The sequence below is a fragment of the Ochotona princeps genome, chromosome 2, assembly GCF_030435755.1.
Source record: "Ochotona princeps isolate mOchPri1 chromosome 2, mOchPri1.hap1, whole genome shotgun sequence".
Lineage (NCBI taxonomy): Eukaryota > Metazoa > Chordata > Mammalia > Lagomorpha > Ochotonidae > Ochotona > Ochotona princeps.
In genome coordinates this window covers 1,618,058-1,684,797 of record NC_080833.1, presented here as the reverse complement: position 1 = coordinate 1,684,797, position 66,740 = coordinate 1,618,058, and the positions used below count along the sequence as shown (strand labels likewise).

General features: G+C 64.4%; 4 protein-coding genes across 6 annotated transcripts; 1 reads left to right on the top strand and 3 right to left on the bottom strand.

Annotated features, from left to right (window-relative positions):
- The first annotated feature begins 2,370 nt into the window (after positions 1-2,370).
- Positions 2,371-8,534, top strand: LRRC47 (leucine rich repeat containing 47). Its single transcript, XM_058660771.1, has 7 exons — positions 2,371-3,012; positions 5,681-6,124; positions 6,737-6,853; positions 7,259-7,374; positions 7,811-7,913; positions 8,060-8,149; positions 8,229-8,534. The coding sequence occupies exons 1-7, from the start codon at positions 2,401-2,403 to the stop codon at positions 8,457-8,459; spliced, it is 1,713 nt and encodes a 570-aa protein (XP_058516754.1). The 5' UTR covers positions 2,371-2,400; the 3' UTR covers positions 8,460-8,534.
- Positions 8,535-10,671: 2,137 nt separating this feature from the next.
- SMIM1 (small integral membrane protein 1 (Vel blood group)) lies at positions 10,672-12,597 on the bottom strand. The gene is made up of 3 exons (XM_004596092.2): positions 12,483-12,597; positions 10,906-11,121; positions 10,672-10,818 (listed from the first exon to the last, which is right to left on the bottom strand). Exons 2-3 carry the CDS (start codon positions 11,013-11,015, stop codon positions 10,692-10,694), a joined length of 237 nt encoding a protein of 78 aa, XP_004596149.1. The 5' UTR covers positions 11,016-11,121; positions 12,483-12,597; the 3' UTR covers positions 10,672-10,691.
- Positions 12,598-13,301: 704 nt separating this feature from the next.
- On the bottom strand, positions 13,302-22,841 carry CCDC27 (coiled-coil domain containing 27). Of its 2 annotated transcripts, none has more exons than XM_058660769.1 (12): positions 22,576-22,841; positions 22,233-22,338; positions 21,644-21,751; positions 21,061-21,218; positions 18,676-18,823; positions 18,081-18,169; positions 17,460-17,808; positions 17,241-17,371; positions 16,886-16,963; positions 16,352-16,564; positions 15,129-15,230; positions 13,302-13,490 (listed from the first exon to the last, which is right to left on the bottom strand). In XM_058660769.1, the coding sequence occupies exons 1-12, from the start codon at positions 22,744-22,746 to the stop codon at positions 13,368-13,370; spliced, it is 1,776 nt and encodes a 591-aa protein (XP_058516752.1). In that variant the 5' UTR covers positions 22,747-22,841; the 3' UTR covers positions 13,302-13,367. The 2 variants fall into 2 exon arrangements, with proteins under 2 accessions (XP_058516752.1, XP_058516753.1); XM_058660770.1 differs by having other exon boundaries at positions 21,644-21,745.
- A 6,290-nt stretch (positions 22,842-29,131) lies between these two features.
- TP73 (tumor protein p73) lies at positions 29,132-61,772 on the bottom strand. Of its 2 annotated transcripts, XM_058660767.1 has the most exons (13): positions 61,683-61,772; positions 60,874-60,994; positions 45,568-45,810; positions 35,067-35,253; positions 34,537-34,652; positions 33,230-33,339; positions 32,751-32,893; positions 32,226-32,314; positions 31,763-31,884; positions 31,302-31,450; positions 30,748-30,886; positions 30,384-30,477; positions 29,132-29,579 (listed from the first exon to the last, which is right to left on the bottom strand). In XM_058660767.1, exons 1-13 carry the CDS (start codon positions 61,748-61,750, stop codon positions 29,262-29,264), a joined length of 1,899 nt encoding a protein of 632 aa, XP_058516750.1. In that variant the 5' UTR covers positions 61,751-61,772; the 3' UTR covers positions 29,132-29,261. The 2 variants fall into 2 exon arrangements, with proteins under 2 accessions (XP_058516750.1, XP_058516751.1); XM_058660768.1 differs by lacking the exons at positions 30,384-30,477; positions 31,302-31,450.
- Between the last annotated feature and the right edge of the window lie 4,968 nt (positions 61,773-66,740).

Sequence of the window (66,740 nt, the reverse complement as noted above, 5' to 3'; positions counted from 1 at the left end):
AGATGTGTCTCCTGTGGGCAACAGATAAATGGATTTTTGGATTTTTTTAAATCCAGTATACTAGTCTATGACATTTGATTGATGGGTTTAACCATTTACATTCAGAGTTAATATAAATAGGTGGTAATTTGGTCCTGTCATTTTAGCAATGGGCTGTTCATTGTTTATTGATTTAGTCTTCTGTTTTTGTTTTGTTTGTTTGTTTTTCTGGGATCATCTTCACATTTTCCTTTGGTTTTGGTGGGCTAGTCCTCTTCTCTGTCAAGAGAACATCTTTTAAGTATCCTTTGTAGGGCAGGTTTGGAAGAGGTATATTCTTCGAGCTTTTCTTTACTGTGGAACAATTTTATTTCATTTTCAAAGACAAAGGAAAGCTTTGTTGGGTGCATTATCCTGGGCCAACAATTTTACCTTTTAGCATCTGGAATATGTCACTCCATTCTCTTCTGGCCTGTAGAGTTTCCTGTGAGAGGTCAGCTGTGAGTCCTCTATATGTCAGTTGACTGTTTTCACGTGCACATTTAAGGATCTTTTCCTTATGTCCGATTGAAGAGAGCTTGATTATCATGTGTCGTGGTGAAGATCGCTTTTGGTCAGCCTACTGGGAAGTCTATGCCCCTCCTGGATTCTGTTTCCCAATTCTTTCTCCACTTAGGGAAGTCTTATTATTTCATTAAACACATTTTTAAACCCAGCTTCTCTTTCTGCACCTTCTGGAACTCCCACAACTCTTAAATGTGGCCTTTTAATAGTGTCTCTTAATTCTTTGGTACTTTTTTAGCTTGGCCCAGCTCCACTTCCAGCTTTCTGATTGTTTCACCATGAGGCAGTTCTGAGGTTCCACCTCCTGCTCATTCTATTCCACGGAACGTTCACCTTGCTCCATTGCATGCTGCATTTGCAATAATTTGGCTTGATTTTGTTTCAGTGTTGCCATTTCGTGTGTGACAATTCCTTAAATTCCTTGGCCTCCTGCATGTACTTCTCATTGTTGAAAAGATGCTTTATTAGAGTTTTCTGAATTCTGTGTCCCCCATTTCCGCAATGTCTTCCTCGGTTAACTCTGAGGTTGGCAAAGGCTGTTGCTCCTTTGCAGGGCAGTCTTCAGTAGTATTCACTGTGCCTCCGTCTCTTCTTTTGCTCTTGGTCATTGTACTTCTGGTTATCAGGGTCTTCTCCTTGGGGCAGGTTTCTAAGCTCTATCACCCATAGACCTACAGTTCGATTTTACTTATTGCAGTTGGTATCCAGTTCTTTGTTTGCAGTCGCTTGTGCCACTCCCTCCAGCGAGTTTCAGGTCTGGGCTTTTTCAGAATTCTCAAACAGCAAAGTAACTAAGTAGGATCAAGGCTCTGGGTCTCTGCTCCTTCCCCGTGTTGGTGCAGTCACGTGCCCAGAACAGTTCAGTGCGGCTGACAGGTGCCTTCCGGGGGTGCTGGCCGTGAGTACTCGTGCAGCGGGGTGCAGCCTGGAGACCTGGGGCCAGCGGTGTGGGAATGGCTCCCCATCAGGGACTCTGCCCTGTACCATCTGCCCCCTCTTGTCAATTTATACTTGCCAGTGAGCCACAGCCCTGGGGTGGGACCATCAGGGGCAGATTCCGCGGGGAGCTCCCCCAACATCAGCGTGGCCACGGCTGGCCACACAGGGTCAGGGTGGGTCTGGAGGGGCTGGGTTACAGGCCTGCCATGAGAGCTTCTCTGCTGAGCTGCGCTCATCTTACTTATTTTAGCGTGCTGTTCCTGCATGCTGGCTCACATGGGTGTAACCAACAGCGGGGAAAGGTGCCACCTGCGAACCTCTGCTCCACTTCCGGTTCAGCTCCCTGCTTGTGGCCTGGGAAAGCAGTGGAGGACGGCCCAAAGCCTTGGGACCCTGCACCCATGTGGGCGTCCCAGAGGGGGCTCCTGGCTTCAGAACTGGCCCAGCCCAGCCTATGAAGCGTTTTTAGAGTGAACCACAAGATGTAAGATCTCAGATAAATAAATAAATATTTTAAAAGGGGGGGGGGGGCTTGCTAGCCTGGCCTGCGAACCTAGTCCCAAGTGTGCAGGGGCTGCTTTGAGGGTCCACGCGGACGTCGGGCGTTGGCACAGCCCTTGCCAGGCAGCAGGGAGCTGCAACCCGGTGCAGGCAACTTCCGGGCCTGCAGGTGCGTCGCTGACCGCTGGCCGGGGCCAGCGAGGGGTGCCACTGCGCTCCCACAGCGCCTGCTGGGGCAGCCGCACAGGACGGGGGCCACCCCGGCCATCCACGCGCCCCGCGTGTGCGCGACACAGGCGGCCCGCAGAAGCCTCTGCGCGGGGCCCGCGGGCAGCGACGCCCTCCGACTCCGCCCCCAGCCGGCCCTTCCTGCGCAGGCCCCGGAAGCGCGCGGTGGACGGCGGCGGCGGCGGCGCGATGGCGGCGGCCGTGCCCGAGGCCTGGCCCGAGCTGGAGCTGGCCGAGCGGGAGCGGCGGCGGGAGCTGCTGCTGAGCGGGCCGGCGCTGGAGGAGCGCGTGCGGGCGGCGGGCGGCCGGCTGCCCCCGCGGCTCTTCACGCTGCCGCTGCTGCACTACCTGGAGGTGAGCGGCTGCGCGAGCCTGCGCGCGCCGGGCCCGGGCTTGGCGCAGGGGCTGCCGCGCCTGCACAGCCTCGTGCTGCGGGGCAACGCGCTGGGCCCCGGCCTGAGCCCCGAGCTGGGCCCGCTGCCCGCGCTGCGCGTGCTCGACCTGTCCGGCAACGCGCTCGAGGCGCTGCCGCCGGGCCAGGGCCTGGGCCCCGCCGAGCCGCCGGGCCTCCCGCAGCTGCAGAGCCTCAACCTCAGCGGCAACCGGCTCCGCGAGCTGCCCGCCGACCTGGCGCGCTGCGCGCCGCGCCTGCAGAGCCTCAACCTCACCGGCAACCGCCTGGACCGCCTGCCCGCCGCGCTCTTCCTGCCCGGCGCGCTGCCCCTGCTCAGCGAGCTGGCGGCCGCCGACAACCGCCTGCAGGAGCTCAGCCCCGACGTGGCGCACCTGGCCTCGCTCAAGGTCAGCGACCCACCCTGCAGGCGTGCCCCGCGGGCGGCCGGGCCTCGGGAGGGTGGGACGCCCCGGGAACCGTGTCCCACGCGTTCATGTTGCCAGTTTCCTGTTTGTGAGAGGGGAGCCCCTAGCGCTGCCCTCCCCAGGCACGAGAAGGGGTGTTGCCTGAGGCTGGGGCCTGGCGCCTTACGGTGGCTAGCTCAGGCTCTCCAGGAGGGGCTGCCTGGCCCGCAGCCGGCCAGGGTCGGCCAGGGTCGGGTCGGTGTCTTCCCTCCTTCCTCCGGTTGTCATGTGCAGGTCAGCACCTGGCCACCCTGCCTGTCCAGGATCCCAGTGCGTGTCAGGGAGGGAGGGAGTGTGTGTGTGTGTGTACCGTGACGCAGGCCAGCCCACCCAAGAGCCCTCCTGCTTGTGGGCACTGACGCCCAAGACCTTGGTCCTGGGGGCTTGGGGTTTTCCGGAAGCTTCCTACACCAGGCGTGTGTCTTGTGTGGAGTGGTTAGATGGTGGCCTGCCGCACCCACCCAGGGACATCATCTCTGGTGGGCGTTCTTTCCCCACGGGGCCGCTGTTTCTTGGGCCGAGGGTCCTCTGTGCTGGGCCAGGCCAGCCCAGCTGCATGGCTAGGCCTGTGCCTGTGTGCTGGCCGGGGGGGGTCAGGTCAGCACCCCGACGGCTGCAGAACCCAGTGGCGGTGTCCCAGTGGCTGCACAGGGAGTGCTGGCGCGAGGATCCGTCCCCAGCTTTCTCAGTGGCTGCCAGAGGCTGCTGCGGCCATGTTGCCTTGGCCACCGGGAACCCTGCCGGTCGGCAGAGCGAAAGTGGGCCTTGCACATACATCTCCCGCTAGGGTCAGCCGCTCACACCCACCCTTGAGCGAAGCCCTTCCTGCTGCGTGTGCAGTGCAGCAGTGGCCCAGCGGGTAAGGCTCATGGACACCCCTCACAGGAGGCACCTGTTTGAGGGGTGGGGGCTAGCCTGCCAGGTGCCCGGTGTTGGACGCGTGTACTCAGCGAGGCCCGTTTGTGCTGACGACTCCCCAGCCTGTGGCACTGCGCCCCAGGCCACAGTGCTGCCAGCCATCTGCCCTTTCCTGGGTTATGGTGGTCCCTGAGGGAAGTTCCCCCCCAGCCAGAGCCCCCTGCATCCCCGGGGGAACCTGAGGCTGTTCTGGGAACCCCCCAACAGTGTTTGTGGGGAACGTTGGGGTTTGACCCTATGGATCTCGACACCCAAAGACCCTTTAGGCAGCAAAGCCTGCGTGTGTATGTGTGTTCTCATGGCGGTAGGCTGGCCTGCACATGTGTGTCTGTGTGTTCTTGTGGTAGGCTGGCCTGCACGTGTGTGTGTGTTCTCATGGCGGTAGGCTGGCCTGCACATGTGTGTCTGTGTGTTCTTGTGGTAGGCTGGCCTGCACACGAGTGTGTGTTCTCATGGCGGTAGGCTGGCCTGCACATGTGTGTCTGTGTGTTCTTGTGGTAGGCTGGCCTGCACATGTGTGTCTGTGTGTTCTTGTGGTAGGCTGGCCTGCACATGTGTGTCTGTGTGTTCTCATGGCGGTAGGCTGGCCTGCACACGTGAGCAGACGTGTCATAGCCTGATCCCTGTGGGTGTGAGGACAGGCTGCAGCCCGACCCTGGCACACCAGCCTTGCTCTGCCAGGAGGCTCACAGGCTGGTACAGGCTGCAGGCTGGCCCAGGCTAGTCCTGGCACTGACGCCCAGCTCTCTGCAGGAGGAGCCTGTGAGCTCTAGAACCTGGGCTCTGAACCCACAATGCTGCCACCTGGAGGCTGCCCAGGGGTGGGTACAGGGGAGGGCAGCAGGGCTCCGCCCCCTGTGGGAGGCACTGCCAGCTAGTCCCGCCCAGCCCCTGGGGCCAGCTGGGTGGGAGAAGGCCTCGGGGTGCCCAGGCTCCCTGCCAGGCCGTGCCTCCAAGACATGCACCTGTTGGTCCTAACATGGTGTTCTTGGCAGCCTCCCAGATGGCTTCTTCCTGCTCCACCGTCAGCAATCTCCTCATCCCTTGGGCCCCACCTGAGAGCCGCAGAGCTGGAGCCAGGGGATTCCAGATTCCCCACAGCTTGAGGCTTGAGCAACTCCCTTGTCCCTGCCCACGAAGAATCTTCTGAGTGAGGGGCAGGTCCTGCCGGCTGAGCGGGGAGCAGGTCCCTGGAGGAAAGCAAGAAGTGTTTGTCCCGGTGCCCAGCGCTGGCCTGGCCATACTCCCAGTCCCAGCTTCCTTCTGCTGCCCGCCCTGGGAGGCAGCGTGATGTGAGTTGGATGGCAGACACGATCACTTGGCCACCTCCTGCTTCCCAGGCTTCTGCAGGTGTCTGGGGGTGAGGCAGTGGGCACCCTCTGCCTTCCTCTGCCTCGTGGCAGAGGGCAGGTGATGCCTGCGCAGGGCCGCGCTCCCCCAGCTGCCTCCACTGAGCTAACCCTGAGCGCACCTTTGGCTGTGGTCAGCCAGGAATGAGGTGTCTGAGTCAGGACAGGTTAGAGAGATGACCGCTGTCCCCGCCTCCCTAGAGGCACTGCTGGGCCCACAGTGTCCTTGCACGGCCAAGATGAGGGAGTGTGTTCCCCGAAGGGGGTCACAGGCGACACGGTGGTGGCAGTGGTGCGGCAGGACCCCGGGGTGCCCACTCACTGACGCCCCGGCCTCTCCACAGACGCTGGACCTCGCCAACAACCAGCTCAGCGAGATCCCGGCCGAACTGGCCCACTGCCCCAAGCTCAAGGAGGTGAACCTGCGTGGGAACAGGCTGCGTGACAAGCGCCTGGAGAAGATGGTGGGCAGCTGCCAGACCAGGTCCGTCCTGGAATACCTGCGCGCCGGCGGCCGCGGCAAGGGCCGGGCCAAGGCGGACAGCGAGAAGGACGAGGGCCGCAGGAAGCGGCGGGCGCCCAAGCCGAGGCCCGAGAGCGGCGAGGGGGAGGCGGAGGAGGCGGGCCGGCTGCTGCTGCGGGTGCTGCGCCTGTCGGAGAGCCCCGCGCCCCTGCTGGTCAGAGTGAGCCCCGAGGTCCGGGACGTGCGGCCCTACTTCGTGGGGGCCATCGTGCGAGGCATGGAGTTGCGGCCCGGAAACGCCCTCAAGCGCTTCCTCACCTCCCAGGTGGGAACTCAGACACGCCGTGCGGCAGCCCCGCACTTGGCCCTCTGCTCATCTGGAGGCCACAGGTTCTGGGACTTGGCAGGCTGGGTGGTTCTGTGGTCAGCTGCAGGCTACCGAGGGCGCTCGGCCGTGCCAACATGCTCTCCTGTGAGCTGTTTAGGTTTCAGTTAAACTGGGCCGTCTGCCAGCCTGCTGCCTGCGGGCGAGGCCCTGGGCACATCCTGCAGGGCAGACCAGCCTGTGTGCGGCCTCGCCTGGCCTGTGGGCTCAGCCTCTTGGTTCCCCCGGGGTCTGAGTGCCATGTTCTAGAATCAGGAGGAAGCCGCACCCACACACAGTGTCGCCTGGCGTCACCTACCTGGTGGGGTCAAGTACAAACAGTACAGTGGGTGACGGCCAGTCATGCTGAGCACTGCAGGACGCTTGGGGGCGCTGACCGCCAGCCGTCAGCCACTTCAGGCCGCAAGGTGCAAGGCACTCCCGTGGGTGGGTCCCCAGAGGACACGTGTGGTGGGAGGAAGGGAGTTGGGGCCAGCACTGCCCCGGGGCTGGGCAGTGAGGCTGTTGGAGCTGGACGGGGTCGACCGAGCCGGCTCCTCTCTGCTTCCTTAGACCAAACTGCACGAGGACATCTGTGACAAGAGGACAGTGGCCACCATAGCGACCCATGACCTGCACGCCGTGCGGGGGCCCTTGCTGTACGGGGCACGGCCGCCACAGGACCTCAAGGTGCCACCCGCTTTGCCCACATCCCAGGACTCCACAGCGTCTCCCAGTGTTGCCAGCTGCCTTGGGCCCACTGGCTGAGGGAAGGGGGCACAGCCAGCTGGGTGCTCAGCCGAGGCCGCATGCTGTGCCCTGAGCGTGGGGTCCTTCCTGCTGCCTGACTTGGTGCCCTGCCTGGCAGAGGCTACCTGTAGCATAGGGGCACAGTGGGGCCATCCCCACACCTGCTGTGCAGGCCCCAGAGCCCAAGCCCACCAGCCTGGCTGCCCTACCCCCAGGAAGACTGCCACACAGCAGAGGCGTTGGAGGGGTGGGGGGAGCACCTCTCACGGGGACTACAGCCTGCAGGCCAGGGTCACCCCACGGAGCCTGGGACCACGGCGTGAGCCCACGCACTTCTCTCCGCAGATCGTCCCCTTGGGGCGCAAAGAGGCCATAGCTAAGGAGCTGGTGCGGCAGCTGCAGCTGGAGGCAGAGGAGCAGCGTAAACAGCGCAAGCGGCACAACGTGTCCGGCCTGCACAGGTGCACAGGTGCCCCACAGGCCCGGGGGGAGGGAGGGCCCTGCACAGGTGCCCCACAGACCCGGGGGGAGGGAGGGAGGGAGGGCCCTCACAGGTGCCGCGGCAGACCTGGCAGGGGGAGGGGCGCTTCCCTGTTCCCTCCAGAGGAGATGCTGTGGAGGTCCCCACTCCGAGGGAGCCGCACGTCCTCTTCAGGGGGAGCTGGCCGCCCTGGCTTGTTGCAGAGGTCATTGCATGCGAGGGGCTGTCAGCCATTGGCAGCCAAGCGTGGCGCCTGATCGAGACCCCACGTTGCTGGGCTCCATCAGCCAGCCTGGAACCTGCCGTCCCTGGTGCAGACCCCTTCCCAGAGGCGCGCTGAGCCTGTGCCCACAGCCCCAAATGTGTCTAATGGGGTCCAGCCGCCAGGCTGCTCTGACGCGCAGTTCCCCACACAGGTACCTTCACTTGCTGGACGGCAAGGAGAACTACCCCTGCCTGGTGGACGCCGATGGAGACGTCATCTCCTTCCCCCCCATAACCAACAGCGACAAGACCAAGGTAGGTGGTGCTGCCGGCTGCGAGTCCATCCTGCACACCCCCGGGCCCCTGGGCAGCGCGCCATGGCCAGCAGTCCAGCTGTAGCAGCCTGCGCCCACTTGGGGTAACTCGGCTGCTTTCTGAACCCTCCACACCTCTGCTCCAAGATTAAGAAGACGACGTCCAGCCTGTTTCTGGAGGTCACCAGCGCCGTCAGCCTGCAGGTTTGCAAGGACGTCATGGACGCCCTGGTCCTGGTGAGTGAGGCCATCACCCGTGTCGCGCAGGGCTCCCCACCGCCGCCTCGCCAGCTGAAAACTTGCTTTGCCTTTGCAGAAGATGGCAGAACTGCACAGGCACACCTTGGACAACAAGGAGGAAGCGTCCTTGTCAGACACGGAGGCCGACGGGGGCCCCGGGCAGCTTGGCAGTGCGGGGCAGGGTGGCCAGGCCCAGCTGGTGGTAGAACAGGTGCGGGTGGTAGACCTGGAGGGCAGCCTGAAGGTGGTGTACCCATCAGCCACCGACCTGGCCGCCGCCCCGACCCACGTCACCGTTGTCCGCTGAGGCGCCAGGCGCAGCTGGCTGTCCCCATGTCATTCGTCTCCACATGCTGACATTAAATTATTTGTGGTTTTTTAATTTGCATTCCCCAGCTGTCTGTTCCCTGTCACCATGCTGGCTCCTCCGTTCCCAGTGCCAGGTGTTGTGGGTCGTGCCGCCCAGCGGGCAGTGACAGCCTCCAGGGGAACAAGGCTCTGCCAGCAGCATGTCCGGCTCCCCGGGGCAGCTGGCTTTCACTTTGTTTGAAAGGCCGAGATCCTCCGCGCGCTGGTTCACTTCCCCACACAGCCAGCTGCAAGCCAGCTGCGGGCCAGCAGCTTCTCCCAGGCCTCCTGTGTGCGCGGGGCCAAGGATGCAGCGTCCTCACTGCTTCTCAGCCACAAGCAGGGAGCCTGACCGAAAATGGAGCATGTGGGGGATCAGCCCGCCATGCCACCGTGCCAGCCCCTACATTCTGTTAACAGCACTTTCTAAATGTGGTCTTAGGGTTGGTTAGGGGTGCAGAGCCACGCGAGACTTCCCAGGCAGGCAACCCCCAGGCAGCGGTGGCGTCCGGCGGCTATGCTGTCTGCCACGAGCTGCGGGCCACGAGCCCTCTGCCCATCCTCGCTGAGGCCCTGGGCACCTGACCTGCAGCTCCATGAGTGGACCAGGTGGCCCCCCGTCATGGACATCAGCCGCTCAGCCAGCCACACAGACCAATATGGCCTGGTCCCTGCCCAGTTCTGGATGTCCCAGGTCACGGCCCGTCTGTATGTGCTTGTGCACCAAGAAACACACACACACACACACACACACCCAGACCCACTGTGCTCAGCCCAGAAGACCTGGCCAGCTGAGGGGGTGGCCCTCACCGCCCCACTCCTGTTTAAGAAAGCAACACAAAGCCTTCATGACTCGGGGCCCAGGCTGCAGGTGGTTTGGGGGTACCCAAGGGCCCCATGAACCCGTGTGTTCCGTCTTCAGAGAGAGGCCCAGGGCCCGCTGCTATCATCAAGAACCAAGTGGGATACCTCCTGAGCTCTGAGACACGCAGCTGCAGGACTCCACGTGCTTGTGGGGCCAGGCCGGCTCGTAGCCGACCCCAGTGCCAGCCTCTACACGCTGCTGAGGGGAGGACGCAGGGCCTGGGCCAGAAGGGCCGGCCCCGCCAAGCTCCCTTCCCCGCTTAGGCCACCAGACAGACGCCCCTTCTCCCTCTGCCCTGCCGAGCCAGCCCCAGGGCCCAGGGGCAAGCCCAGCTCCCTGCAGGTCCAGGCCTCACAGCCTCCTGCAAGGGCAGGGCTCAAGCAAGGGGCTCCGGTCGGCTGCCCACTCTCCCCAAGCGCAGAGCCGGACCGGGCCAAGGTCCGGATGGTAACTGGTGACCACAGCAACCCGAGGCCGCCTGGGCCCGCCCCTCTACTTGGAGCCCAGCCCAGGGCTGGGGGGTGAGCAGAGCTCTGCGGGGCTGACAGCCTGGGGACGAACACTGCCCCTTCTGAGACACCGGCAGGAATACTGACTGAAGAAGGGGCAGCAGCCGCCCCAGGTCGGAACAGGTCCAGCCCGTGTGGCCCTCGGGGCTGCCCTGGAGGACCAGGCCCCACGTCACACCTGGCTGGGCAGCCACTGCTCCCTCAGCAAGTGGTTAATAATTCCTCCATGAGCCGGAACAGCCCAGCTGCCTCATTCCTGGGGTCTCCCTGGCGGGGCCCAGTCCTGCTGCCCATCCCAACCTGCGCCAGGCCCACTCCGGGCAGCCCAGGAAGCCCAGCCCACCCGAGGAAGGGTGGGGGTTGGGGGTACTGGAAGGAGGCAGGAGGCCCAGGCCGGGCCCCTCGCCATCCCTGCCCAGGAAGCATCTCCGGGGGCTTCGGTCCCTGGGGTGCAGGGAGATGTGGACAGGGCTCTGCGTGACACCCCCATGGGGAGGTGCCCTTCTGGGGAAGGGACAGACGTCCATCAGCCTGGCTGGGACCTGAGCCCAGGGGACTGAGGACAGGGCAGACCTGGGCTGGGGTTGGGTGTGGCTCCCCAGCAGGTGCAGCTCAGGTGGCCGTGTGCATGATGGCAGGCTTGTCGTAAGAGTCCTGCTTTGGCTCTGTGTGTGTGCGTGCGTGCACACCTGCAGCCTTGCCAGCCACGTACATGGCGCTGTGTGTGGGAGGTCGTGTGCATGAGTGGGGGGCAGGGTGTCGTGCCCAAGGGTGTGTGCAGAGCCTGTGCCCACCTGGACTGTGCCACGGGCAGCCTTTATTTGCACTTGTGCACGTAGTAACCCGTGACATATCCCAGGATGAAGATGACCCAGAAGAGAGCCAGTCCGCCCAGCACCTTCATGGCCAGCCCCAGCTTGCCCGTGCACAGCTTCCGGGAGGTCCTAGGGTGAGAACCACCGGGAGGTGAGCCCTAGGCCTCAGCAGGGCACGGGAAAGGGCACCCCCAGACTCATCCCAGGGCCTCTCACCTCTCACAACATGAGGCCTCCTCTAGGCCGGACACGGACGCCACGCTGACTTCCTCCCGGCTGCTGTCGTCCCACCTGCTGTAATGGACGCTGCTCTCCGGGGGCTGCATGCTGGGGGCCCGCCGCAGCGCGGGCTGAGGCCTTCACGGGCAGACGAGCGGACGCTGGCTTCTCCGTGCAGCACAGCCCCATCAAAGGCAGTGGCCAAGGCACAGCCTGGGTGAGAGGCAGGGGACAGAGCGCTCAATGGGCTGTGTTCCTGGCGCATCACCTCGCCTGACCGACAGGTGACCAGCAGGCCGAGTGCTTAAGGAACTTGCCCAGGGTCACCTGGGAGGTAGTTCTAAGGCAGCAGGTGTACAGGCAGCGAGCCCCGCCTCAGGAACGGAAGACGCTCTGTTTCCATCAGGGCAGGCTGGGGGCCGCATCTCCCCCGGAGGCCAGCACGCTAATCAGGGGAGGCCAGCAGGGCCACACTGCCCCTGGTAACTGTCTTCTTCCCCAGCCAGCTCAGATAAGGCTGGCCAGGGAGGGGCAGCCGGCCGTGGGTGGCGGCTGGTACATCCCGGCCCAGCCAGGGAGGGGGCCTGGCTCCCCAGCCCTGGGCAGCGGCTGCAGCTGTACCCACGGCCTACCCAGGGTGCAGCCCCACCCCCACACCAGCTGCAAAGGAGGTCGGGGTTTGGGGACACGCCCCAGTGGTGCAGAGATGAGAGGCAGCTGGGTGCTAGGAGCAGGGGGCTGCAGCCCAGTCCCTGCTGCTGTCTCTCCCAGCACTCGGCCACGCGCCTGGACCCTGAGTACAGACGGGGCATGGCCTCGCGCTGCTGCTGGACCCTGGCCTGGCACCTCCCGCACCTCCCTCACTGACCTGAGAGGGGTCAGGGCACCTGACACCAGGGCTTGTCCAGCCCCGCCATGGGGTTCCACAGGCAGGTAGTCTCCACCGCCAGGAAGGCTGGCCTGCCCCGTGACCCAGCACACAGCCCAGGCAGGGGGAGTTCGGCTGCTACAGAGCTGGGGTCAGCGTTCAGGGGCAGCGTGCCCGTTAAGACATAGCCCTTCTCCCTCCTGTTCTAGGCCAGCAGCACCAGGGCTGACCACCCGCCTGCCTCCCCACAGTCAGGTGGACACCGCACGGCGCTGACCACTGCCTGCCTCGCAGGGCCTCGCTGGGAAGCTGCCTGCAGCTACTCCCAGACTGTCGCCCCAAGGCTGGAGCTGTGTGTTCCGGAACCTCCTGCTCCCCTGTGGGGCTCCCTGCAGGGTTCCATTCGGCCCTGACTGGATGGCTGGAGCGGGGATCCCAAGCCCGTGAGGCCCTGACCTGCTCCGGGGCCACAGCCAGGAGGCCGCCCCGGACCCCAGTGGCCTGTCCCCTGCCCCAGCACCTGGCGGGCCCGCACCCCGCTGGGCGCAGAAGGCCAGCACGCCAAGGGCCCAGGGCGTCCTCGGAGGCCAGCGGGAGCGGCCGGGCACATCCGGTCCCCGGAGGGCCGGGGCCACCGGCAGCTCTGCCCACCTCTCCCTGCAGCCGCGTCGAAGCTCGGGGCTGCGGCCCCGGCCCGGCGCCTCACCTGAGCCCAGGAGCGCGGCCGCCGCGCGATGGACGCGTCTCCAGGTCGGGGGCGTGGCCTGGACGGAGCCGGGGCGGGGCCTGGAGCAGGGCGGAAGAGGGCCGGCGTGGGCGGGGCTTGGATGGGAGCGGGAGCCTGAGTGGACGGGGCCCGGAGAAGGGGCGGGGATAGGGGCGTGGCCTAGAGCCGGGCGGGAGCGGAGATGGCGTGGGCGGGGCGGAGCCGGAGGAGGGGCGGGGTCTGGGTGTGGGGCGGGGCAGAGGAGGGAGGAGACAGGGGCGTGGTCTAGATCCGGGCGGAAGCGAAGCTGGCGTGAGCGGGGCGGAGCCGGAGGAGGGGCGGGGTCTGGGTAGGTGGGGCGGGGGCAGAGGAGGGCGGAGACGGGGGCGTGGTCTAGAGCCTGGAGGGGCGTGGTCTGGGGGCGGGGCCGGGCGCGCCTAAGGGACGTGCAGCTGTCCAGTTCTGCAAAGGGCCTCCTGCAGGGCAGAGGTTCACGTCCCGGTCCCGAGGCGCAGGAGCTGCGGCTGTGGCCCCCGTCCTGACCCCCGGGCCGGAGGTCCCGCAGCCTCGGGCAGCAGGGCGGGCACCGCTGGGACGAGGCCCGCGGACGCGCGTGGGAGCGAGCCGCGGCGGGGACGCCCGGGAGAAGCGGGGTTCTCTGTCCTGGCCCGGCTCCCCACTGCCGTCCTGGAGGACATCCCAGCCTCTGCGGGTCACCGGGGTCCTGGGCGCAGAGGCTGGGCCAGGCCTCCTAGGGACCTGGGCTGGGGGCCCTGCTCCCTGTCGGCGCCCTCCCCCCATGCCAGAAAGAGGCCAGACTGCAGTCAACACCGAGTTTATTGGGACTCAGCCCCGCCCGGCTGCGGGGGGCCAGCCCCGGCCGGCCTACTTGGATGGGGTCTTCTTGGACTTGATGGGCAGGGTGGTCTCTGACTGCTGCAGGGGTGGCACCTTGACCCCCTTCTGCTTCAACTGGGTGTGGAAGTCACTTCGCTCGGTGATGATCCTCTGGGAGGAGACAGCCTTCAGGGGCTGCCCTCACCCCTACCTACACCCCTAATCCCCACTGCCCTCACCCCTACCAACACCCCTGTCCCCCACTGCCCTCACCCCTGTCCCTGGCTGCCCTCACCCCTACCTACACCCCTGCCCCTGGCTCCCCACACTCCTGTCCCCCCACTGCCCTCACCCCTGCCCCTAGCTGCCCTCACCCCTGCCCCTGGCTTCCCTCACCCCTGCCCCTGGCTGCCCTCACCCTACCCCGGCCGCCCACTCTCTTGCCCTTGGCTTCCACACCCCCCGCCTGCACTCCTGCCTGTGGCTGCCTTCACCCCTGCCTGTGCCTCTAGCACACACGACTTCAGCTCACTGACCCTGACCAATCTCAAATGCAAAATCAAGGACAATGGCTGACCCTGCCACAGGGTTGAGGTGCTGGGGGGGACGGGGACAGGGTGAGGTGCTGCTGACAATGACTGATCCTGCCGCAAGGGTGAGGCGCTGGGGGGGACGGGGACAGGGTGAGGTGCTGCTGACAATGACTGATCCTGCCGCAAGGGTGAGGTGCTGGGGGGAGGACAGGGTGAGGTGCCGGTGGCAATGGCTGGATCCTGCTGCAGGGGTGAGGCACTGGGGGGAGGACAGGGTGAGGTGCTGGGGGGCAGGGTGAGGTGCTGGGGGGAGGACAGGGTGAGGTACTGGGGGGAGGACAGGGTGAGGTGCTGGGGGAGGACAGGGTGAGGTGCTGGGGGGCAGGGTGAGGTGCTGGGGGGAGGACAGGGTGAGGTGCCGGTGGCAATGGCTGGATCCTGCTGCAGGGGTGAGGCACTGGGGGGAGGACAGGGTGAGGTGCTGGGGGGAGGACAGGGTGAGGTACTGGGGGGAGGACAGGGTGAGGTGCTGGGGGAGGACAGGGTGAGGTGCTGGGGGAGGACAGGGTGAGGCACTGGGGGGAGGACAGGGTGAGGTGCTGGGGGAGGACAGGGTGAGATGCTGGGGAGATAGGGTGAGGTGCCGGTGACAATGGCTGACCCTGTCGCAGGGTGAGGTGCTGGGGGTGGCGGGGACAGAGTGAGGTGCCGGTGACATGGTTGACCCTGCCACAGGGGTGAAGCACTGGGGGGAGGACAGGGTGAGGCACTGCGGGGGTTGTGTGGAGGGGATGTGCCCCACACACCTCAGGCCCCTTGTCCTGGAGCCTACCCCCCGGCCTGCCCTTGCAGCCTCCGGGAGAACTCCCTGCTCCTCTCCCTTCTTCCTCCTTCCGCCCCCTCCCTTCTCCTCCAGTCCCTCTTCAGATCGGGAACAAGACTGGAGGCCCCCCCGGCATCCCCCCCCCCGGCCCCAGGCAGACACAGGTGTCTGAGAGGCAGGGCACCTGCTGGGGTCAAAGAGCTGAGACTAGAACAGAAGTGGTCCCGCCCAGAGCCCTGGGCCCCCTTGGGGACGCACCCCTCTCCCCTGAGAAGCACCTGGGGGTGACTGCTGCTGCCCACCACCCCAAACCTGGGGACCCTGCTCCTCCTCCAGGGCCTCCTGGGAGCCCCTGCAGCTGGGAGGCAGCCAGGCTGGAGGGGGTCCCTGTGTGAGGTTGGCACGGGTGGGCTGCGAGCAGGCTGCCCTCTGCCCCGGGCTCACGGGACCAACCTGCAGGGCTTCCAGGATGTCGCTGTCCGTGATCTCGGTGGAAGACTTGAACCCTGTGACGCTGAAGGCGGCCTGCAGAATCTTATTCCTCAGTCTCTCGAGCTGTGAGCAAAGGGAAAACACACACGGTGCCGGCCTTGGCCTTGGCGGGGACAGGGCATGGCCTGCTGGCCATCGGCGGCTGTGAGCTTGGACAAAGGCTCGGCTGTCACCACTCGGCTCTGGGAACAGGAACCTGGGTGGGCAGAACCCAGTGGGCCAAAACCCACTCTCTCCCTAGTAGCACTTCTCCTTGACCCGCACTGGTTTTACAAAATGCAAAGAGGGGGCCGGTCAACCCGCTGCCTGGGACCCCAGCAGCCCAGGGGGCACTGCTTCATATCCTGGCTGCTCCATTCCTGGTCCAGCTCCATTCCTGGCCTGGGAAAGCCGTGGAGAATGACCCAAGTGCTTGGGCCCCTGGTGCCTACATGGGGGCTGTGAGGAAGCTGCCAGCGGCCGGCTTTGGCCTGCCCGTCCTTGGCTGTGGTGGCCATTTGTGGAATGAACCAGTTCTCGAAAGATCTGTCTCTCTCCCTCTCTCTGTCTCCCCTCATCTCTGGCTCTCTCTAACTCTGCTTTTAGAATACACACATTAAAAAAAAAACATGAAAACAAAAGCTCCCCTGCCTCCCCGACTTGGGGTGCTCAGCTCAGGGGAGGGGGCCAGTTGGCAGCTCTGCGCCTCCCGTGGGCTCTCCCTCCTTGGGCTCTCGTCCACGCGGGGCCTGCAGCTAAGATCTCGGGGCTGGTCCCAGCACCACCGAGGGTCTGGGGCTGCTGGGCCCGCCTGCAAACGGCCTCGTGTGCGCAGGGCGACAAGGATGGCCAGCCTGGGAGAAGGCCAGCTTTGCCGCAGCCAAGTTTCAAGTGTGCACATGGCTGCTGTGTTCGCTCAGAGTGCCACCTGCGAGCCGGTCTCCTTCCTGAGAGTGGCACGGCGCATTTTGCCTCCTGCAGCCCAACCAAGATCTTCCTCCCTAGACGAACCCGGCACCTGCCCATGGCTCCTTCCTGCCTCGGCTGCGGACAGCACGTTCCAGGGGCACCATGCAGCCCTACCCTTCCTCCACCAACTCCGAACAGGTGCGGGCATCCCAGGCCAAGTGGGCCAAGGTGAACCGTAGCCCTGGCTGCTCTGGCCTGTCTCCCTGTGTGGGCATGTGGGTGTGAGCTGGGCCTACCCTGGCCTGGGTGCTCTCCAGGGCCACACGGGCCTGCTGCTCTGCCTGCCGGATCACCTCGTTCCGGCCCTGCAGGTCTTCCCACAGCCGCTTCTGCCTCTGTAGGTGATTGTGATCCAGGTCCACCTGTTCCTGCAGCTCACTGACCTTGGCCTCCAGTTTGGTGATGACAAGACCCCGCCTGGTGAGCTCGCTGTCCAGCTCTGACATTTGCTGCGGAGAACCAAGGGGGACCAGGTACCTGCCTTGTTCGCACCCCTTCCCCCCATGATGGCCGCCAGCTCTCGGGGATGTCCCCCAGGCCCAGCTGACCGCATGGCCACATGTGTTGCCCTCGGGTGGCTCCGTGGCCCTGGGCTGCGGGTGAGGGGGCTGCTGGTCAGTGGAGCAGGGAAGATTCCGGCCTCAGCTCCCCTCATGGGGGCATCAGGACTGATTGACAGAGAGGGTGGGGACTTCCAGACTGCCCACACTGCCCAGCAGTGCCCACAGTGCCCAGCAGTGCCCACAGTGCCCACAGTGCCCAGCCCACACCTGTCGGAGCAGGAGGTTATCTCTCTCAGTGAGATCTGTCAGCTCCTGGTGCTTCTTGTCTTCCCGGAGGCTGGAGAACTGCGGGACCCACAGAGCCGTCAGCTCCTGGGCAGTGGCATCCAGCTCTCCTCCCCCACCCACCCCACCGGGAGCCCAGGGCACTGCGGAGGAAGGCACTGCGGGGGAAGAAATGGGCTGAGGAGGTCTGAGAGGCATGAGCAGCCAGCCGAGCCCACAGAGCCAGGCCTTGAGCCGGCCCCGGGAGCATCCCGGCTGAGTTCTGAGCCCCGGGAGCGTCCCGGCGGAGTTCCCCGCGCCTGGGAGGCGGGCGAGGGCTCTGTGCTGGGGTGGCCACCTTGTCGGACATGGCTCGCAGCTGCTGCTTGCGCTCCCGCAGCTCCTTCTGCAGGGCCTCGTTCTCTGTGTTCATCCTGCGCATCTCCAAGTCCTGGAAGTTCAGCTGCCGCTCCAGGCTGGTGATGGCTCCTGGGGGAGCGGGCAGAGGCGGCACCGAGGCTGAGGGGTCGCCCGGCCAACCGCCTGGCCAAGGGCACGCTGGCTGGGCCCAGCCTACCTGTGGTCAGCGAGTATCTGTTCCTGGAGAGCTCCAGCTCGTGCTGGAACTCCAGGATGGCCTGCTCGTACTCCTCCAGCTGCGCCAGGAGCTCCTCCTCGAAGGCCTCCATCAGGGGGTAGCCCGGGGGCCTGAAGACCTCCTCCTCCTCCTCCATCAGCTCCTGCTCCTCCTCCTCCTGCCCCTCCTCCTCTTCCTCCTTGCGGTCTTCCTCCTGCATAGCACCTCTCTCCTGGGCTAGCTCCCTCTCTCTCCCGCCCTCAGGCTCCCCGTCCAAGCCCTCTTCTTTCTGGATGCTGTCCAGCGCTGGCTCCTTGGCCGCCTGCAAGGCCTGGGACTCCTCCTGTGTCTGGGACGAGGAGAAGCGGCAGGTGGGCCCCTCTGGTGGCGGGGGCTCCTCCACTCGGGCACCCCATTCCAGGCTGGACCTGCAGCTTCAGAGGCCCCCAGAGCCATACTCTGGGCAACCAGGTGGACCTCAAACCCACCGGCTCTCTGGTTCCTCTGAGAGCCCATCCCAGGGACCACTTCCCAGGCGCCGGGGCTGTCCAGCCCCTGGAACCCCCCCGGCCTGCCCAGCGGAGGCCAGGCCACTGGCCTTGGCTCCTGGCCATTCCAGACCTCAGTGCGCAGCTGTGGCTCCTGGTCCCGCTCTGGCGCCTTCATGAGGCTCAGCTGCCCCAGCTTCAGCGTCGCTTCTGAGGGCCGCCCTGTAAGGCCCTGGGGTGCTGCCTCTGCTTGCCCACTGTTCCCGCACCCAGGCAGGGCCCCAAGTGGGTGCTGCGTTGGTGGGCAGGGCAGCCACCTGCAGAACAGCATGGGTGGGGGCAGGGCTTTGCCACCCCACAAGGGGCCTTGAAGTGGGGCTGGGGGACACTTTATGCCAGCTCTGGGTCCACAAGGACACCAAGGCAAGGCCAAGGCACCTGAGGGTGGAGAGCAGAAGCTGGCTGGCCGGGCAGGCTGGAGTGGCACTGCCCGTGAGGCCCAAGCTGGGACTCCCTCCTGCACGCCCCAGAGGCGATCTGGGCCCCTCTGCCCTTCCCCTCTGTCAGCTGCGCTGGGTACGGGGGCCCGGGACAAGGGGCAGGCCAGAGCCATGACCGGGAGGCCGGCTCTCACCCTGCCCCTGTCAGCTGCGCTGGGTGCCTGCAGTGCAGGGTGAGGCGCAGGCTGGGGCCACCCTGGGTTGGGGGAGGCACAGCTCCCTGCTGACCTTTGGTCCGGAGAAGGCCCTTCAGCTGCTTGCTCAGGGATTCCCTCTCCTGCTTCAGCGCCAGCAGCTCCTCGTCCTTCTTCCGGACCTGGGTCTCCAGTGCGGACAGGCGCCGGAGCTCCTCCTCCAGCTGGAGCAGGCGGTGGTCCTGGGTGGGAAGGTGGGCACCGCTGGGCTGATGGCCACAGCCCCAGCACAGCGTGCCCGCTCCCGGCAAGTGCAGCAGGAGGTGGGCTTTTAAGGGGTGGGGCCAGTGACGGGTGGGGCGCTGCCTGGGAAGGGGTTAAACTCTCACCAGAATGGGCTGACCTCCTTGCCATTTGACCCCTGCCTCTCACACCTGCTTGCCCACGCGCTCCAGTGGGGGACACAGATGGGCGTGGCCCACCAAAGGCCAAATCAGTGGGGCTGCCGGCTGGCGGAACCAGCTCCTTGAAGGGGGGGACTGAATGAACCCTTTTTCTTCACTCAGACCCAGCCTGGGCGTGTGGATACAGCCACGGGAGGCAGATTGGACGGAGCCCCCAGCCTTGAGAGGCAGGTACAGGCTTAACTGCCCCCAATTGGCCAGTGGGGTGGGGGGGGTGGGCAACCGACCTCGGTCATCTGAGAGATTCGGAGAAAACTGCAGGTGGGCCCTGGGGCAAGTGCTGAGGGGATGGCTCAGAGAGGGGAGGAGGGGAGAGGAGGGACTAGCAAGGAGGGGTGTGGGGAGGGGCATGGGGGAGGGGAGAGGAACGACTAGGAGGGAGGGGTGTGGGGATGGGAGGGACATGGGAAAGGGGTGTGGGGAGGGGAGGGGCATGGGGAGGGAAGGGGAGAGGAGGGGAGAGGAGGGACTAAGAGGGAGAGGAGGGGTGGGACATGGGAAAGGGGTGTGGGGAGGGGAAGGATGTGGGGGAGGGGAGGGGAGGGGAGAGGAGGGACTAAGAGGGAGGGGAGGGGTGGCACATGGGAAAGGGGTGTGGGGAGGGGAGGGACTAGGAGGTAGGGGAGGGACATGGGTAGGAGAGGGGAGGGGAGGGACATGGGGGAGGGGTGTGGGGAAAGGAGGGACGTGGGGGAGGGGTGTGGGGAGGGGTGTGGGGAGGGGTGTGGGGAGGGGAGGCCGCAGAGCAAGCCTGGCTCTGTATTAGCGCCAGGGACTCCAGGAATAGGCAGCCTGCAGACTTGTCTTTTCTGCTTTAAGATGCATTGGCCTAGTGAACACAGGGTGACACACAGAGAGGACACACAGGGAGCTTTGCCTGCTGCATCACTCCCCGGCATCCAGGAGCCCCTCCAGCACGTGGCCCAGCCTGCACTGCCTCCCGGGCATGTTAGCCTGGACTGGTGCTGGGCACTCCCAAATGGGCTGCTGGCGGCACAAGCAGTGGTTTACCCATAGTGCCACAACGCCAGCCCTACTGTGTGCTGTTCTTGCAACTTGTCTTGCTGTCTGAGACTCCACACAATAATGTGGAGATGCATTTCTCCATCTGCTCCGAGAGGGAAAGAGGGTGCCTGTGTGGGGGTCCCGAGCCACGCGGAGCCCGCTGGTCGGTGCCGGTGACCTAGGAGCTGGCCACCTGGAGACCTGGGAGCTGGCCTAGGAGCTGGAGACCCTAGCAGGGTGTGTGGCGTTCCTGGGGCAACCAGAAGGGCCAGGAAAACCTGCTGAGCCTGCAGCTGCTTTTAAGGGAAAGTTAGTAGCCGGACAAGCCTCTGGCAAGACTGAAGGTGACGAGGAAGAGCCTCCCAGGTTCCCGGCTCAGCAGCCGAGAAAGGATCTACTCCCAGAATGCAGCACCCCAAGGCTGATGCAGGCGGGGAGAAAGAACCCACATGGCTTTGGAAGGACTTGAGTTTGTGGTTAGAGTTTTCTCCTGGAGGTGTCATGGTGGAGTTATGGGTTAAGCTGCCGCCTGCAGCAACTGGCATCCCGTCCGTATTGAGGCGCCGGTTCAAATCCCACTGCTGTCCTGGCCCAGCCCTGGCTGTGCAGCCATTTAGGGAGAGAAAATCACTAATGGAAAAGTTTCTCTCTGTTTCAGTTTGGAATTCCCCTGGGAGACTCCAGGTGCCCCTTTAGGCCAGCTCTTCTGGGGTGTCAGACTGCAGGTGGAACAACCCCAGGCCCACGCAGGGGGGACAGCAATGGAGACCACAGGCCAGTGCGTCTCACAAGAGCGTCACCAGGAACCATGTGACTGTGTGTGAATCACTGGACGTCCAGCTGACAGCGAATCCTGTCCCCTAGGTGGAACTTCCGGGTCAGCTGGGGGTCACACGTGCTGGCGCCCTGACCCTCACATGTGTGGGCTGGGACGGAAGGACCACCGACTAGACCAGACACAGACCAGAACCCCTCCCGGGCAGGGTGCTGGGCCAGGGTGGCGCCGTTACCTTCTCGTGAATGACCGAGATGTACCAGGGCACCCTCTTTGTTGGGGGGCTCTCGGCAACCACTGAGCCACTGGGGATGGGACTGCAGGTCTGTGACTCCTGAGTCCTGTGCAAGCCCCTTAGCTCGCACAGGCTCTTACTGGCTGGGAGGAGGCGGCCTGCAGAGGAGCAGGGCTGGGTGTCCTTGAGGCTCCGCCCCCGGGGCTGTCCCGCTGCACCTGTGACCTCCCCTGTGGAGGCTGGCATCGAGGGAGCCAGGTGGGACAGCAGGGCACCCAGAGCTTCCCCATGCAACCCGGAGCCACCCCGTAGCGCCTCAGCGCCCCACCTTATTCTGAGATGGGAGGAGGACAGGTTCTCCACCAAGGAAGGGGGGCTGTCGGGGGCGGCCCCGCAGCATCCATCCCCTAAAAGGGATTTGGGGTGGCAGCTGGCCACTGCAAGGCCTCAGGAGGCACGTGGTCCCAGGAAGTTGGTCTCCTGGGCAGGAGCAGGTGCGCCCAGGTGGCGGGGAGCTGGCCCTGCACTCAGCCCACCCTCCCCTGCCAAGGAGCAGCAGCAGAGACCCCGGGGGCTCCCTCACCGTCCTGGCTGCTGTCTGAGACGCGTCTGCCCAGGAGCAGGTCCTCGGCCCTGCGGATCTCCGAGCTGATGCACAGGTCCCGGGGAAGGTGCTCCGGGGTAGCTGGATCTACAGGTCCAACACGCTAAGGCGGCTCTCTCCGTGGGTGTTGAGACTGAACACCCGGTGCAGGGGCCATGGGCCCTGAAGGCTCCCAGGGGGTCACATCGTGTGAGCCTTTGCAGGAGGGTGGGGGACACAGGGCAAGCCCAGGCCCCGGGGCTGGGGGATTTCATCTGGACTCTGACCGAAACCCCTGGAGACCCCGAGTTGGCCAGCTGCGTCTAGGCCCCCTGTTTTCACGACAATGCACTCCTTTCAAGTACTTGCTCCTGATAAGCTGTCTGGCCATAGGTGCCCTTTTCCAGAAGCTTCTAGAACCTCCAACCATTCCCATCTCCCCTCTGGTTCTCCAGGACACACGGGAACAGGTGTCCCTGCCGCCTCCCAACTGGGGCCCTGACCCAAGCAGAGGATTTGTCCAAGCAGCAGCCCAGGCCCCACACAGGCTCGTGTGAGCCAGGAGGCAGGCCCGGGCCCTGTCTCTCACCGAAGTGGGACGTGGATGTGGCCCTGGTGCTGAACTGCGGGCAGCCGGGGCGCAGGAGTACCCCCTTCCCCGGCTCCTCTGCAGGCGGCTCCACAGCAGGCTTAGGCTGCAGGGTGGGCAAAAAGAGGCTGGCGCTCCAAGGTGGGCTCAGCCCCTGGAGCCTGCAACCCCCTACTCCGGCCCTGTGCCCGCCTCAGGGGTGAGCCTTCCCCTCCACAGCAGCTGCCCGGCCTGTCCCTTCCCCCAGGTGGCCACTGGCCAGGTTCATCCAACCGCCCTGGGAACAGGCCAAGCAGGTGGCTGTGGCCGCCCCCAAGCCCCTGCCATTCCCTCTGTGTGCCACCTTCCCAGGGCTGCTGGGGACAGGCTCGAGCAGCCTGACGCAGTGCTGGGCTTGGCGCAGTCTCCAGTCTGGCTCCTGGGCATCCCGGCCGGCCACCATCTGCAGCGCCATCAGGCCCTTGGCCATGGAGTTGGGGCCCCAGCTGAGCTTCTTCGTTTTCTGAGATAACATCAGGGAAGCCCGGCTGCTTGCACAGAAGTGGCGACAACTCCGCAGATCTGCTCTTGGTGTGGCTCAGAGTGTCCAGGGACACGCGTGGACAGACACCGGACCCTGAGGCCGCACGTCCCAGGTGATGCGGTATGTGACATCACAGGCGTCTCCATAGAAACCAGCAGGTCACACTCGTCTCTGCAAGGTGGTTCTCATGCAATCTCGGGGTGTCACAGGTCTGGGTGTAGCCTGGGGCCACCGGCGTGACTCTCCGTTTTCTGACCTTTTCCCACAGTGCCCTGCCACTCCCGGCCGCCTTTATCCCGTTTTTTAGTTTTTTATTGCCTAACATCCAACACAGCCTTAACGGCTTTGTTACAATTCTGGTATCCTTGGTTAAAATGGGCGATTTAGAAGCATTCCTTTTTGTTTTTAGAGATTGTTAGAGCGTGGGTAAAATGCTGTTGTTGGGCAGTGTGAGATTCCTTTGAACTGAACAACTGCTACTTTGCTAGGCCACGAGGTGCCCGGACTTTGGGAGGATTCCGCTTTAGCGATAAATCTGTTCTTTGCTGCCTTGCAACTTTGTGAAGGCAAGGGCACAGTTCTTCTCCGGTCCCAAAAACAGGAGGAAGATAAGAGTGTGAGAATGGGATGAGCCATAAAGATAGTGGGTATGGGAACAGAACAGGCTCCTTGTGCCTGAAGGCCCTAAAATAATGAACATGTCTAACGTTGTTACTTTTGGTGTATTTCCCAGCCCCAAAGGTCCTATATAATCTTCTGTCTTGGGCAAATTCGGGGTCTGACCGCCCGGCTTGGCTGGCCTGCGTGCCCCAAGTGCGGTCTGACCCCAGCATGCTGGAACAATAAACTCTGTTTGCTGTTTGCTTTACCAGCGAGACTCTTTGTCATTCTCTGGGGTTGACTAGCTCGCACCATGATGGCCGGGGGCTTTGGCCTGGACTCTAACAAGATCTGGGGTGGGGGAAGCAGGGCTGGCGTTAGGTGTTATGGCGTAATGGGTTAAGATGCTGGCATCCCATTTGGCTGCTGGTTCGAGTCCCAGCTGGTCCACTTCTGATCCAGCCCTGTGTTAACAGCCTGGGAGAGCAGTGGAGGATGGTCCAGGGGCTTGGGCCCCTGCACCCACGCGGGAGATCTGGAAGGGCATGGGCCCCCGCACGCACGCGGGAGATCCGGAGGAGGTTCCTGGCTCCTGCATCCCAGCAAGCCCCGTTTTAACCATTGCAACCAATTGGGAAAAGAGCCAGCAGATAGACAATTTCATTCTCTCTCTGCCTCCTCCCACCCACGCCCCTCCCCACCCTGGCCTCTGCCTTTCAGATCTCATTCCCCAAATGGCTGTGATGGCTGAGGCTGGGACAGGACAAAGCCAGCACTTGGAATCTCACGTGGGGCAGGGACCTAAGCGCGTGGACCTGTTGCCTTCCCCGGAGCACTAGCAGGGAGCTGGATCACAAGTGGAGCAGCCGGGACTTGAACTGCTGTCCACATGGGACACCATCACCGTAGATGGCCGCTTAACCTCTGTGCCCTAGAAACGGTTCTCAACAACTGAAAATGTTTTTGTTTGTTTTTTAAGAGTTGAGGCAGGGGGACCAGTGAAGTGGCCTAGTGGCTAGAGTCCTCGCCTTGTATGTATTTGAATCCCATATGGGCTCCGGTTCTAATCCCAGCAGCTCCACTTCCCATCCAGCTCCCTGCTTGTGGCCTGGGAAAGCAGTCGAGGACCCAAAGCCTTGGGACCCTGCACCCGCATGGGAGACCCGGAAGAGGATCCTGGCTGCTGGCTTCGGATCAGTTCAGCTCTGGCTGTTGCAGACACTTGGGGAGTGAACCAGAGGATGGAAGATCTTTGTTTGTCTCTCCTTCTCTCTGTAAATCTGCCTTTCCAATAAAAATAAGTAAATGTTAAAAAAAATGGAGGGAATTGGGGCAGAAGGAGGGATTGTTGCCTCCCACCAAACCCCAGAGTGAGAAGACACAGCTCCAAACTACGGCATCGCAACCACTAAAACGGAATTGTTCCAGAGAGTAAGAAAGCGGGCAAGTGCCAGTTGGTTTACCCCCGCACCCTACCCAAATGCCTGTGGTACCTGGAGGCGGGCCAGGTCCACAGAGGGTTCCCCAGTGGGTGAGGGGCTGGGACTCGGGTGCCTGGGCAGTCACAGCTGCCTCCCAGGCTGCGGGAACAGGACGCTGGTGGAGCCAGAGTCCAGTACTGAACCCAGGCATGCTGTCATGGGGTCCGCGCACTCTCATGGGCCCTGCACACTGCTGTGGGACACTGTACTCTGCCATGGGGCCCTGCACGCTGCCATGGGGCCCTGCACGCTGCCGTGGGGCCTGTCCACTACCGTGGGGCCTGTCCACTGCCGTGGGCCCTGTCCACTACCGTGGGGCCTGTCCACTGCCGTGGGGCCTGTCCACTACCGTGGGGCCTGTCCACTGCCGTGGGGCCTGTCCACTGCCGTGGGGCCCTGTCCACTGCTGCGGGCCCTGTCCACTGCCGTGTGGCCTGTCAGCTGACTTTGCAGGCCTGATCCCGCCGTGCCATAGCCACCTCTAGTCACATGGCTCAGAGGCTCAAGGACATGGCCGTTCTATGTGGCCGTCTGCACGCACCATTGGCCTCCTGGGCGGGCTGCACTTCCCCACTGACCGTGGCTGCAGCGGGGTGAGCTCATGCACGCCCGTGGCTCTCCCTTGCCTTTGCCGGCCACGGGCAGTGTTCCAGGGCTTTCCATGTCCTAGCATCTCCTGGCTCGCTTCCAAATTTGAGTGTGTGCTTGTGAGCTAAATGTGAAAAGCTTTCTTTTTAAGACGTATTTTTATTCATTTAAAAAGCAGAGTGTGAGAGAGATCCTTCATGTGCTGGTTTACTACCTAAAGGACCGCAGCGGCCAGAGCCGAGCCCCGAGGACCGCAGCGGCCAGAGCCGAGCCCCGAGGACCGCAGCGGCCGAGAGCTTCTTCTGAGTCTCCCATATGGGGGTATGAACCCGGGCACCTGGCCATCCTCCACTGCTTCCCCAGGCCTTAAGTGGGGCAGCCAGGGCGTGAACTTGTGCCCAGTCGAACCTCCAGCTCCACAGGTGAGGTTGAGCATGCTATGCCAGGGAACTGGCTCCCTGCAGACTTATTTCGGTTTGTTTTAAAGGCAGAGTTACAGAGAGGGGACTTGGGGAGAGTGAGAGATCTTCCATCTGCTGGTTCACTCCCCAAACGGCTCTAACAGCCAGGTTTGGGCCAGGCTGAAGCAGGAGCTGTACCTGGGTCTCCCACGAGCAGGGGCCCAGGCACTTGGGCCACCCTCTGCTGCTTCCCCAGGCCAAGCAGGGAGCTGGCTGTGAGTGGGGCAGCCGACGCAGGAACCAGCACCCATGCGGGGTGTTGGCAGCGTGTGATGCCTTAACCCGCTGCACCACAGCGCCAGCCCTGCGAGAGGCTGTGAGCCATCCTGGCTGGCAGTGCCTTCTCAGTTACGGGATTTCAGGTGTGTTCGCCTGTCCCGTGGGCCGAAGTTCCACTCTGACAGGGGTGTTCTTGAAAACACGCATGCTGCACACTTCGAGGTCTCACACCTCCTGCCCGGTGTTGTGTATAAGAAACCATTGCTGGGCCTGTTTTCTGGAAGATGCATTCCATTTGTTCCTGAAAGGCGCTAGGTTCCAGCCCTCCTGTCAGGTTCTGGGGTCCTTCCTGAGTTCCACTTGGCGTGTGAACATCCTGTCTTCTGGATTGCACGTTAAGACCCCTCCACCCCGCCGGTGGTCTCGGCTGCTTCCCAGCACTGGCAGTGTGACTCCGCAGCAGCAAGCAAACGCAGAGAAAACCTTCATGGATCACCTCCACGGCGGCTGATAGTGTGGGGGGATTGCCTAGAGTCCCCCCCACATCCTTCCTGTGCCACGCCCCTCATGCCCGGGAGTGACCCACACCGAGGGGAGAGGTGCCACAGGCCCAGGAGCACCGGGCTGCAGAGGCACTGTCACACTCCCCGACAGCGACGGCCGCTCCGCCCTCTCTCACTACGGGGTTGCTATTTCATTCTCTCTATCCGCTTGTTTGTTTACTTCCTTGGGTCACTCCACAAATGCCCAGCATAGCTGAGGCCAAGCTGGACCAAAACCAGGGGCCAGGAATGCCATCTGAGTCGTCCCTGTGGGTGGCCAGGACCCAAGTGCTTGTCACCATCTGCTGCCCATGCATGCATCCGCAGGCAGCAGCAGAGCCAGGACTCGAACCACGATGGGTGTGGGCATCCGGGCCGGCTCTCGACAACGTGCCGAATGCCCTCTCGCTGTCCTTTGTCTGTCGTTGAGGTGGGGATAGGATGGGGAAGAGACAGATTTCACAGCTGCGACCTGGGAGTCACCTCCTTCCCGTCCGACTCCGAGCAGCTGCCTGTCGGTGTTCTGGGGTGCGCGTGTAAGACGCTCCGTCTCTGCTGTGCAGCGCCACTCCTGAGAGCAGGCCGAGTATCCATCTTCTTAGGGTACCATTTCATACTGTATTTTCCCCATCCATTCGTTTCTAACCCGTGTCTTTTTAAAGTGTTAATATTTATCTACAGAGAGAGGGCCTCTTGAGGATTTACCCCAAAATGCCTGCCAGGGTTAGACTAGAAGGAGCCCCGCAGCCTGTGGGTGGCAGGAGCCTGGGGACCCGGGCCGTGATCTGCTGCCGCCCAGGATATGTTAGCAGAAACCTGGGTGGGAAGCGGAGTAGCTGGGACTTGAACTGGCTCTGCTACGGGATGGTGCTGGCAGCCCGAGGCAGCTCAAGCTTGGGTCCTGCAGGGCCTGCCTGAGCCTGGTGCCCGTGGCTGGTGAGCCGTGAATCAGTTACCATGTGTTACTCATGTCCTATTAACCCACACATCGCCCCTGGCTGCCGGCGCTCCCGGGGGAGCCTCTTGCCCCGTGGCCCCATGGGAAGAGACAGCTTGCTGACAAAGCCCTCTGGGACACGGTCACGCCTGGCCTGCAACATGGAGTTTGTTTTTTATACAGCATTTCCATCTGGCAGCACCCAGAACGCCCCACGGTGGGTCTCCCCCGTGGGTAGACGGGCACCAGCCCCCATGGCTGTTGCTCCTACATGTACATGGGTAGACGCTACATGAGGGAATGAAGCCAGAACCAGGGTCAAGTCCACGGTACTGCGGTACAGGACGCACCTGTCCAGCCCTGAGCAGTCAGCTAGCAGAAATACTCCCGCCCAGTGCACACAGGGCAGAGAAAAGGCAGGGCCAGCTCGTCTGTAAACTACACATCAGGGGACAGAACACAGCGGGTTAAGCCACTGTCTGCGACCCAGCTGAGCTTGTCCTGGCTGCTCCACTTCTGATCCAGCTTCCTGCTAATGTGCCTGGGAAAGCAGCGGAGGGGAGACCAGCTCCTGGCCCGTGGGCCCACAGGGGACACCCAGCTGGAGTTGTTCTGCCTTCTGCCTGGCCCTGGCCCTGGGCACTGTGTGACCCTTTAGGGGATAAACCAGTGGATGGAAAATCCGCCTCTGCTGGGGCACCAGGGCCCAGAGTGGCCCCAGGACGAAAGGGGGCAGGCCCAGGACCTGGGCCCCCACGGTCTGGGGGTCAGCTGCTGCCGTCCCTTCCCACAAACGTGGCTGCGGGAGCACAGTGGAGCCCCCATGCCCCAGCACGACCGGTTCTGGCATGCATGAGGCCCTGCCTGGGTTTCCTCCCACCCAGCGGTCCCAGGGCAAGAGCCGGCCCTGCCCGTCGCTCAGCTGTCTGCCCACCGCCCATCCGGACGCAGACACACCCACAGAGCCAGGAACGTGATGGGGTGGAGAACACTGACAGAGAATCACAAACGAGGCCGACCCACCACGTAGAAAAGGGTATGTTTTATCAAAGATTGGCGTGCTGGGGCGGGGGCGGGGGGCCCGGCCAGCACCTCGGGGGGGCAGGGCTGGGGGACACGTTCTCACGCTGCTGGGGGGCGCTGCAGGCTCGGATTGATGGAGCCGTTTCCTCCTCCCCAGAGTTCTACAACTCCAGCAAAACTTGGCTTCTTGCTTTGGATGGACAACAGATGGTCACCGCAGTCTGGGAGCAGCTGGGAACACAGAGGGGTCCTCAGGTCCAGCAGACGCGACCCCAGCTCCTGCCCACAGAAGAGGGGGCGGGGCCAGAACCAGGCAGCGGACACCTTGCACCTGCAGTCCAGGCCGCTCTGTCCGCCTGAACGGGGCAGGTCCGTCAGCACAGGGCGACCCCGAGGCGGAAGGCTCTCGCTGGGTCCCTCAGGAAGGCCACGCAGAGGGCGAGCGCCGGCCCTGGCCCGGCTCCTCGCACACGCGGACAGCCACCCCGTCGCGCTGGCCCTGCCCCGAGTGTCCCTAGGCACGCTCCTGAGGCCCAGGCGGCTGCCGTTCGCTGTCCACAGGGCCCAGTGTCCTCTTGGAAACGGCGCCCGGAGGTCCTGCCTGCCGGGGCGGCTCCTGCGGGGCGCGCGGCGCCAGGGGGCGGCCAGGCCCTGCTCAGTGGCTCTCGGCGTCCGCGAACTCCTCCTTGATGGGCTGCCTGCGGGCCTTGCAGTCGGGCAGGTCGAAGCCGAAGTCGGCCCAGTCGTCGGGGCCCGCCGGGGCGCCGGGGCCGCGGTTGGGAATGGTGATGGTGTGGCGCACGCGGAAGTGCACGGCCTCCATGACGCGCTGGCCCGAGCTGCCCATGGCCACGGCCGTGCTGCTGCTGGAGCGCAGGAGCTGCTGCCCGCAGTCGTGGCCCTGCTTCAGGTCCTGCAGGCCCCGCCAGATGGTCATGCGATACTGGTCGGGGATCTTCAAGGCTCCCAGGTCCTGCAAGAGCCCAGGGCCACCGTGGGCGGAGCAGGGGGTGCGCCCGTCCACCCGCCCGCCTGCCCTCCACAGCCCGCCCGCCCGCCTGCCTGCCCTCCACAGCGGCCACTCTGGGTCGGGTGGGAGGACCGTCCATGCCAGCTCCTCTCTGGCTTCACCGCCTGTCCCCCGCCCCACCCCGCCCCGGCATCACGCCCCGCACACGCCACACCACCAGACCGGAAGAGCAAGCCAAGCACCCCCTGGGCGCCAGCCCCTGGTGTGGGGAGGGAAGTTAGTGGACACACAGACACAGCCACACTCGGAGCGAGCTGCAGCTGGCCCTGCTCCCTCTGGTAAACGCCCATCTTGAGCCTGTACCCCTGGGCTGGGGGCAGGGGCCTCTAACCCGCCCCAACTGGCCAGCTGGGGAGCATGGCTGCAGAGGGCTACGAAGCACGAATTAGAGCCCTGCTCCCAAGATCTGGGCTCCTTGTGTGTCCCCTGGCTAAGACTGTCATGAGCTGCAGTGGCCCAGGATACCAGCAAATCTCTTAGGACCAGCATGTAGGCTCTCAGGTGTCCCCTAGGCCACTGGAACGCCCACCAGCCCTGTGCCTCTGTGTGTGCTCGTCTGGCCGCCTGCCTCTGCGGGCCAGGCCGACACCTGCTGACGCCTGCCTCCTCTGGCTCGCTGTGCCTGGCTGCCGGCACCAGCAGACCGATCGCGGGCCTGGGGGAGTGCCCGCTCAGCCCACCTCATACTGACGGTTCCCAGGAGCAATGCCAGGTGCCCCTGCTGGCCCTGTGGGGTGGGACAGTTACCTCTATTGTTAGGTTCTGCAGGTGGTACATGTTCTGTAAGCCCTGCGAGGTGAAATACTCGATGCAGTTGGGGCACCCCAGTCCTGTTAAAAAACTGCAGAGAAGGCTTGAGAGATGCAGCCCAGTGCCTGCCCAGTGCCTGCCCACTGCCTGCCCAGTGCCCAGCTGCACATCCTCTTAGCAGGCTGGGCAGTGGCCTGGCTGGGCCTCCTGGCCGCCCTCTCCCTCTGGTGGCAAAGCTGCAGCTCCCTCGGGACACAGTTGTGCTCCACCCAGCTGTATCGACACAGGGGATGGGGCAGGAGCCCCCAGGGTTAGTGCACAGGGGGACAGCACGAGCCGGGACCAGCGGTACCCCACATACCTGACAAGGCTGGGGTCGGCGTGATAGGGTGGTGGTGGGGTGCAGTGGGACCCCGAAACCGTGGACTGGGAGCTGTGGCCACCGTTCATCTCGCTGTGGGCCGGTACGGCGTGGCCGTGGGTGCCAAGCATCCCTGGGGCTGGACAGGAAGGCAGCAAAGCTGTCAGAGACCAAGCTCCAGGTGCCAGGAGAGCTGGGCACTGCCACGGCCAGGCAAGGGCCGTGAAGTCCACCTGCACCCTCAGGAGGATCTTCCAGGACTAAAAGTCCGAAATGCCACCTCTGTGGGGCCCCTGGAGGGACCTTGTGTCATGAACCCATTGCAAGAAAGTCTGCTGATGATAACACGCAGACCGTGTGAGGCTAAGGACCTTGCCCCCGCCCCCGCAAGCCCCTCCAGCAGCCAAGAGCAGGTGCAGGCCTGTGAGTGCGCACCCCCCGACTCCCAGGAGTCCCACTGCTGCACTCAGGCAGCCAACAGGAGTATGGCTCATGGACCCTGGGCCTGGCAGAAACATCTAGAATCAGGCCCTCCCCCCAGCCCGGGGACTTACCCATGGGCCCCAGGTTGGGCCCGGCCGCTGAGCTGTGGGGGGGAGGCTGGCCCACCAGCTGGTTAACCGAGGGCAGCTTGCCGAGGGCCCCGTGTGACTTGCTCATGGACGAGAGCACAGGCCCATAGGACGCAGGCTGCACGTGGCTCCTGCTTGGGAACAGCCAACACGTTGGCAAGGAACAGGGGCCCTCACCCGACCGGGACGCCTCTGAGGAAGCCCCCAGCCCCGGGGGACGGCGGGGGGGACCCCTCACCTCCCAGGCACAGCACAGAGTGGCTTCGACCCCAGCAAGCTCCTGCTTTCAAGCCCGGGGATGGCAGGGAGTGGGGGTGCCCCTCCTCGCCCCAGCGCTCAGAGGTGAGGGGGCAGCGTGGCCACCGCCTGGCCCCTGCTGGCCCCTGCTGGCCCCGGCAGCCCCCCGCCGCCCCCCGCCGCCCCCTGCTGGCGGGCTCACTCACGGCCTCTGCAGGAGCTGCTGCTGCTGCCGGTAGGATTCCACCAGCGGCGGCGGGACCAGCTCCATCAGCTCCAGGCTCTCCTTGAGCTTCATCAGGATCTCGAAGTTCTCCCGGCCGCGCACCTGGACACACAGCACAGGACGTCTGGCTGCTTGCCCCCTCCTGGGGGGGTCCCCGGCAGCCCCTCTTCTGCCGCACTGAACCCCCTGCCCCGGACCCACACTCAGAGCCCACTGCCAAGGCGGCACCCACGAAGGTGCTACAGAAACCCTGAACCAACAGGAATGAAAAGCTCCCACTGGGGCAGATGTTTGCTGAGGTCCCCGCGTGCTTCTTGCCAGCACAGACACTTCCGGTGGGCTTTCTGAAACCCCACACCCTGGCCCCCACCGTGCTTGGCTGGCTGGCCTCAGAGCTGCCCGCTGCCGGGCATGCCTCCCGCCTGCCTGCCACGCCCACTCACATGCATGCAGTACATGTCCTCGTCACAGTGACGCCGCTTCTTCACGGTGGGGCCCAGGGACGGGATGGCAGGGGGGCTCTGCTTGAAGGCTGCCGGGTGGACAGGGAGGGCTGCTGAACCATGGGCGGAGCCAGGGCAGCTGGGCAGCGGGGGACACCTGTTCCCTGCCCCCCAGGAACTGGGCCTCCCGTGTGTGCAGCCCATGGACCCTGGCCTTGGGTGCTGGGCCCAGGTCAGAGCCTGGGAGAGGTCCTGGGACTGAGGCTCTGGAATCACAAGACCTGTGTCCCCCAGACAGGCTCACACTGTGTCCCAGCCCTGCTGGCCTGGGGTTGGGGCAGCCCCATCCTGGGGGCTCCCGCCAGCACCCTGGCCATGTCCCAGCCCTGCTGGCCTGGGGGCAGGACGGCCCCATCCTGGGGGCTCCGGCCAGCACCCTGGCCATGTCCCAGCCCTGCTGGCCTGGGGGCAGGACGGCCCCATCCTGGGGGCTCCCGCCAGCACCCTGGCGGTCATGTTGCTCACCGCGCTTGCTGGCCGCCCCGTTCTTGGTGCTGCTCTCGCTCAGGGCCTGCTGCTCACGGTAGTGGTCTTCGTCGGCTTTGCGGTCTCGGCCAGGGCAGGCGCAGATGCGGCCCTCGAAGGAGCGGCGGCCCAGCACCTGCCCGCTGTCGGGCAGGCACAGCGCACACTGAGCTCCGGGGGCTCAGACTCTGCCCACCTCGGACCCTTGGACGGGCCTCGATGGGCCAGAGAGTGAGGGCAGGGGTCCCAGACATGAGCCAAGGCTTCCCAAACCCCACCGCAGCCAGAGGATCAGCTCCTTCTGGGATGGAAGCCGGCCTGCAGGCCTCTGCCTCAGGTCACTCCGGGGCAGGCAACTAACACAGAACCCCTGCAGCACCCCAGACCCGCCCCCATCATCTCTCTGCCCTCCACCGTCTCCCCCCGCCCCCCCCCGTCTCCCCTCACTGTCCCCGCCCCCACCGTCTCCCCTCACTCACTCCCGGGTCTCCAGGGTGATGATGATGAGGATGGGCCTCCTGTTCATGCCCCCGACGCAGCTGCTGTTACACATGAAGTTGTACAGGATGGTGGTGAATTCTGTCCCCACCTGTACAGGAGGGGCCAAAGGAGGCCTGGGCATCAGCACGTACTGACCCAGGAGCAGCTACACACCCACCCATCACCCACCATCCACCCACCCACACACCCACCCACCATCTACCACCATCCACCCACCCACCATCCACCTGTCCACCCTGTCGCCCAGGCACACGTCAGGCAGCGGGTGCTGTGCTGGCTCCGGCACCCAAGGGGAAGCAGACCCACTGTCTGCTCCCAGGGTAACACACAGCCCCACGATCAGTGCCAGATGCCAGAAACCGCACCTGAGTGGGCCTGGGCAAGGCCCTGGTGATGACACCTGCTGGGCACACCTTGGGTTCCTCTAGGCAAAAGGTTACAAGTGCTGACCAGAGCTGCCGGACCTCTGACAGTCTGGTTCCCGGCAGAGCTGAGAGGGGAACCTGGGCCTCCTCTCCCGGCACCTCTTGCAAACACAAGCAGCGACCCGGTACTGCTCTCTGGCTCAGGATGTGGACTGGAGCGGGAAGACGGCAGCCTTTCCCAGAATCACCACCAGAGGGCGGGAGAGCCTTGCTTTCCAGGACCCAGCAGGTGGGGTGGGAAGCGACAGCTTCGTGGCTGCCAGCAGGAACCACAGGCTCCGGTCAAACCCAGTCCTGGGGAAGGGGGTCCTGGGGCAGCGTCTCACCAGCCTCCTGTTCCAGCCCCCTCCCTTCTCGACCCCCCAGTCTCGATGCTGCCCCCTGCCCCTGCACCCAGGAGTGCACTCCTATAGGTCCCCACACGAGCTGGTGGGAGTGGAGGCCCTGGCACTGAAAGCTGCTCCAGGCAGAGTGCTCAGCCTCTCCTTGCCGGACCTCTGACCCCACTTCAGCCAGCACCCTAACCTCTGACCCCCACCTTCTGCCAGCACCCTAACCTCTGACCCCCACCTTCTGCCAGCACCCTAACCTCTGCACCCCACTTCAGCCAGCACCCTAACCTCTGACCCCCACTCCACTCCAGGCCCCTGCCGGCCTGCCTCTCTCAGCTGAGTGGAGGTCTCTGTTCCCACGAGGCTGTCACCTGACCTTTCCACACCCAGGGCCCTGGCTACTTTGGCAGAGCTGGGGACTAGGTGGCCCACAGAGGGCCTCTGCCCACCACGGCCTAGTCCAGGCCAGGAGGGCCCCGGGACCAGCAGATGTGTGGCAAGTCTGTCCTGTGGGGGTGCCCTGCCTACCTGGGGCGGCTCGTAGGGCACCACGACGCTTTGGCGGCCCGTGACAGGGTCGTCCACGTACTGTGCCAGGTTGTTGCCTTCTACGCGGATGAGGTGGCTGGCCGGGGCCGACTGTCCTGCCGGGAGGGGTGCTGCTTCAGGAGGCGCCCGCTGCGTGCAGCCCCGTCAGGCGCATCCCTGCCCCAGTGGGCCCCAGGGCGGGCTCAGGCTGGCTGGCAGCCCCGGTGCCCTCAGCCCTGGGCTCTGCTGCCCAGGTCCCCTGCTAAGCCCAGAGGAGCTCAAGGCCTTGCCAAGTACCCTGGGGAAACCTGGGTGCCCAGAGGCTCCCCCAGTGCCAGAAGGCCCAATGGTGCCCCCACCTCCTCCCGCCCCCAGCGCCTGCTTCTCATCACTGGCAGGGAGGACAGTCGGCCAGGGGATCCGTCAGGCGGGGGGTCCATCAGGCAGGGGGCCCACAGGCGGGGGGCCCACAGGCGGGGGTCCGTCAGGCGGGGGGACCAAAGGCGGGGGGACCACAGGCGGGGGCCCACCTTCATTGAAGTCCCTGCCCAGCTCGTGGTTGGGACAGCGTTTCACAATGTCGGTCACGTGTTCAGCCTTCTTGTAGACGGGCATGGCTCGGACGGCGGTGCCAGGGGGTGGCGGGCTAGAAACCTTGACCTGGATGGGGCACGTCTTGGCGATCTGGCAGTACAGTTTCTTCAGCAACGGAGAGTACTGCAGGAGAAGGGGGAGCGGGCAGTCCGCAGGAGCCCCCCACAGGAGGCCAGCCACTAGAGAGCCGCCATGCTGTCCACATCATGGGAGAGATCAGGAAATGCCAGGGATGCGGGGAGGAGGTGCTGGGGGGCAGGGAGGGGCAGCGGCCAGGCAGGCCCCTCTACCAATCACCCTACTCCACCCAAAGGCCCTGGGAAGAAATGGTTTTGCTGTATCCGCATGCACCAACTTCCCCAGGGAGCTGCTGGGGTGAGGGGGCAGGCTCTGGCTGGGGCGGCCCGGGGACTGGACACTGTGTCAGGCTGAGGAGTCCCAGAGTCGCCGGCCCCTGTTGTTGGAGGCTCTGACCACGGCCCCAGCATCCTGTCCACCGCCCCTCATGGGATGCCCTTCCTGCCCTGGCATCCAGTCTGGAGACCCAGGACTTCGGGACCACTTGAGCCACCACGTGGGCTCCCAGCCTCCCGAGCGGGCTGCCTGCCCCCGGGTCTGGCTTCTGTGTGTGCAGCACACCCCGAGTTCAGAGTCCAGGGAGATGGGACCGGCGTGGTGGCGCGGGGGGCTGAGTTTCAGCTACTAGGCTTTCTGTTTAGCTCCCTCGGCCACACCCGGAGGCAGCAGGAGCCAGCTCAGGACACGTGGGTCCCCAGCTCACACACGGGAGACTGAGAGGGACCCCCGCGGTGCTGCGTTCAGCCGGGCTCCTGTGATCATCTGGAGAGTGAGCCAGACTCAGATTCCCTCTTTGCTATGTTTTTCAAGCAGATGAAAATAAATCAATAAAACACTCAAATAAAATAAAATGCAAGAAATAGCCTCAGGGCTGCAGCCCCTCCTAGCTGAGGTGGTGGTCTAGTCTTACTTCCCTGGGCAATAGCCCCTGGGGTCCAGGGTCCCCGTGGCTTTTGGGTGCCCTGTCCCTGGGCTTGCAGGCTCCCAGTTTCCCGGGCTCATGCCAGCACCCTTGGCTGGGCCTCTGTTCTCATCGAGGCCCATGGCAGCCTGCCTTCCATCTGAGCCTGTTGGGGACAGGAGGGAGCAGGGATGGGCTGAGCCAGGTGTACACATGAGGACACAGGGCCAGGGTGCAGGATGTTCCAAGGCATCTCTGAGGCCCCGGGACAGCTACCGAGCATTTACACAGCACCGACTGTGTGCGGAGCGCACACTCCCAGGCCCTGGAGGAAGGTGGGGGGCTGGCATCATCGCCCCATCTCTCGGTAGTCACGTGTCTGCTGTGTGCAGCTGGGATTCAGCCAGGGCCCGTTCACTGCGCACTCCTGCGGCCTTCCCAGGTCCAGGGACGCAAGTGCCAGGGCCGCAGCAATCCAGTCTGGAGCAGACAGCCCAGCCCACTGGCCCCACCCACGAAGTCCTCAGAGCATGCCCCACTTCAGGCAGCTCCACTGTCCCATGCAAGGGGTTAGGTCAGCGTCTGCCGAGAACCTGTGGCCGGCTGGGCCACCGGCCAGTCCAGGCAGAACAGGCTGGGGGTGGGGGTGGCGGACGTGCTCGGTGGCCTTTCCCCTGGAGCCACCCTTGGAGCTGGGCAACCTGCCCCACATATGTCCTCACTGTGCCACGGGGTCCCCACCCCTGGGCAAGGCAGTACCTGCTCCCTGCCGGGGGCAGCTACAGCTTGCAGAGGGGAAAGTGGTGGGTGGGGGTGAGGAGGGACTCCAACGGGCTCCCAGCCTTCCTGCCCTCCCTACCCGATGCTGGCCATGCTGTGGCATCGCCCAGCCAGTGCTCCAGCCCATGGCCTGAGGTGCGTCCTTGTGTGTGAGCTGTACAAGATGGGCTGTGGTGACACGGCCCTGGGCACGGTCCCCATCTGTTGAGGGGAGGATGCTGCCTAGGCCCCTGCACCCCAACCCCACAGGACAGAACCAAGCACCCACTGGAGCAGGTGCGCCCCAGGTGGGGACACTGCCAGCCCCTGGCCCTGATGGCAAAACCCCTCGTCCCCTCCCCAAGGACTGCTTCTCCTTCCTCCCACAGCATGCAGCTGGAAACCAGGGCTCAGGGCAGAGGGGCCAAGTTATCCAGCCTGGGCAGGTCCTAGCCCCTGTTCTATTCACTCCACACCCCACAGAATGCCTTGGTCCCCTTGGGGATTCCCCCCAGCCCACTGCTCCTGTGGCCCCCAGGATAGGTTGTACCAGGGCTGCCCAGCCTGACCAGGTTCCTCTAGCTGGCACAGCTGAGCCCAGGGAGGCAGGAGTGCCCCCGGCCAGAGGCCAGCTCCTTTCCCGCGGACCCTCTGGGCTGCAGGACTCCCTGGCCTCAGGGCCACGCCGCCTCCTGCCTCCCTGGACCGCTAGATGGATGTGTTTCAACAGATTCGGAGCCGATAAAATCGTGTTTATCTTCGGCTGTTGACACGCAGCCGCCTGGACTTGCCTGCTCGGGATGCGTGTATTCCGTCTGCTCGCGGCAAGCGCTTTGCCCAAACCCCCAGCTGTTCCTCACCTCCCCATCTGGTCCAAGATGAACCGGGCCTGGCTGGGTGCCCCGGCTGCCAAGGATGGGCGGGGGCGAGGAGGTGGGGGCTGGGCACGGGGGCTGTAGGTTTTCTCGCTCCCCGGCAGCTGGGTGCCTGGCACGGGCAGGTTTGGGCAGGAGGACAGTGGAGAAGTGATAATAACTTGTCTGTCATTTTCCCAGGACATGTAGCTTCTTGCAAACCGCAAATACCGTTAACCAGCCCGGGTGAATCTGTTACAACAGATGCTGGGGACGGGCCTGCCGTGCCACGCCGCTTTTCCAGACGGCTTTGTGCAGCAGCTACCCGCCTCCCGTGCACACGTGTGCACGCGCGTGTGTGAGGCTCTAAGCCACATCCACACGACGGACACCCCCTCCCCACAAACTCCCAGGGCTGACCCTGGTATGACCTGGACGGGCTCACAGCCTGCTCTCCAAAACCCACCATGGCCCCCACGGGTCCCTTGCAATTCTGGGTGATGCCATCCCTTACCCCTCACTTGCCAGCGCCTGATTCCACCGCTGTCCCTGGCATCTTCTGGCACCGAGCTGCCAGGTGCTTGGGGGAGGGGCTCCGAAAGACGTCAGGGAGGACAGGTCCCCTCCCCAGGAAGCCCCCAGCCTGGGGTCGAGCTGAAGCTCACAGCCAACAGGTTGGGGGGTTGGGGGACCCTTCCCCAGGTTAAGCCAATGTGTGACCCATCAAGTGTCTACCTGGCTGGCACCAGGGTGGGAGACGGATGTGAGGTCGATTCTTCAGGCCTGACCATTGACCACCACTGTGGAGGGGGTGGACACTGTCCCAGGGGAGAGATGGGCTAAGCTGGGGCACCCCTGGGCACGGAGCAGCTTGGCTCATAAACACCCCGGGCCAGACAGGCAGGCAAGAGCCACATGGGACTCTCTGAGAGGCCCTGGGTAGCTGGCCCCTTCCCTGAGGCCTGGAAGCTGGGAGATGCGTGGGCCACAGGGCTCACAACCGCACAGCTCCCGGGGCCATGCTGGACAGAACTGGGGTGGTGTCGGGGGCAGCAGGCATCTGAGCTGGACATGGGGGACGCTGTGTGCTACACTCCCAGAGCTGAGGTAGACAGAGAGGTCCCTCCCTGTACAGCCCTACCCTGCGTCCGCCCCTGGGTCCGCCTCCAGGTCACCGCCTGCCAGCCCTAACGCTACCCCCGCCCCACTCCAGCCCCTGGAGTGTGGGCTCTGGGAGCTGCACCGGGCTGCGGGCTGCGCCAGCAACACCTGGCCAGGCCCTTTGCCCTGTGATGTCAGGAAACCAGGCCCCAGTTTCCTGTCACACAACACCCCCAGTCACTGGACTATTGCATGGGGTGGGGGTACCTTGATGGGGGCTAAGGAGCCGCTTGCCAGACAGACCAAAGCTTGAATAAAAGGAAGAGGTTTACAGTGGGAGGTTGGGTGGGGAGGAAGGGGTCCCCGGAGGCCAGCGATGTCTCCGACCACCCTTCCTAATGCCTCCCTAAGCATCAGCAGCTCCTGGGAGCTGAGCACGGGGCATGAGGTGGGCATGCTGTCCCACGTGTCCCCGCCCTCTGCAGCCCCACGGCCACCCTGGGAGCCACAGCAGCCCCTGTGTCCCCTGAGCTAGCAGCGAACTCACGGAGCAGGCGAGAAGATGGGAACCAGACTCCAGCTTGAGGAACCCACCAAGGACTGGTAGCTGGCACCTGCAGGGCACGGGCTCCCTGAGCCGTGGGACAGGAGGACCCTGCAGGCCATCGCCGGGCAGAGCCCAGTGCTGGCTGGGAGCGCTGTCCCAGGGAGTGAAGGGGGCTGTTTGGGCTTGGGCGTTTCCTGGACCACCACACGTCCCAATCCCACCTCCTAGGCTCTCCCACCCCCGGGCTCAGCTCAGCTTGGGCCCGGAGGGTCCACAAAGAAGCCCAAGGCCAGGGTCTGGTGCACCCAGGGGCCACTCGCACTTCTTCTCTTTGGAGTACCAGGGGGCAGGGCCTGACGCCCTGCAGTCCAGCTGGGGAGAGGGCTCCCCTGAGAGCAGACACCAAGATGAGCTCAGCCTGCAGGGCAGAGCGGCCACTCGGGAAGGGAGGCGGCCTGCGCAGATGCTGGGTGGACAGTCTCCATGTCAGGCCCAACCCAGAGTGCCATTTGCAGAGCCCACACATGGCAGCTGGCCAGCAGGGTCCTGGCCACTCGCTCAGCTGCCAGGTCAGGAGGAGGAACTATCCCTGGGTGAGCGGCAGGGCAGCGCTGTGGGTCCTCGGGGCTCAGAATGGGCTGCAGGGAGCCCTGGAGCTCCACCAGCAGCTACCTCACCGGGCTCTGTGGCTGGGCATACGCACGGACAGTCACACACATGTTCACATGTAAGCACACACGCGTATGCACACACGAACATGCACACCCACAGGCCGAGCTGCCAGGCATCAGTGGCCCAGCTCCTGCAGCAGCCTCCTGGGGCAGTCTTAGGCGGGTGCCAGACCCCATTGAGGAGAGGAGAGCCGAGCTGCGGACACGCACAGGACACCTGGCTGGAGCCCAAGTTCTCAGTGAACTCTGCAAAAGATCAGAAGTGCCTGGCTGGAGCAGGGAGCACTCCGGCCCCTGCAGCTCTGAGCCCCCCAGCCCCACACCAGAGCCCCCCAGGGCCAGGCCCCGGGCTCTCCCTGGATGGTACCAGCCAGGCCCGGCATGGCCCAGGGGTGGCCCTGCAGAGTGCAGGTCCTTCCTCCGGGGGCTCTGAGCCTATACATGCCTCACAGCTGCAATGCCAGTGAGCTGCCCATGGGCTTGCCCACTCCTGGCCTCTGCAGCTCCCCATGACCCTCAGCTTACAAGCAGCAGTGAGCCACCGGCCAGCCCTAGAGCCTTGCACGACCCTACTCTTTTGGGGTGTGACCCTGGGGTTTCCAGCTCCCTCTGCCGGAAGTTCTTGCACAGCTGGGCAGACGTGGCTGCCTGGGGCTCAGGGAGCAGACCCCCTCCGGCCCCCGACACAGTCTGGGGGCAGCGTCTGGGTTGCAGGACACCAGATGGGACGGTGGGCTCTGGGCTCAGCTGTGCAGCAGGCGCTCAGATGCAGTTCAGGATTTGAGAGCATCAGAGATCAACTTCCTGCACACGAATGACCCCTGGCCAAGCTCCCGCTCCATGTCCTGGCTCAGCCCGCTCATCTGGGCCCCAGCCCAGCTGCAGCACGGCGTCTGGGAGAAGCCGGGGCACCTCCCAGTCCCCTGCCATGCAGCATGGCTGGCGGAGGCGGGTTGGGTCCGTAGAGCCAGCCGGGCTTGGCAGACTGAGTGCACGCTGGTGCTGGGGTGGCACCGTGACAAGTGTCAGGGTGACGCTTCATTTGCCCACAGAGGGCAGGTGGCACCTGCCACTGCCGACAAGCAGGAGAGTGGAGGGCACAGCGTTAGGTCCAGGTGGGTGAAGCCTGAGAGGTCAGCCCCCTCTTATCATTGGTCCACCCGGGACCCCCTAGAGTCCCAGAGACTGTCCCCCCGACCCAGGAACTAAGAGCAGTGATGGAGGGGAGAGAGAGAGCGAGAGAGAGCGAGCGAGAGAAAGAGCTGTCCTTGGGACGGAGACAGGAGGTACCAGGCTGCAACCAGGGTATACAAACGGTGGGTCCATCAGTCCCAGCTCGGCACTTTGCTGCGGGATGACCTGGGCCTCCCCATCCGGAAAGCGAGTAGATGGAGAGTATATATTCACCTGCCCGCCCCACGGCCACAGGGCCACACAGTAAGGCTTTTAGATGCTACCGTGGCACTGCTCCGTGTGGCCCTAGATCACAGAGCTGGCTCCACCTGAGTGCCATGCACACGGCACCAGGTCCCATCACCCCCTGACCCTGCTTCGTGCTCCTTGCCGCCCCCCACAAGATCCAGGCCGTGCAAGGAGGTGGCCAGGCCCAATGGGTGGCCACCCTGGGAGTCCACGCTTTGGCCAGGACCCTGGGGCTGCGGCTGGGCCTCCTGAGCTGAGTCCTGGCCGCCCAGGCTGGGCACCCACTCCACCCAGGGTCACTGCGTACAATGTGAGCAATTTCCCCCCAAATAATCCACGCTTCAGCCCCACAATCGGCATCGTTAGAACGCTTCCCTTGCCTTTAAACACACATAATTGCTTCTGGTGCCAGTAAAAGATATTAATTCCTCCTATGCATTCCATAAACGTGGAGCATAATGCAATTGATACCACGATCGTGTCGGGACACCTCCGCTATTATTCTGCTGCTCACAGACCTGCCAGAGGCTGGAACGTTTGCTCCTGAATCCATTAACATTGACTCAGCCGCCTGCTGCCCGGGAACACCTCCCAGGGCTCCTTGAACCTCCTCTTGCCCTGCCTGCCATGTGTTCTTACCCAGAGGGCGGGAGGCACCCTTGTGCCATGCACCATGCAGCATGACCAGCTGTGCCCCAGGAGGGCAGCTGGGGGCCCAGCATCTCAGAGCAGCCCAGGAGGGCGGCTGGGGGCCCAGCATCTCAGCGCAGCCAGCCGTGCCCCAGGAGGGCAGCTGGGGGTCCGGCATCACAGCTCCTGGCAGCCACCCTGCTGGCTGTTGGCCCTGAGCAGGCCAGCTCTGACCCCCACAAGGACCCTGTTGCCCAACTTTTTGCCCAGTGCCCAAGGCTCCCAGCCACCAAGGACAGCTGCCCTCCCTATAAGGCAAAGCAGGGTCAGGACGGGGAGAAGCAGGGCTGGATGGCCACGAGGTACAAGAGCCCCCTGCCCCATGCTTCCTCCCTGGGACCAGTCATCCACAACTCTGCCCATCAGTGGGAAGCCCAGGCAGGGCACGGGTTCTCGGCCCAGCTCCACCTACCCACGACCTGGAGGCCTTCCCCACAACCATGGTCTGTCCCTCCTGTCTCCAGTGGGTCCAAGAACAGGACCAGCCTCAGCTGGGAGCCATGAGCAGTGTGATGGCACTGCCAAGCACGCGGCCTGCGGTGAGGAGCACCGAGGGCCAAGGCAGCAGTGCGCTCTCCCACGGAGGAGGCTGGGCGCAGCAGGCGGCTGAACTCCATCCTGCCTCTTACCCTTCCTCCTGCCAAATACTGGCCTGGCTGCCATTGGTGCTGTTTGTACCCACATGCCCAAACCCACCCCACCTGCTCCTGGCAGGGCCCAGGGTGTGTGGCCTGTATAAGACATGTGTAAAGAGGTGCCTGGTGCGTGGTTCCTGCGTGTCCCTACACGTGTGCCTGTGTGTCCTGTCCATGTGTGCACGTGTGCTGGGCACCTGGTGTGTGGCATGTGTGTGTCATACACGGAGGTGCAGCCACATGCCATGCGTGTGCATGTGTGTGGGGCGCAGACCTGAAGCCTGAGGGAGCTGTCATGGTTGGACCGCAGGGGCCAGGACACACCTCCGCAGAGGCCAAGGTTGCCGTTAGCCACCGTGCTCGGGTGGGAAAGCGGCGAGACCAGCAGTCCACGCAGAAGTGTACTTGAGGAGAGATGGAGGATGTGTCGGAGGGTGGCGTGGTGGGGGTGGGGCAGCAAGCCCTGGCGGTGCCTGCAAGGCTGGACCCCGGGAGCCAGGAGCAGGTGTCGCTGGCCCCCCCTCGGCAGGAAGGCAGCCCCCAGGGATCTGTGTCCAGAGAGCTGAGGTGCCAAAAATCTCATTATCGATGTCAGTCCCACCTCCACCCCCTGAGGACTGGGCTGGGGAGGGGCCTGGGCGCAGGCGGCTGCCTCTGCTCCCCGGCTGCCCAAGGCAGCATGCAGACCCTGCAGGTGCCCGTGTCCACTGCTTGGCCACCGGGTCAGACTCTGGGGTGGGTGATCTGGGGGAGGGTAGCAGAGCCCCAGGTGGACGTGGGAGAAGCTCTGACGGCCTCAGGAGCCCCAGGTGCCCAGGCATGGCATCAGCCCCATTGGCACCCTCCCACATCCGCCGGGAGGCCCCCACCCTGTCCTGGCTGCCTGCCAAGGTCTCAGCTCAGACCCTCGTGGTGCGAGGCTGCTCCCTGCCACTCGGACACGGGACAGCGGGCTGAACATGGAGAGTAGTGAGGCCCCTGTCACAAGGGGCATGTAGGTGTATGGGATGCCCCAGCTCCAAGTCACTGTGTAGGGAGACAGACCGGGGCCCTGCCTCAACGGGCAATAGAGAACTGAGGGAGACCAGAGCAGGTGCAGCCGCTGCAACGCCCTCGGGAGCCTGGCTCGGAACACTGCACCCAGAGCTGCGGCTGCTCAGCTCCATGCCGGGGAGCCACAGGCAAGGCCAGGAGAATGGACAGCTGCAGGGAGTGGGCCTGGAAGACACGAAGTCCTCAACCACTGGCCAGGGCTGGGTTGCCCTGGCGTCCCATGCTGAGCCCCCCTTGACCACAGCCGGTCTGGGGTAAAGCAGGGACAGCAGGGAGCCCATGCTTGGCCAGGAACCAGGGATGAGTGCAGGGGAGTGGACCCCAGATTCCCACTGGGGCTCCAGCGGGCCACCTGCAGGGTGCAACCTGAGCCGCCTTAGGCTCCGCCCACCTTGCCCACCAACCCTGGACTGGTTCTTAAAGCGGAAGTACTCCGGGTGCTGCACTCAGGGCTCTGAGCTTGGATGAATCCGCTCCACGGGTCCTGACTCCATGAGGGGCTGGAGGTCAGCCCACCCTGCCAGGGAGCACCCTGGCACACCTCCTGCCATCCACCCACAGTGTGGCCATTCCGGAGGGCGCCTTCTTGGAGAGGCAAGGAGACCCCGAAGACCCCTGAGACTGCCACTCCCGCCCACTGGCCTGTGTCCAGCAGTACCTTGTTCCCTTGTGTGGTACGGGCTGGGCAGCTCAGTGGTTGAGGGCAGCTCAGTGGTTGGGGGCAGCTCAGTGGTTGGGGGCAGCTCAGTGGTTGGGGGCAGCTCAGTGGTTGGGAGCAGCTCAGTGGTTGGGGGCAGCTCAGTGGTTGAGGGCAGCTCAGTGGTTGAGGGCAGCTCAGTGGTTGGGGGCAGCTCAGTGGTTGAGGGCAGCTCAGTGGTTGGGGGCAGCTCAGTGGTTGGGGGGCAGCTTTACGGGTCCCCTTCAATATCCTCAGCTACAATCTACATAACTGGATGCCAGCCACCACCCTTCCCGTGCCTCAATTTCCTTTCCACAGCAAGGGCAGACCCCACCTTGGGGCTTATGGGACCACACCTGTGGCCAGGGACTGCAAGGAGGGCAGCCTTGAAGCTGGCCGTTCCTGGACCCCAAGCCCTCGTCCATGCTGCGGCTCTACTCCTCTAGCCACGAAAGCGCACACCTTAAACGCGAACAGATAACCAAATAACCAAACCCGCCAGTGGCTGCCTGGAGGAGGCAGTTCCGACCTCTCCCCAGCTCCCCTCCCACCTCCGTCCTGTGCACCAGCCTCACGCAGCCGAGCCCTCAGAAAAGCACTTCAAATGAGAGCCCCAGCCCAGGTGCAGGGGGACTGGCGGACACTCCCAGGGTCAGTGTCTGCCTCCTGCCCCACAGGTCCGCAGTCCAAGAAGTGGGCAGACCCAGACTGCCCAGTCCTGGGACCCGCCTCCCTCCCCCCACCCTAGTTGCTCCTCCCTGCTGAGCCCCATGCAGGCAGCCAGCGAGTGGGGTTGTGTTCTACCCTCCGGAGTCCTGGATGACACGGCCATCTGGTCCCCAGCCCTGAGCCCGAAGTCCTGCTCGACACGGCCACCTGGTATCGAGCCCTAAGCTCAGAGCTCTGGACGACACGGCCACCCAATCCTGAGTCGGGAGCCCTGGACGACACGGCCACCTGGTCCTGAGTCAGGAGCCCTAGATGACACGGCCACTTGGTCCCCAGCCCCGAGTCCAGCAGGCACGACAGGAGAGGGGGCGGACTCACCGTCCAGGTGGCTGACTTGGCGGTGCTCGACTGCTGGAAGGTGACCTCGAAGTGGTGGGGACCGGGGTAGTCGGCATTGGAGGGGATGACGGGCGCTGGCGACATGGTGTCGAAGGTGGAGCTGGGTTGCGCGTAGGGCGAGTGGGTGGGCACACTGGCAGCGTGCTCTGGGGTGTAGGGGCTGGCGGCGGCCCCGCGGCTGCTCATCTGGTCCATGGTGCTGCCGAGCAGATTGAACTGGGCCTGGCATGGGGAGGGGGAGAGGGGAGGGGAAAGACACACGGTCGGGCTGTCCCGTCCTGGGAGGTGTCCTGTTACAGGAGCCTTAAAGGGCCAGCCAGTACCAGTCATCCCAAATACTTCCCCGCCCCCCCCACAACCCCAACAGGCCACTACTTGCGTCGGGATGAACTGACATATTCACCTCACTCCCCTCCGCATGTGGCTCCCGGGTGCCAGGGTTTCAGGGAGCCACCCAGTTTGAACGGGATGTGAGGGAGGCTATGAAACTGCAGGGCAGGGGTCCAGCAAGCAGCACCCCCACTCCCACCAGTCTGTGCCCCCACGGGTCCTGCTGCAGCCCGTAGCCGTGGCGCCATGGCTCAGGTTAAAGCCACAGGCTCAGGGAGACCCACAAACCCCTGAGCCAGGCGGTAGGGCTGGGCACCTGGCAGGGGTCGGTCCCCGGAGGTCCAAGGCTCAATCAAATGGTCCTCCCCCAGGACACTGCTGCTCCATCCTAGGCTAGGTCCCACAGCCCAGCCCTGCCCCGGAACTGGTGAGCATGTCCCCTGGGGGTCTCCCAGGCCAGCTGCGCCCAGCAGCTCCCGGGACGCAGGGACAGGAGCTCACAGGGGTTCCTCCGAACCAGGGCAGTGGGCTGTCCAGCAGACCTCTGTCTGGGGCCTGAAGAACGCACCCAAGGCTGTGGGAACTCTCCCCAGGCCGCAGCCAAGCAGACTGGGGTCTGCAGGAGAAAGTGACCTGACCCGACAGTGCCCTCGTGGACACAGGGAGCAGTGGTCAGCTGGGCAGTGGGTCTGGGTCCCCAGGCACAGCGGGCAGCCGGTGGAGTCCCCACACCCCTCTTCACTTCTCGCTTCACCCATCCATCTCCTCCAAAGCCCAAACCAGAAAGGGATGTTCCGACCCTGGTTCCCCGCGCCCTAACGCTGGAGGGAGAGAAAGCCTGGGCAGGCCCCCAGGTGGCACACTCCCTCCAGCTCTGCCCGCCTGCAGGGCTCAAGGCCAGTGGTGTGCCCACCCAGCGTGCAGACCCAGGCAAGTCAGGAGGGAGGTGCTGGGCTGAGGACTACCCTACTGTGTGAACGGGCCCTGTGGATAGACCCTGAAGCTGTCACGCCGGGGGAGAGGAGTGGGCAGCAGAGGCCCCTCTGTGCGGTGGGCATGACATGCCCGGCCTCAGTACACGCTGGGGTTATATAGGCAGGACAGCAATCACTAGGGCTGTGCGGAGGGCAGGAGCAGGCATGGAGGCTGGCAGTGCCAGGGTTTTTCTTTGGGGTGGGAGGATGTTCTAGTACTGAGCGTGTGAGTGCTGCTGCAAGCTCCCCTTAGTGGCAGGCCTGGACCCTCGCCTCTCCGGCCTCCTGTGATCAGGTCAGCTGACCCTGCCCTTTGCAGGACCCCTCTGTCCCGGGGGAGTCTGGCCCAGGAGTGGCAAGGAGGGAGGGCACAGCCTCATGTCGCTTCCACAGCAGGGCTTGGGGACAGAGGCCAGCAGAGATGGCCCAGGGGAAGTGCCCAGCTCCACTAGTCCACTCCCCAGACCTCAGACCCTCGCCACGGCCTGCAAGGTTTCCCAGGTCCTGGTGACCACTCCCTGTCATCGCTTCCACCAGCCGTCCCACGGCCCTGCCTGAAGTCTCCATCTGGTCCGCTTGGGGCTTGCCCACAGCCCAGACCAGCTCCGAAGACCCAGCACAGTCATCCATGCCCGAGTTCCACTTAGCCCAATGACAGGGCACAGCTCCGTTCCCCCGCCCCTGGTGGACTGTAAGTCTTAGGAGGGAGTCCAGGCCATCCTGGGGCCTGATTCTGCAGCCGCTGGCCTCGAGGGTGCATACCTGTGAACTGCGGCCAGGACTAGCGGAACCGTGTGGGTGGTGGGGTGTGTGCGTGAATGTGAGAGGCACAGGGACACACCCAGGTCCACCCCAGGGCAGGACGCATGCAGGAGGCGCTGCAGCCCTGGGCTCTCCTCTCCCTGGGAGGAGACTCCAAGCACAGGGCACCTGCAGCTCGTGCTGCTTTCTCACTGATGGCACTGGGCAGGGCCTCAGCCAGTGACCGGCTAAGCAGGTGACTGAGACGAATGGTGGAGGGGCTGTGGCCACGAGCCAGCCCCTCCTGCCGGAATCTCCCCTCTTTCAGAAGGGGTTTCCCCTGTGGTGGGTTGGGGTCCCGGGCTGGCCTGAGTGGGATGGCCCTGGCTTCGAGGCTTTCCAGAGGGGTCTCCCAGGGGAGGACTGCACTGTCCTCTCTGGGAACAACGCAGGCCTCGCCTTGGTGGAGGGAGAAGTCACAGCTTAATTTGCATTCTTTAGGGAGCTGAGCAGGGTGCCAGGGCACATAGAGGAACTGGTTGGAGCTGAGGGGCACAGGGCCATCCGGCAGGCAGGGGCTCCGGCAAGAGACAACGTGGGGTCCTGGCACTCCTGCCCGGGGCCCAACAGAGGCCTCCCCAGTGCCACGCAGCAACTGCTCCCCAGCCCCTCCACCCAGGGACACCGAGCACGGGCATGTCCACTGGACTGGATGGTGTGTGGCCACGCCCCCGCTCATCCTTGTGTCTCCAGGGTCACCTCTGAAATGCCCTCCCTGCCCATGGCCACGGCGCCCACTGCATCTGCAGCTGACTGCGTAGACCCCTCAGGGGAGGCTCCCAGGGGATACTGCCCAGCAGGGAGCCAGGGCCCGGGTGGGGCCAGCCTGGCAGGGTCCCTGGAACCACAGGCCCCTGGAAGCCCGGGTGAGACCCCCTCGGCAGAAGGGCGGCACCCAGGCTAAACCAGGACTTTTTGGTTTGTTTTGCTTTCAATGAGAACTGCAAGATAGCGGGCTAATTAGGACACGCCCGGCCCGCGGCACCCACATGTGTATGCTTGTGCGTGCAGGGCTGCTGGGCGCAACCCAAGCAGGGCCGCAAGGCGCAAAGGGGAGCCAGGAGCCGGTGGCGGGTAGCAAGGCCCTGCTAGTCCCTGTGCCTTGAGCTGGGGTAAAGAGAACTTGACCTTCCCAATGGGGTCTCCCGACCCCATCCAGGCCTCTCAGCCTCCAGTTGCCCGCACCCACTGGCCAGCTCTGCAGCCTCCCCAGATAGGTACAGAGCATTGCTGTCCATTGCGGGCTGCGGGACAGGGGCAACTGAGGGCATCAGAGCCGCCCACGGGGCCATGACTGTCTGGGGTGTCCCCTTACACCCCAACTCTGCTCTTTGAGACTAGGGGCACTGGTCCTGGGCTCCAGGGTGGCCCAGGAAACAGCACACAGGTGCTTGGGCGGGTGTAGGCGGGCGTGGGCAGGTATGGGCAGGCGGCTCTGGAAGGACACGGGACAGTGACTGCGGTGAGCACCCGGTGCCGAGTCCTGGAAGCCCACTAGGGAAGCCCCTCCCAGGAGTGCAGGGCTATAGAGCCAACCATCTCATGGGCCAACTCAGAGGGTGGAAGGGGACTCGAGCCCTGTCCAGGGGATACGCTAGGGAAAGGCCAGAGGCAGAGGCCACACAGGTAGCAGCCTCTGGCCCCCCGACACCACCCTCAGCGGCAGCTCAGCCAGCCCCTCAGCCCCCAGCTGCAGCCTGGGAGCCCAGGGTAGAGGAGGGTGCAGCCTGGAGCTTGGGCCAGCCCCTCAGTCCCTGTACCACTGGCTGGACACCCAACACGGCCCTCTGGTGAGGGTGGGGGCAAGCATGAGAAGTGACAGCCAGGTGCTCCCTGCTTGACGCAGGTCTCACCTCACTGGCACAGACAGCCGGCCAGGAGGAAGCTGGCTGGACTGGCCAGAGAGCTGAGCCAGCAGGCAGCCCCTGGGGGCAGGGGCCGCCCTTGTCCCCAAGATGTTTCCTAGTGACATGTCAGGAGGCTTGTCTGGAAGCGGCCACTCGGAGCTAACTGGCAGCCCATCTCAGAGGATGCCTCAGACGTCAACACATTGTCTCACATCTTCATGTGACATCTCCCCTGAGCACCCTGATGCAGAAGTGAACACCTGGGCCTTCACTTCCCCCCAGCTCCCACTCCATCATGCTGCTGCTGTGCCCTCATGTCCACACGCACCCAAGCCTTGCTGACAGTCCCAGCAGAAAGCCAGCTCTGGGGGGTGGGGGCCCTGCCCTGCAGCAGCCACGGCCTCCCTGCCCAGGCGGTACAGCCCTGCCCAGCGCCATACTTGCAGCTCTATCCTGAGCCTGCCCTGAGCACACCTTGCCCCACCGGCCCTGCCTGGCTGTCCCCGACACGGCCCCTGTGCTAGCTTCAGGAAAGCTGTGGGTTTGAGCCCCAGTTCACAGTAGCCTCACGTCTTGGTCCCTGCTGGAGGAACAACAGAGCTACCCCCACTTTACCCCCAGGAGCATCCTTATGGACCACAGCCCGGATTTGAACACGGGGAGGGACAGGGACAGTCACTGGAGCCCACAGCAGCTCTGAAAGTCCCTCCCCCAGCCTGCACGTCGGGCCCACCCTCCCTGCTCAGCCACCCCTCCCTGGGCACTGCCCGCATCCCATGTGACGACGCTGAGGGCCGGGTCTGTCCGCCCTTGGGGTCTGTCTCTCCAGGCTCCCCTTTGACTTCCACTTTGCATCCCAGCCCCAGCCTCCAGGGTCCCTGGCTGCCGGCAGAGCCTCTCGCCCAGCCTTGGGTCCTTAAGGACAAGAATCTCCACAACCTTCCAGGCTCTCCAGCGGGCAGGTCTGGACTCGGGTGGCAGCCTCTCCTGGGGTGAGGGGCCCACAGCAGCCTGGCCTCGGCTCAGAGAGGCCGCTCGTGTTCGCTGGCATGCTGGCGGGAGCCCTCCATTTCACTGGTATTTCCCACAGTGTCTCCTGGAGTCTGTGATTAAACGGATGGAAATGACGACAAGATCCGACTTGTGCCCGGGGTGCGGGTGGGGGGCCTCTGCCTGCACAGATCTGCACACAGCACCCTCCGCTCTGCCCGCCGAGGCCCAGCTTGCTCAGCGCTGTGCTGTGGCCATATGGAACTTTCCACCCCTCGTGCCCCTGGCGGCTGCCACAGACATGCGTCTGCAGGACCCGGGGCACCATCTGCACCACACAGGGCGGCAGACGCAGTGGGGTCCAGAGCACTCCAGGCTGGGGGTCTCCAGGCTGTACACCAAGACCCTTGGGCTTGACAGACACGCCCTGGGGGACGGCTCCATCCAGGAGACTAAAGCTGGACTGAAGAAGGGCACTTGTGCTGTGAAGCCTGCTGGGGCCAGGCGCAGGCGCAGTGAGCTCCGGCCTGTGCCCACTGGCCAGAGCCCACACCAGGTAGTGTCAGCCCAGCACCCTGAGTCCACGTGTTTGTCCCCACCCTGCCTGTCCATCTGTCCTGCTGACAGTCAAGCCACAGGCTGCTGGGTGGGGGCCAGGTATGACAGCGAGCAGCCATGCTGACATGTGGAGGTGATGGCGGGTGGGGGAGCCACAGACACAGTAACCTCAGCGTCAAGGCGACACAGGGAAGAGCACCCACTGCTGCCCAGGAGCAGCCCAGCCCTGCCCTGCGCACACCCTGCAGAGGGCCTGCCACTCTGGCGCTGCTCCCCGCTGTTCCTGGCCTTCTTGGGCAGCCTGCAGGTACCGGGGGAGCAGTGGTCCCTGCGCCCCCTGGGCAGATAGCCATGAGCAAAGCGGCACCCTCTGCCACTCAGGAACACTGGGTGGGGCCGAGTGGCAGGAAGGGTCCGCCCCTGGGGTGGCTGCAGGTAGAGTGGGCTGAGCAGGGATGCTGGTCACTTGAGCATGTGGTGGCAACCACGCCAGGGAGTGGGCCAAGCCCGGGCACCTCTGAGTCGAGAGTGGGCAGAGGGTGTCTGGGTGTGCGGGGAGGTGGTTGACACACAATATTGGGCCAAGAACGGTGCCAGGGTTAGGCCTGAGCCCGTGGAAGAGACGCATTCCCGGGACCTGAGCTGACATGGGCTGGGAGCCCCCAGGGGAGACGGGCTGACGCTCAGGAGCAGCCTGCGGGACCGGCCCTGTGGGCCTGGATGGGGGGCGCTTCGGGATAGGCTCTGGGCAAGGCGATGGAAAGCAGAGCTGGCAAGCAGGACGATGCCGGAACGGGGCACCAGCGACCATGGCAGAGGAGCGGCTGCAGGCTCTTTGCCTGGCGTGGGGGTTGGACCCGCATTCTGTCCATACAACCCAACAGTGAGAGAAAGCACGCCATCCGGCTGGTCGTGGGCAGGTGACTGAGCAGAGAGTGGCCAGGAGGGCCGAGGGAAGATGCGGGGAAGCCGTGCTGGGAAAGGCTGCTGGCAGCAGGCAGCCATGGCCCCAGGGGCCTGCCCTTCCTCCAGGCAGCAGTACAGCAAGCATGGCCACTGGGGACAGAGGCGTAGGGCGGGATCCGCTGGCACCTGACACTGCTGCCTGCCCCCTCTGCACCCCATGGCCCCAGGAAAGGACTCTGGAGCCTCAGCACTGTGGTCTCCCTGTGGCAGCCATTCACAACAGCCGAAACGTGGGATTGGGTAAGGGGCCGGGGGGTGCACAGCACAGAAAGCACGATGGCCGTCCAAGCCACGCACCCAGATCGGGAGGGCATCGGATTCCAGGAACAGCCTGAGCGCGGCCCACAGAAGCTGCGGGCTGCCCCTCGTATCTGGGAGCTGGGAAAATGAGGTCCCAGGAGACACGGGAGCTGGGGAGGAGACGGAATGCACCACACAATGGCTGCAGCGCCTGCAGTCAATCACGCACGTCCAGGGCGGAAGGCCTCCTGCCCGGGGGCAGAAAAGCCAGCATTGCTGGAGGTGGACACACCCTGGCACGGTCAGGACACCTGCCCTGGAGGCATGAGGCTACACCCCACTGGCAAGGGCCAACATTGAATGCCCATGCAAGCTGAGAGCCCCAGCTGAATGCCGTGGGGGGCTCTGCCCCTGCGCTGCCTCCTCCACCCCCAGGTCAGGCCCTTCTATCTCCCCAGGTGGCCAGAGCCCCAGGCCTGCAGAGGGTCCGCCTCACAGCTGTATTCTCACACCCCACGCACGGTGCAGCCTCTGTGGTCCCCAGCCCAGGCCCTTCTCAGTCTCCATGGCTTCCCTAGAGCTCGTGCGGGGTCCCAGAGCTTGGCTCTCACCTGCTCCTTCCTGCTTGCGCCACACAGCCCCCAGCCCCCTGCCCGCCCCAGTCCTTCGCTCCAGCCGGCATGGCCCAGGCCTCTGAATTTGCCCCCATCTCACTCTCTCCCACGGCTTTCCATCAGAGGAACTGGCAGAGCTGCCCCTGCCCCATGCCACAGGAAACCCCAACATTGCCTCGGGTCCTGCCCTTCTTCCAAGGTCACCATTACACCTGCCCATCCCAGCCCAACTACCTCCCACCGCCTCCAAAGCTTGGCCCCAGCCACCGGGCGGCACTCCTTGCCCGCGCCCCGCACCATCTGCCCTCCACCACTTCTTTTCGCTCCTCCCGCTCCTGAGTGGCAGCTGATGTGCGTCACGGACACGCCGGGCACAGCAGAGCCCCCAGCTCCACTGGGTACCTCCATGCATACCCCACGTCCAGCCTCCGTGCTCTGTGTGGTTGGAGCGCTCCTCCAGCCTTATCCGGCCTCAGCCTGGCCTCACTGGGGTCCACCCCCACTCCCCACCCATTGCACAGGGCCTTGCTAGGATCTGGGCCAGCTCTGTGCCCTGTGTAGCACACAGCAAGTACCCAGGAACCAGTGCCTGTCACCACAGTTCTGCTTGGGGTCCTCCCTGCCCAGAGGCAGCTTGCACCTCCCGCCCGTTCACGCTGCTTGTCCTGAAAGTGACCGATGCCCACAGGGGCCAGGACTCCCGGGTCAGCTCTGCCAGCATCAGTCCGCGAGCCAGTGTGGGGCTTGTTCGGGAAGTCAGAGGCTCCGGCTGGTCCCAGTCCTGAGACCCTGGCGTGCACCTGTCTCATCCTAGACATCCTGCCTGCTCCTGCCTACCCTGCCCCAGTCAAGCCTGTGTGACTCAGGCCGTGGAGGCTCCACAGAGCTGTGGGGGCTCAGTCAGGAAGGAAGGCAGGCGCCAACGAATGCTCGCCTGCCAGGCCCCGGCTTCCGTGTGTGCCATTGAGAGCCAGCACGGCCAGGGGCTCCTCTCCCTTGCTGCACCCCCTGGCTCAGGCATCGGTTACAGAGTTGAAGGAGGCCGATGAAGGGGTGCCACTCCCCAAAGATGTTCCCTGCAGGGCTGCAGACAGAGCTGGCCCTCCGCCACTACCAAGGCCATGACCAAGGCCACACCCAGACACAGATCGTCCACTGTGGGCAAAGACTACTTCTGCCGCACAGCCTCACGCGGTGGGGCAAGGACACAGATTCTCTCTCTGGCCCAGGCCATGTCCCTGAGGGCAAAAGGCGTGGGTGCCAAGGAGGGCCTTCGGTACCGCCTCTGCCCTCCCCAGCACAGTTGTCTGGCTCAGTCGACTCTTACTGGCCACGAGAATGACTGAATGAGCGGGTGAACCACTGTCAGCTCAGGCGTGGAAACAAGCAGCGGGGACCCAAGAGGCCGTGGCTGGTGCTCAGAGACCCTCTGCCCCTCCCGCCCCTGGAAACGCTCAGAGGCTCCGCCCCGCCCAGCCCTCCCCACTGTGGGTTACAGGGTGACAACATTCAGGGAGAAGCCTGCACCTGCTCCCCAGGTGCAAGATGGGGGGCCCCAGCTGCACCCCTGGAATTTCAGGTGTGACAGAGGCCAGTGGCCACCTGCTTCTCTGGGGGTGCAAGGCTGCCTGCCCTCAGGGGAGCCCCAGGCCGGCTGTGCATCTCCAATAACAACAGCGATGCATCGGGGAGTCAGCGAGTGGGCGGCCGGCAGAGGGGACCTCCTCCTCCTCCCATGTGGCTTCCCGCTGAGGCTGAGCCCCAGCAGCAGGTGTCGGGGTGGGGGGCCAGGGAGCTTGGAGACACGAGGGAACGCAGCCTGTGCCAGGTCAGGTTGTGCAGAGGCACCGCTCACATCCCTTGACCACCCTGGGGGCCACACATACACACACATAACCAGGACAAGCAGCCCTGCTGAGACCCACACTCGCACATACCCCTCCATCCTACATGGACACATGCACAGACCTGTACAACACACCTATGTCAACATGCACACACATAACACACCCATCCCCACACATGCTTGGTGCACACACACAATTCCCATGTGCACCTGACAGTATCCTCACACACACACACACACACACACATACATACTCCTCTGACCACACCGCCTAGCACTCTGGCCTCTTTCAAGGCCCTAAGTCCCCAGTCCTGGTGTCTATGCTCAGCCCAGCTGCCTGCATCGTTCTGCCCCGTCACCCCATGGCCGAGCACCCCTCGGCTTCCTGGGAAGGGAACGCGGCCCCGTGGGGAGCAGTGTTCCCTATGCCCGCCCTGTTCAGTTTGCAGCTTGCAGCCTTCCCAGCCCTGGGGATACAGCAGGGCTGGAAGTGAGCCCAGGTCCTGGGGCTTGGCTTGCAGGGGCCACGCTCATGTTACGGGGCCTTCCTCCCCTCTGCCTGGCCAGCTGCCCTCGTGAGAGGGGCAACCAGGTGGCTGGAGCCAGCGCCGCAGGTCCGACCTGAAGCCCAGAGCGTGGCCGCAGCCGACGCCCTTCCTGGTACAGCATCAGGTGAGCAAGCCCTGGAGGAGGCTGCTCTGGGACCTGGGGCCCGGCAGCTTCACAACCACGCCCAGCAGGGAAGGTTTCCATGAATGAGGCGTCCAGCAGCGGGGAGACCCCCATGCCTGCCGGAGCAGAGCCACCGGCCCCACACCAAGTGTCACCAGGAGCCACCAATCGGGGCAGAGGTACCACTCGCCCGCCATGACCAGACACTGGCCCAGCCTCTTGGCCCAGTTCCTAGTCCCTGCCCAGTCCCTGGGCACAGGTCCTTAGAGCCACTCCCAGAGGGGCAGGCGTGTCCCGGAGCACTCGCCTTCATGCCTGGGACTCCCTCCAGCCCTTGATGCCTCACTACCTGCCTCCGACCCCTGTGATACAGCAGACCCCAGCCCAGCCCAGCAAGGATGGAGATGCGGTCACTAGAAGTGGCCTGAGAAGGGCGCATCGCACCTACCGTGGCAAGGTGCCGCATGGGGTCACCGACGAACAGCATGGCAAGTGCTCGGGGGTCTGCACGCGCCGGGGAGCCCGTGAGCCTCAGCCCGAGGCATGGGTCTGAGTGGCCAGGGAGGGCGGCTGGGCAGCGTGGCCTGAGGGGACGTAGCTCCACAGCTAGGCAGGCAGGAGCCAGGGACGTCCGGAAACATGTGGGCCGTTTGTTGGCATTTTCGCATTTGCCATCTCCTTGCGTTCTGTCAACCGGCTGCATCCAACAACAAAACCACAGCCCACCCCTTGGTTCCTCATGACTATTCATGCCAGCCCTGGGCAGGCCTCAGCTTGCCCAGCGCGTGTTGGGCCGCACCAAGGAGGCCACGGTGGGGGAGGGTTAAGGATGCCCAGGCAGCCGCCAGGTTCGCAATGGATGCTCCTCCAGCCCGGCCCCTCGGAGCTGCCTCCCAGGGAAGCCCTGGGGGCCCCAGACTTGCACCTGAGTGTAAGGTGGGGATCCCTAGCCCCCCACAGGCCTGGGTAGGCATGGCTCGGCCACCCTACAGCGGAGGCATGGTATAGTTGCCCACAGACAGGCAGGTGGAGCCAGCCTACCGCGCACCCAAGAAACACAGTGGTCCTCTGGGACCACCATAGGTAACACAGGGTGCTGTGGGAGCCAGGGGACAGGAACAGGCACCAGCTGCCCTGGCTGCAGGTGTAGGCCAGGCGCCTGAGCTCTGCCCCCACAGCTGCTGCCTCATCCCTGCTCTTGCCAAGCCCCACGAAGCAGGAGCCCAGCACGGCCGCAAGGCGCGCCCACTGCAGCTGCCCTGGGAGTGTCCGAATTCCCCATCCTGATTTACCCAGCTGGGGAACAACGCTGAGTCTGCCCAGAAGCGGTAGAGCAGCCTGACGCACACGTGCCTCCCACAAAGCCAGATATCAGGACCTGGTGTCTCCCTCACACTGCCGAAGCGCTGGGCCGGAGCCCCGTGGGCTGCACAGGGAGCCGCACGGCAGCGTGTAGACCCTCTTCAAGCATTTCTTGCGTGGTCCCATCCTACCTGCCGCTCCCAAGGCTCAGGGCGGTGGGAGCTTGGCCTGTGACCCCCAGAAACTGGTGGACATGCCCGGTCACACTACCTGATGAACAAAGCAGCAGGGCCCAGGGGTGCTCAAGGGGCAACGAGCAGAGAACATCCCAGACTCCAGAGCTCAGAGAACCAACAGTGAGGGTCCTGGCCCCACCAGCTTGGCTAAGACACCCACATCCAGAGACTCCCTGAGGCTGGGTGCTGTGCTCCACGGGGAAGGGGTCCCTGAGGAAGCAGCCCATGGGGGTCTGCTGTGGGGTCGCTCACATGTTCTGGTAGAAGCAGCAGCTGTGTGTGTGTGAGTGTGCGTGCCTGTGTGTGTGCACATGTGGGAGGGATGCTCACAGACAGGAAGACCCCTGGTAAGCCCCACTCAAGCCCCAGGGAGGGCCTGTCCCTCAGCTGGGTCCTGGGGGCCACGCTCTGAGGAAGCCCAGCATGGGCAGCACTTTCGGATGGTGGAATCTGGGGTCCCTCTTGGGCTTGGGAGGTGGGCCATGTGGAGGGAGCAGCTCCAAATCCCCACCCACAGGGCACTCTGTGACCCCGACCCGTGCCCCCACTGCAGCCTCTTGGCTGCACGGCTCCACCCTGACCCAAGGGGATGGCCCGGCCCGGCCCTGCCTTCAAGAGCGGGGGCTAGGGGCTCTCGCCGCCAGCTGGATGTACAAACTGACAGGGCGGAGCACAAGGAGCCAGAAGACGGCCAGCAGCTAGAGCCGCAGGAGGAAGCTGGGAGCCGCACACATGAGGGTCTGGGCAGTGTGGGGCGGAGCCAACCTGGAAGGTACCCAGGGTTGGCCCCTGCCCGAGCGGCCTGCGGCTCCGTTGGGACGCTCTCTGAGCTGGACATTCCAAGGGAAGCGTGGGGGTGGGGCCTCACCCTGGGACTGGGACCCTGTTCCACTTAGTCCTCGGAGCCTCGCCATGTCGGACCCTCGTCAGCCCCCAGCATGCCCCACACCTGCTCTGCATTTGCCCCGTGCTGAACCCCTCACAGGCCGTGGCAGCAGAGCAGGTGGCCACGGCAGCCCTGGCCCAGCACCATGTAATGGGTGGAGAGGGGGCAGGCTTGCTGGAGGGACTCCTGCTGAGTCCCTCAGGTTCAAGTTTGGGATGCTCTGAGCCTGCTGGGCAGGGGCTCTGGTAGCCCCCATGCAAGCCCCTATAAGCTCAAAGGCTTTGAGAGCTGGGGGTTGCCTGGGGTGCAGGCTGTGCACCCCAAAGTCTCCCATCAGGGAAAGGGGGCTGGCTCGAGGCACATGGAGGTGGGGTGGCCTAGGGACTCCTGGCAGACTGTTCTGCACTCCCGACCTCGACCTGCTATTCCTCCAGCAGGCATGCCCCCCTCAGGTCCCTCCCCTCTGCTCGGGGCTGGCTCCCTGCCACCGCCCCCTCCACCAAAGCCAAGAAGGACTTGTCCTCTGAGCTGTCCAGCTGCTCCTCTCCCTGCGAGGCTCAGAGGCCAATCGGCCAGCCCCACTGCCTCCTGCCCCTCCTCCTCTCCACGACTCCCGCCTGCATGATGCACCTGCCAACAGCTGTCATCAGAAAAAGGCGCCAGGAGAGGCGGGAAGGGGCACAGATGGGGCAGCAAGGAGAACCGGCCTGCGGCTTCCACACCTGCCTCCCCGCACACCAAGAGCTGCCTGGCCTGGGCTCTCCCTGTTCACTCTGGCCGTGCAGAGGGAGCAGTCCTGGGGGACGGCCAAAGCTGAGCAGTGGCCATGCAGCCCTATGTGGAGATGCCACCCTCGCCCCCAACACCCATCCCGGGACCCAGCCTCCAGGTCCCTCAGTTGATGCTGCCGGAAGGATCCCAGACCCTGAGGGCACCTGCTGCCCCCACACCGGCACCGCTGCAGCTTCAGGGGCCAGGACACAGAAGTTCAGAGACGTGTGGGAACTCGGACCCACCCACTCTGCCTGGCTCCTGCTGCCACTGGGGCTGTGCCCAAGGCTGGGTGGAGCTCAGGACCCTGTGGCCCAGGAGCACGGCCCAGGTCCTCCAGAACCAGAAAGCAGGGGAATCATCCCCTTCCTGCTCAAGGACTGAGTTAGGGTGGGCAGAGCCCCCAGAGCCAGCCCAGGGTGAGAGGCCCTGGTCCCCAGCGGGGAACTCAGAATGCCCTGTGTGATCTGAGCCATGTCCGGCTGACGCTTCTTATGCAAGGTGACCCCCCAGAGATGAGGCTCGGCCAGGGACAGTAAGGTTTTCAGGGGCGGGATGGCACCAGGGCCCCCCCACCCAGCATCCCCAGGCAGCCCCTATGCCCTGTGACAGCACCGCTCCAGCCACTGGGCAACTCGTGTGAGCCTACGGCCACAGGCCAGGGCGACTCTCTCCAGGGGACCCAACCAGCCATGCTGCCAGGGAATCCCCGCTCACTGGGAGCTGGACGTTGCATCAGGAATTCCACACGACTTTTGCTGCAGCCCGGCGTGCCACAGCCTGACACCAGCCACGCCCTCCGCCCCCCTCAGCGGGCATGACGTGCCCAAACAGGCGAGATCCCAGGGCCGGATGGTCGAGCATGTCCCACCCACATGAGCCCACGGCTGCCCCCAGGGCCCCTCCTGGAGGGTCTCGGGCACCCTCCGCCCTCTTGCGGGTGGGGAGTGAAGCATCGTCAGAGTTCCCCACCCTGCAGCCTGCAGCCAGCGCTGTCCCTCCAAATGGCAGAGGGAGACCTGGAGGGTCCCAGGGGAGGAGGGGCGGAGCGCCACCCTCAGACCCTGCCCGGCCCAGCACCACTCAGGTGGCACAGCTGTGAGATGGCAGCCAGGCCAGGTTGAGGGACCCTCGAAGCCCAGCCTGGGGTCCCTGGCCCGGCAGGTGAGGGCCAGAGAGCCCCAGGCCAGCCCGGGATCCTGGATGGACACACAGGGAGGGGAGGTGTGGGCGGCGCCTTCTTGAGTCACCTGCCCCCGCTACAGGCCTCAAGCAGGGATGGGGAGAGGGGTGCTGCACCTGGGGGGCTCCAGGTTCTGGAATGGGGGCCTGTAGGGAGGGCGGGGCCTGGACTGTGCACCCTGAGCAGCCTGAGGAGCTGGCCCAGGGTGTGACCACATGACCACGCGAGGGGCAGCCCCCTCATGGGCCCCACTCTTGCTGCCCACTCACTTGTCATCACCTGCTGGGACAATCCCAGCCCGCCACGCCCTTTCCCAGGGAGCCCCAGGGAGCCCCCAGACACCCATCTCTGGACCCCTTGCTCCTGGGGAGGCCAAAGGCTCATCAAGATGGGCTGGCCCCACCTACCCTCACACAGTCCCTTCTTGGGCAAACTGTGCTGAAATCCCCCCTCGTCATCGCCCTGCCCTGACAATCAGTCCCCGTGCTGGGGGCAGCCTGTCCCCACGCTCTCCCAGGCCAATCAGAGGCACCGGTCCGCTCAGATGGACACATGACCACATTGAGGCCAGTCAGAGGCAGGCCTGCTGGACCGTGGAGCGGGAGGCTGGAGAGGCCTGGTGCCCTGCCACCACGCTGCCCCATCAAAGCTCCCCGCCAGACACAGCCCGCCTCCCACTGGACCATTCCACAACTTCTCTCAGGGCCCTGACATCCCCCCAGACAAGCTTCCTGGTTCTGTCAGACCCCAAAGCCAGGACAAGGGGCCAGCACCCTGGCATAGCGAGTCAGGCCACTGCTTGCAACACTGGCCTCCCGTATCACAGCGCCAGTTCAAGTCCCGGTGACTCTGTTTTCCATCCAGCTGCCCGCTGCTGCTCCTGGGCCCAGGTACCGGGCAGCTGCCCTCCTCGTGGGAGACCGGGAAGAGTCCCCGGTTCGGGGGTTTGGCCTGGCCCACGTGCAGCTGTTGCAGTGAGTCAGGGAGTGAGGCGGCAGTGGAAGCTCTCGGTCTCTCACAGCCTTTCAGACGGGTGCCCACATCCTCGCAGCACACAGCCCCCACTCACCATGGCAGGCGTGGTCACGTCCTGCAGCTGGAAGACGTCCACGCCAGCCTCAGCACTGCCCCTGGCCTCAGTGTCACCTTGGCTCGGCTGGGGAAGGTCGAAGTAGGTGCTGTCTGGCTCCCTGGGCCGGGAAGGGGAGACAGACTCCATCAACACCCCCATCCTGTGCCACCCCCAGAGCCCCCAGGTCCAGAGCAAGGCTGATCCTGGCTCCTGTCCCCTAGAGCCCCCAGGCCTGGGGCTCGAGGCTGTCCCCCTCCCCCACTCCTGTCCCCCAGAGCCCCCAGGCCTGGGGCCCAAGGCTGCCCCTTCCCCGATCCTGTCCCCCAGAGCCCCCAGGCCTGGGGCTCAAGGCTGCCCCCCTCCCCCACTCTTGTTCCCCAGAGCCCCCAGGCCTGGGGCTAGAAGCTGTCCCCCTCCCCCACTCATGTCCCCCAGAGCCCCCAGGCCCAGGGCTTGAGGCTGCCCCCCTCCCCCACTCCTGTCCCCCAGAGCCCCCAGGCCCAGGGCTTGAGGCTGTCCCCCACTCCTGTCCCCCAGAGCCCCCAGGCCCGGGGTTGGTGCAGATGCCAGGGAGGCATGGTCACAGGTGGCTTCTCCCCATGACCTCTGCTGACCATAACCTTCCTCAAGAACCAAAGCAAACACTCTGGTCTCAGGTGCTGCAGCCCAGGAGTCTGTTAGGCCAGGTCAGCACTGCCGAGCCCTCTCTCTGGTCCCAGGGCAGCTGTGAGGGAGCAGACTCACTCAGGACTTGAGAGGGTGCCCTCCCAGTGGGGTGCAGCCTGTGCCTGCAGGCGCATACTCACAGTGAGCTCCAGAGGTGCTCGAAGGTGGCGCCCTCGTCAGGTGAGGAGGAGGAGGTGCTCTGGGCCATCTTCCCGGGGCCCTGGAGGTTCACTCTGCAGGAAGGGACAGCCTATCAGCTCCTGGGCTTCTCGGGCTCCGTGCAAGCTGGCTCCGTGTTGGGGCCGCGGGCCGGGGCTGCTAACCCCACATCCCCTCTCCGTTCGCCTGTCTTCCAGCTCATTCCCAGTGTGGGAGCTCAGCCTCGGATCCCAGCCTGAACAGGATGTGGGGTGCAGCAGCACCCTTGCAGGAGGTCCCAGGGAGCCGTGTGGAGGGCAGGCCTGGGGCCTTAAGGTGCCTGTGGCCTCAGGAGGCTGCAGCAGGCCTGGAGGCCTTGGGAGGCTGCAGCAGGCCTGGGGCATTTGGGGTTCTTAGGAGGCTCAGAGCTGGGTCACTCCTGATGGGCAGAGTATGTGGCAGGGACACCCCCAGGCTGGAACCCAGTAAGGGTCAGCGCTTTCCTGGGTTCAGATGACCGCTCACCTGGCCCAGGGATCCCCCTGAGACCCTGTGGCAAAGGTACCCCTGACCACTGAAGGAGGCCGCAGCCAAGTGCTGAAGTTGTACCTACCCTGCAGTCATTGCACAGTGGTGGGGGTCGAGCAGCCCTGACCCCCAGCCTAGGCCCCTGGTCTTTCTCTCCCTCTTCTTGCCCAGCTCCTATGCCAGGAGGAGGCAGTAGCCACTAGGCTGGGCACAGCCGAGGGCAGGGAGCAGGGAGCCCTGGGTTGGTCCCACTCTCTGCCACCTAGCGGGCAGTGGTGACATCTCCATGGGGTTGGCCTCCTGGGTCTCACGTGAGAGTCAATGGCTGCGGGAATCGGCTTGGCCACTGCCACACTGTGCCCACACAGGCAGGCACAGATTTGGCTGTGCCTAGGGGGGCCAGTGGGCATGGCCTGCAACCACGCTGTTGCCCATGCCAACAGGCAGGCGGGCGCTGGAGTGAGCCCTGGGGCTGACATGTGTGGGAACCCAGACCCATTGAAGCACCCTGAGGACCAGGTGTGACCAGCCAACAGTGACAGCACAGGACAAGCTGCTGAGAGCCGGTGTGGTCCAGGCTCAGCAGGCCGAGTGCGCTGGCCGTTGGCACACAGGTCTCCTGTAGGTGGGAATGGCCAAGCACACAGATCTTTCTTGGTACCCGAGGTAGACTAGGTGCCCCTCCCTGCCTGACACAGGGTGACCACCAGAGCTCTAACTGAAGTATGGCTTGGCACTCAGGGCCCACTGAGAAGACCAGGGTGGAGGAAGCAGCCCAGATTGAGGCTGCAATGCTGGCGTGGACCTGCCTCTCCCAGCTCCCAGGCCAACCCAAGTAGCCGAGGGGCTTGCAGCATCAGCAGTAGGGTGCGTAACGGGCAGGCCGCGCAGTGCTCTTGGGGCAGTGAGGGCCCTGGGCTGAGCCGAATGCCATAAGACCAAGAAGGTCAGCCTGGGAGGGAAGCATCACAGCCAGCCGTCACTCGGTCCCACCCTCCTCTGTGCTGCCAATCTCACACCCAGACGGGGGTGACTGGGCTCTAGCCACACAGCACACAGATGGCCTTTTACCCCTGCACTACAGCGCTGGCTGCACCACAAGCATGGTAGAGTCCTCCCAGGCATATGGTGACGCATGAGCTGGGCCAGGCATGCAGCCACAAGAAAGACGCATCGTGCTGGTCCCTCACCATGTGATTGGATTATAGGGGAGGCCTAGAACAGGGGGCAGCCAGGGGCAGATTAGCACTGCAAAGCCCCACGCAGGCACAGAAGCCCAGTGCCTATCCCCCCAGGCTCTCAGGGAAGCAGCAGCGAGAGCCCAGGTTAGGGCAGGCATCCCACTCCGGGGTGTGACCCCATCTTTTCCACCCTTCACACCCACTGTGCCTGGTTTATTCCACCTGTTTCCGGGCCCCTGAGCGGCCCACAGTGACCTCACACCAGCTGCTGCCACCCCAGGACCTACACCCCCATGAGGCTGGCCCCAGGTCCACCCAGGACCTACACCCCCATGAGGCTGGCCCCAGGCCCACCCAGGACCTACGCCCCCATGAGGCTGGCCCCAGGCCCACCCAGGACCTACGCCCCCATGAGGCTGCCCCAGGCCCACCCAGGACCTACGCCCCCATGAGGCTGCCCCCAGGCCCACCCAGGACCTACGCCCCCATGAGGCTTGCCCCTAGGCCCACCCAGGCCTGGTGTGATGTTCACTTCAGGTGTGTGGAACCAGTCAGCTTGTAGATTCCAAGGCGCACACATGCACACACACACACACACATGCACACACACACACACAAACACACACACACACACGGGAGTCCGCATCTTTATGAAGACTGGCAGCCAGGGGAGGGACTGAGGGTAATTCTGGGCCAGATCCCAAGGGGACAGCAGGATAGCGACACCCTCCAAGACACAGGGCAGGGATGCCCTCTGTCCACGCTGAAGGGGGCTGCCACCCACATTCACCCAGGCCAGCAGGCTCCGGAGCCGTGCAGTACCCATCCATACCATGAACCGCGAAGCTCCCAGTTCCTGACTTATCGGCAGATTCTGAAGCCGGGGACCCTGGACCAGGGAGGGAGACCCTCAGCTACCTGGGCAGGCAGACGGGGCTCCTTCCAGACCTGAGCCGGTGGCATCCCTGCAGGTGTCGGGCGGCCCAGGACACCCTGCTGTGGCTGCAGCCCTGTCCCCTGTCCTCTGGATAGCAGGCCCCTCAGGAGCTTCCGAGATGGGAGGATGACCTGCCAGGGCCCAGGGCACCCTGGTGTGGCCGCAGCCCTGTCCCCTGTCCTCTGAGCAGCAGGAGCCTCTGAGGAGGGAAGATGGCCTGCCCGGAAATGGCTTCCACAGAATGAAAGCCAACGCTCCCCTTTCCCCTGGGGATTTGCTCACTCACAGAGCGTGGCCGTGGCAGGCTTTGACTGGCACTGCAGACTTACAGTGGCGAATGCCTTGCACGCCAGAGCAAAGGGAGCTGAGGCCGACCCAGACATGTGCCGTGGGCCCGGACAGAGCCGTGAGACTGGGCACACAGCTCTAGAACAGAATCATGGTCCACGCCACCAGGGAGCAGCCAGGATGCACACTTCGGAGTCCAAGAGACGCAGGAACAGCAATGGGGAGCGGCCGCACCGCCTGCTATGGCTTCCGGGCTCCCACAGGTGCCCTGGCCTCCCAGGGCCCAGCAGAGCAGGGCCAGGGCCTGCTGAGGGTGGCTGTGGGATGTGGCCTGGCTCATGCACAGCCCCAGGCTTCCCGTCCCCCTCCCTTCCAACCCCCAGGAAGCAGCCCTTGCTGACCCTGCCCCAGCAGAATCAGGACCCAACCATACCTTCTTAGGACCCCCAAACCTCTGGCACCCGAAGGAGCCCTTGGGACCGTCACGATCCACAGATCAGGCGGCGGGGCCGGTGAGGGCCCAAGCTCCCTGGGGCGGGATAGCTCGCACCTCTCCCCTGCCGGCCCTCCCCCACCCCACCCCCCAGGCCTCTCAGTCTGACTCACCCTGTTGTCGTCGGGGATGCTCAAACGGCTGTTCTGCGGTCACCACAGGGCAGGGGGGCCTGGGTGCTGCCAGCATCCCAAGGGGGCAGCAGCGCACACTCCACATGTCCGACTGCCTCCCTGCAGAGTGGCCTGCAGGACCCCAGGCCTACCCAGCCCTGCCAGGGTGGACCTCGGCCCGACGCAGGGACGAGCAGGCAGAGGCCCCGGGACTTGCCCAGCTGGCCGCGACTGTGGCTTGACTCAGCTGCGACAGCGGGACTGCAGTGGCGCATGCCAAGCTCCCATGTGGCCCCGCAGCATATGGGGAGGGGTCAGAGGTTGGCAGCTCCTTCCTCTGCCCAGCCCCCCACTGCCCTCCTGGGTCAGGCATCCCTCGGCATTCCCAGGTCCCGGGCACCTGCCTGTCCCCTCCCGGTTCACTGCCCCAGGAAGCCTCCCACTTGCTGGCTCCCGTGTAGGTGATGGGAGAAGGCTGGGCTCAATCAGGCTGCAGGGTCCCGGGAGAAGCAGCCGACTGGATGTGTGTGCCTGTCCCTCTGCCCCATTGCACCAGGCTCCCGTGGGCCCGCCCTTGGCCGTGGGTCTGAGATCTCAGAGTGTGCAGGGTGCAGGTGACGGCGAGCTGCCTGGCACTCATGCCAGCCCTGCTCAGGGGTTGTGGAGGGCCTCTTCGTGGTCACACATGACCCCGTGTGACCCAGCAGGCCAGCTGCAGCCAGGTGGAGCCCAGCTCTCACCCTCCACGCCACATTCCTTCCAGGGGCCTGGGCCTCAGCTAAGAGCAGGGCGAGGAGCAGCGGCTGCTGGGGGACACCACCCCTTCACCAGCTGTAGTACTTGTAGGGTTCTCCTGCCTACAAGCACACACACACACGTGTACACACAGGCGTGGCACACACGTACACAGTCACACACACTGCTGTGGGGCAGGCAGCTAGTTCAGGGTCACAAGCTTGGAAGTCATTCCCCACCAGCACCCAGGTGACCGCTCCTGCCCACGTGTGACACCCCCCTCTACCCACCCGGAGCCTCAGAGGGGCCGTGTTGCCTTGCTGTGTAACCACTCCCTCACAAGCCCCATAAAGGCCGGTGAGAGGGAGGGCTCTCTCTCTCTCTCTCTCTTTCTCTCTCTCTCTCTCTCTCTCTTTCTCTCGGTCCTGTGCCTCCCTCGCTCTGCCACACTCACGCTTGGCCTCCCCAGGACCTGCTCGCTCTCTGGCTTCCGGTGGACAGAGCCCGCGGACAGGAGGACGGGCAGCCCTGAGCACCGCCCCGTGTGTCTGTATTCCTCACCCTCACGGCTTGGGCGGGACAGTAGATCGCGATGCTAAGATGTTTGTATTTCTAACGTGTGTGCTGTCGGGAGTTCCGGTGGGGGGGAGGCCTGGCAGTGATGGAAGGTGGGCAGAGAAGCCAGGGAAGGTGAGTGTGTGCAGCTTTGTGAGTGTGCCCAGGTTGTTTGCGTGTGTCTGTTAGGATGACATTGCTGGGGAAGCTGGGCCATAGGTCTTCAGCTT

Coding starts and splice junctions, on each gene's coding strand:
- LRRC47 (XM_058660771.1), top strand. CDS start 2,401: ATGGCGGCGGCCGTGCCCGAGGCCTGGCCCGAGCTGGAGCTGGCCGAG. Junction 6,854..7,258: donor GGCCGCCACAGGACCTCAAG/GTGCCACCCGCT, acceptor TTCTCTCCGCAG/ATCGTCCCCTTGGGGCGCAA. Junction 8,150..8,228: donor TCATGGACGCCCTGGTCCTG/GTGAGTGAGGCC, acceptor TTGCCTTTGCAG/AAGATGGCAGAACTGCACAG.
- SMIM1 (XM_004596092.2), bottom strand. CDS start 11,015: ATGCAGCCCCCGGAGAGCAGCGTCCATTACAGCAGGTGGGACGACAGC. Junction 10,819..10,905: donor GAGGCCTCATGTTGTGAGAG/GTGAGAGGCCCT, acceptor TTCTCACCCTAG/GACCTCCCGGAAGCTGTGCA.
- CCDC27 (XM_058660769.1), bottom strand. CDS start 22,746: ATGTTATCTCAGAAAACGAAGAAGCTCAGCTGGGGCCCCAACTCCATG. Junction 18,170..18,675: donor GGGCCTTCTCCGGACCAAAG/GTCAGCAGGGAG, acceptor AGGGCCTTACAG/GGCGGCCCTCAGAAGCGACG. Junction 13,491..15,128: donor ACATCCTGGAAGCCCTGCAG/GTTGGTCCCGTG, acceptor GTCTCCTCCCAG/AGGATCATCACCGAGCGAAG.
- TP73 (XM_058660767.1), bottom strand. CDS start 61,750: ATGGCCCAGAGCACCTCCTCCTCCTCACCTGACGAGGGCGCCACCTTC. Junction 33,340..34,536: donor TGCCCTACGAGCCGCCCCAG/GTAGGCAGGGCA, acceptor CCTCCTGTACAG/GTGGGGACAGAATTCACCAC. Junction 31,451..31,762: donor CAGCAGCTCCTGCAGAGGCC/GTGAGTGAGCCC, acceptor GTTCCCAAGCAG/GAGCCACGTGCAGCCTGCGT.